The sequence below is a fragment of the Salarias fasciatus genome, chromosome 2, assembly GCF_902148845.1.
Source record: "Salarias fasciatus chromosome 2, fSalaFa1.1, whole genome shotgun sequence".
Classification (NCBI taxonomy): domain Eukaryota; kingdom Metazoa; phylum Chordata; class Actinopteri; order Blenniiformes; family Blenniidae; genus Salarias; species Salarias fasciatus.
The window spans coordinates 21,752,136-21,824,224 of record NC_043746.1 but is presented as its reverse complement, the minus strand read 5'-3'; the positions used below and the strand labels follow the sequence as shown (position 1 = coordinate 21,824,224).

Genomic DNA, 72,089 nt, shown 5'->3' with positions numbered 1-72,089 from the left:
GGAGCAAAACTGGACATTAAAGGTGAGTTAACAATATTTTACTGGTAAAATGGTTTCTCAGCTTCAGCGAATAATCATGACCGTTGAATGTTTGATTTTCTCAGATTGGAATCACACAGAAATAGCTCTTTGTATTGTCTGTGTTGCTTTGGCTGCAAGTGTGGCTGTTTCAGTCTGTCTCGTTTGGATTAACAAGAAGAAGAATTGCAACAATGGTAATGCAGGTTTCTTATGAATCTGGATATTTTCACACCATGTGCAGCTGTAAGTTAATTAAAAGCTATATTATTTTTTCTTCCTGAAAACAGATGGTGAACCAGACAGAAGTAATCAGCAGGTAAAAATCTTAGAATAAACATTAACATACAGTTCATTTTTCCTCTGAAGTTAAATTTATAATATATTTACCTCCATTTTTGTATATTTCCTCAGAGGGATGAAGCTTCTTTGGCCTATTCTGCACCAACCTTCAGCAGGAAAAAAGTTACCAACTCAGGGATTTATTCTGCTGTTGTTTTCACGATGATGAAGACCAGCAGTGGTGGAAGAGGAGATGTCAGCATGTCTGAGAGAGAGAGGATCTATGCTGCTGTCCAGGCTCTTGGTTTGGATTAGAAAGTCAATGTCTGACATTGCTTGGTGGAGTCTTTATTAGATTGTATACTGTGGGGCAGATTAATAATTAACAAGTTAGCCCTTTTGTGTTTGTGTGAATGTGTTATGCAGTGTTATTGTTATGCTTTGTTATTGTTCATCTTTGTTATTGTTCAGTGCATGTTGCGTGAGCGCACACGTTTAGATGTAACCCGGTTGTGACGTGATTGTGCAGTCTGTTTTTGTTTGTTGAATGGTGCTCACGCCTCACGGTTCCCTGCATGGACGGGCTGACGTGCCGTTCTGTGCCTGAGCCAGAGACCACAACCCAACCAGTCCACGGACGCTGTTTGGAAAAGGCTGTTATGTCCTCTGTTTCGACTGAAGTAGATAAAAGTTCAGAAAAGACGATCCCTTGTTGTGCTCAGTGCTTCACGCACACGCACTGCCAGAAAAAGCCAGAACACACCTGAGAATCAACAGTGCAACAACATTTGTCAACTATCTCAATTTTACATCCTGCTCCGTCATTTGAAACCAGTTACATTGTGCTTCTTCATATTTTCATTCATATCTGTTGAAAACGTTTTTAAGACAACCTTAAATAAAGTGTGTGTGTATTTGTGTTCTGCTTTAACCTTTAGTCACAGTTGCCTTTGACATGAGGATTATTGATTTAATCAGATCAATCAGTAACATTTTCAGATAAAGGAGGGTAAATCTAACAGCAAAAGAGATTTTTTGTCTTGAGAAAAATTCGGATTGCAATGACAGTAACACAGAGAGCCAACAGGGTTTGCATAATGACAACAAGATTCAACTCTGGTCCTGAATCAGAGAAAGAAAAGTCAAAATTGAATTTACAGTATTTCTGTAGAACTGGCTATCTATCCATCCATGCTCTGCAATTCTTTTTCCATTTTTTTTTTTTTTTATTGGGGGGGGGGGGGGCAAGGTCTGTCTCAACTGAGGAATAAATGGATAATTCAATCGATCATAAGCCTTTAATGACAGGGCACTTTTCATTGGTGAATGCAGGTCACACCCAACTGCCAACCTCTGCTTGTGAAAAATGAAGGCAATGCGGAAGTGCTAAAAAGCTGCAATTCCAGGTATAAACCAGCAGGGGGCGAGTATGTTGGTTTCGAAAAGAGCCTAAAGGCCTCCACACACTACAGGATGATCGGGCCAAATTTTGCCACGATCGAAGCCGACAGGGTCCGATTTTCGGGAGTATGTAATGAGTTCAGGTCTGATCTTCGTGTGGTGTGCGGTGTGTTCCGAGAGATTTTTTTCCGGTCGGAGCCTCTCGGGAGGCGTCGGAAGGGGAGATCGTAGATGATGAACATGTTTAATATTTCCGATCGCAAATCCTGTAGTGTGTGGTGCTCCGAGAGGCGCTGATCAGCTCCGAGTAGAGCTGTCCACACCCTCGAAATAAAGCTCTCTGATTGGCTGAACAGCTCCGTCTCACCAAGGTGCCGCTGATTAAAAAAATCCACTCACAGCTGTCAGAGCTGGATGAATATATGTCTGTGAAATATATTCACTATATATGACAGTGAAACAGAAAAGCCAGAGCTCCTAAACTCAGCCGTACAGAAAGTTAATATCGCTCCTGGATGAACTGGATTTCCTCAATTCAGATCCAAACTCCAATTTAATATCTGCATCTCCGCCAGTCCTGCAATAATCCCAATGTTTTAATTAATCTCCGTTATTAACCATCACGGAAGAATGGGGAATAATAATAATAATAATAATAATAATGATAAAAACTTTCCACTGACTCCTTGCCTTCAGAGAGCGGACGTATAATGAAACTTACCTAATCAAAGTTCAACGTATTTTTATTCTGGTGTAAACCATCAGCTAGCTCCTGCCGGTCTTGGCTCCCTGGGGCCCAGGCCCCGCGGCTGCCAGGGGTCCCAGCCAGGGCTTTCTTCTGCCCCCTTCTGGACCAGTGCATGGACGTCTGCCTGGGGGAGTGGCTCGGATCTGGGCTCTGGGATGACTACCGGTTGTCTGGACCCTGAGGTCCTTTCTGGCCTACTTCTGGTCTTCACAGGGGTCAGAGGTCATATATGCATTATCACTATCACACTTGCATGATCACGCTGATCTTTAATCACTCTTCACATTCTGCATGTGGACTCGGTTACCTTGTTTTCTTTTGGTGGGTTAGACTAATGGTGATTTGTAGTAGGCCTCCCTTGATGTTCTTTTGTAATTTCATACCTGGATCCTCAGCTTCACGCCCCAGTTTACTACAATATATTCACCAACAAAAGTCCGTAGAGTGCCCTCTGTCATATCTTTACGTAGGTGCAGTAGCCGATTGTCTGGAGTGTCGATTTTAATTAACAGACCATCATATCTTTGCACTCTCTTCCTTGTCCTGACTCTTTTTTTTGTTGTTGTTGTTTTTGTTGTTTGCTCACAAGTTTCTTTTTTCCACTTTCTTCCACTTTTCTATCTCTTTACTAGGGCCCAAACGATTCATCGGCCGGCCAATATGAGCCCTTTTCAAAATAGTCATCATCGGCCGGGAACTTGCCTAATTAACATATATTTTCGCTTCCAAAGGAGAATAAACACGCCAGTCTATTTGGATTTAAATGAAATTCTGAATAAAGTTATCAGGCATATGGTCATTTTAAAGCAGAATTATTTGGATTAATAGAGGAATAAAAGTCCCATGTTAATGCACGGAATGAGGACAGTTTGGAACGAGTGGCTGACTTCAAGTGCGTGTATCTCCTTCATACAAGCTCAGGGACGACAAAATAACACCGAAGTGTTTGTGAAAGAATCTCAGCAGTGACTGTATTTCCTGAGAACCTTGTGAAAAGCTGCTGGTTACCTCCTGATTCACTGCTTATGTGTTGGGTTTCTGCCAGAAAGTCATCACCACAAAAAAAAAAAAAAATTAAAATAAAATAAAAAACTGAAATATGGTGAGAGAGGATTGGGTGATTTCTCACCCTGGTCATATTATGTTTGAGGAAGAACAGGATTTCTAAATTGAGAACCTAAAAGAGTCCTGGAGCCGTTGCTGCTGAATTGAAACTGATCAGGACACACACACACACACACACACACACACACACACGCTCAGTCTTGTATTTCTATCCTTGTGGGGACCGTCCATTGACTCCCATTCATGTCTAGCCCCTAACCCTGACCCTTACCCTAACCCTAACCCACACCACAACAAAGCCTAACCCTAAAGAAATGTTTTTGCACTTTTACTTTTTTCAGTAACAACAACATGGTCAAGAAAACACTGTTTCTCCTACTTAGGACCGGAAAAAGGTCCCCACAAGGCACGTCATTCCACGTTTTGCTATCCTTGTGGGGACATTTGGCCCCAAGAAGGATAGAAATACGAGAACACACACACACACACACACACACACACACACACACACACACACACACACACACACACGTAGGTCACTGGCTCCACACTCAGTGGGACACGAGTATTACACACTTCCCCATATACAGACGTCACCTCAATAAATTCATCCTCCACCCATTGTAGTCCACAGTGCTGCTACTTTTGTCCCCATAATGCCTTGTTTTAAACCTCTTGAACCTTCAGAGAGAATATTTCCCAATTATTAATGAGATATCTGGTCCCTGAAAAAGATGTTGACCAGTTTGGGCATGACTGTCTCTCTGCGTGACTGACATCGGGGTCAAAAAGATAGCAGTTCAAAAAGAGGTCAAACTATCACTTCAGGAATTTTAAATCTCTCTCAAGAAAATATGTCAGGGTACTTCAAGTTTAAGTGTTTTGTTACAAAGCTTAAAAAGATCATACATCAGTTGAAGTCATAACTTTTGATGATTGCTTTTACTTCACTGAGTAAAAGTAATACATCACATACAAAGTAGCATTTTCCAACAATACAGCTTAGTTTTGGTATAATATATAAGTTCACTGATATCGGTGTAATTTTTTTAACTGGACCAATTAGAACCACTTCTTAAGATGACGACCCCTACCAGAGAAATGCTGTTAAGAATTACAAAAAACTGTTTTTTCTTGAACTTACAGAAAAAGCAATCAAAACATATTTAAAACTGTAGTCACAGCTGCAGACAACCCCATTAGTAAAATTGTATTTTAAAAACATTCAAACAGAGAAACAGACGAAGCAGAAAGTTCTCACTTCTCAGTTTGAGGCTTGCTTCATGCACCGTGCATCACAGTGTGAACAAAAGGAAGAGAGCTGACGTTAGAGTGAACACAGTCCACCACACAGTGAAAATGTGGTTGAGACAGTTTCCATTAGGCCCTGCAAGCACGCCACTTGAAACAAAGGTCAGTCCTCTATAACTGATCATCAAGCTGAAGGTTTCAATACGAAAATCTTTTTAATGCATTTGTATGTGTAAAGATTCATATAAAACCAGATTAAACCAGACGTGAGTGCACATTTTAATCAATTGAAACAAAGATAACAAAAAAAAAAAAATCCCAGAGACAATGAGAAGACCACCGTGCTGACATAAAAATCTTGTTTGGCCAAAAAAACCAAAACACTGAAGATGACAAGAGTGGAACAAGGTACAAAGAAATCAGATGAAATAGCAGAAGATTTGGCATGGATTGTAGTTTGCCATTTAAAGAGAGCAAAGTTCTACATAAATAAATGTTACCTACTTACTTATTTCAGTCACACAAAATTAATCAAGACATTAAAATCCTATCATATGAGTGGTGAATATACTTTTTTTTTTAAATCGTTGTGGGAACATTTGTGGTCAGCTATGAAGTTTTTCAAAACATAGAAATCACAGACAGACATTTATTAGTTTAGGTGTTCATAAAATGACCTTATGTTTCTATGTTCTGCTTCATAAATTGAACAGTTTTAGATTAAAATATTGAGAATAAAAGATTTAGAAAAGAAACAGAAGAAGTTGTTTTGACAAATGTTTTTAACTACGTTTCTGAACAACTGTGAACTCACAGCGCCTTCAGGTCAATGATGCGAGTCAAAGCCACATTCAACATCCGCGCTGGCAGCCACACTGTGGAGAGTTATTTCTGTACCGTTTGACCAACTGAAGCTGTTTACTCAGAACTGACATGGCTCTGGGCTTCAACAGGATATGCTGTCAGAAGACAGGAGCTGCTGAAAACTCTTCAAAATACTGAGCTTCATGTAGTCCTAAAGGACTGGCAGTTCTTGTTTTTGTTGTTGTTGGTACATAAACAGCATTCATATAATTTACGTTCTGTCTGATCCAGTAGTGTTCAAGTCCTCAGACAGACAGACGGATACAGTCACTCAAAGTTTCAGCTTCAGTTGTTTGTTTTCCACTGTGGGAGGGGTTCATGTTCCAGAGCAATAAACAGAATTCAGACAATATGATGCTCGATCTTATTCACACTAAAACACGTAATATATTCGTATCGTGGGATTTTTGATGGATTTTTGTTTAAAGCAAAACAAATGTTGACATATAGAATTTTTATTAACAAACAACTAATTTGATGGTTTCTCTGTAAAATCAAGTCAGTAAAATTAATTCAGTGTTCTTTTTTGTCATTTGCAATTCTTCTGAACTGCAAGATAAATCGGAAGGTATGATAGTTTGCAGTCATGTGGTCTGGTTATATTTGCAGCAGGAGGATCAACCTCATTGTGGTCAAAGAGCGACATGCAGCTACAAAGGGGACCAATCAAAGTTTTTCTTTTCTTTCTTTCTTTTTTTTTTTTTTAACTCAGAATACAAAGCAAGAGCAATTTAAGAATTATTATGCCTTTTTCAACAATTCCTCCTGGTGCAAATTAAAGAAACTAAGTCTCTATTTATGTTCTATTTGTCATTTTGCAGCCTTCAGCAGGCATATTCTTTACAAACAGCTTCATAGTTGGATTTCATGGTGAAGCTCCTTCTCAAATGATATATTCAGTGCTTACTGCTGTGTCTGCTCTCTCAGCAAATTCCCAGTATAATAACTGAATGAGAAAATCAGGCACCAGGCTTCAGATTTAGAGAATTTCTCTCCCATCAGAATACAGATGGTTTGATGAGCTCTGAGCAGAAAACATTGATCAGATGTCAAATGTATGTGTTTAACTCTCACTTCACTTTCATCTCTGCACCTGTGATGTATTCATCAGGTTGCTGCCTGGCCTTACTGACAGTGTAAACCACTGTTTTTTGTCCTCTAAGCCTCAGACGGCAGCAGAGTGTGGGACAGGAAGAGGACCCTCCTTTGAATTCACACCTTTTTAGAAAAAAACAGTCACAGCTTAACGTTCCACACAACTGAGAAACTAAAAGCACCTCAGAGTGGTTTCTTTCCATCACCAGTCACACATCTCTCTGTTTTCATTGACAAAAGACATGAAAATAAGAATTTAGCTTTGGTTTTGACCAGTAATGATGGTGTTGTAACAACTCTGAACACGTGCTCTATGTGTGTTTGAGTTTCATTTCGTGGATGTGCATTGATATTCAATGTAATGTCTATAAAGGAAGATCATGAGAAAAAAGGAATATAATTCATTTAAATGTTGACTGATGTAGTCTGGAACCAAAACACGGTGGTGGAAAACTATAGTTGCTGAAAAGAATAATAATTACATGCAGGGACAGCTGGTATAAATGGGCGAACAGGGCTGAGCGCTAACAGCACAAAAAGACAGCTGACAGAAAAAAGATGAGAAAATTATTTTTTAACTTAACTATTTTTTAACTTTAATTTATAAGTTAAAACAGATTGTTTAAAGTTTAAGTGAATCAAAAGTAGCAACAGCACCAATCAGTCAGAAAAACATAGAATATCTCTAAATGGGCTTTTTTTTTTTTTTTTTAACAGCCCCAGCAGATACACTCCGCTTTCATTCATTTTGTTCTTGTAAGTGATTGACAGGTGCCATGTCCCGCCCCCGTGATTTACTGATCATTTTGGCTAATTTCAGTCAGCCCACAGCCCTCAGCTCGTCTCGGGCTCGTCTATGGCGCCTGAGAAGCCCGGGCCGGCCCTGGCAGCAGGCTATCTGTGGGCAGTCGTTGAAGTTGGGTTGGAACAGGTTTTGTGTAAACTATGACACCTGTGTTATGAATGGATCTGTGTCAGACGCTCACTCAGACAAAAAGAATTAAAGAAAACTTCATCAAGCCAGCTACAGTCACGTCAGGATTTTGGTTCTATTCTGGGTCATGTTTTCACTGCTTCCTGCTGTCGTCTTCAGTTATAGTTTTGCTGAATTCAAAAGCATTTTTGAAACATTTTTACACAAACAAACAAGGCATACCTTGTTTGTTTATTTTTCCAATTTGTCTAAAAGTGCATGTGGAGACACCAAGTGTGTGAGCATTAGTGACAGTGTGGTTTAACAATGTGTTTCCATCACAGCATGCAGAGGAAACAGAAGAGATCAGCACAACTGAAAGACCACTGAACAAACATTTTCTGCCCCAAATATAATTATTTGTCATCAATAGAAGCCAATAAACATTTTTCAGAGCAGTTAGGTTTCTTTTTTTTTCTTCTGTTGCAGCACTTTGTTTCATTTACACACTGAGCAGAGTCACATGCAACAGCTTCACTGACACACCAGGGTTGTGGTTGGCCATCTCTGCACCTTTTAACCACAAGAGCTGTTTACTGAAAACAGACTTCGCTTGGGGATTCAACCATGCATAAAGTGAGACAGACCAAAAAAAAAAAAGGGGGGGGGGGGGGGTTGATTCTCTCTCAACTCCTCCTACATGAGCAGAGGCGGGGGTGACGGGCGGGCATGTACGTGTCTGTGTGCGTGTATGCGTGCATGGATCCGACAATTCCATGCCTGCGCGCCCCCGACAGGCGGTTCGCACGCTTCTTTGGAAAACACCTCCCTCAAATTAGTATGAAGGAAGGAAAAATGGAGCTGCTGCTTTTCCTCTCACACACTCGGACGTGTGTCCCTGTGAGTCCGAGATGAGTGAGAAACGGCGCAGCCGTGTGCGTTCCCGAGAGTAACAGTGGAACAAGTGTCAAATGAACAAAACTTCAGTTTCCGTTCACGAATAAAGAAAACACAAGCTCAAAACTATCACACTTCTATCTACGCCTGCACAAGCACCAGCCTCATGGGGGAGAGACGGGAGCGGCCATCGCTGCCCTGTGTGTGGTCTTGTAGGTGAGGCGTGATGATTTCTGAGGAGTTACAGCCGTCGCTTTAAAGTCTGTCCTTTTCTGCTGCGTCCAGCAGAACTTAGGCGGTGTAGCTCTTCAAAGGTTCATGTGAAGAAAGTAGATCTGGTCCACTTTGGTCCAGACGGTCCTGAGGCTGCGGGGAGACGGAGCTGCAGGCTGGCAGCCTGGTCAGCTGATGGAGGGGATTCACGGGGGATACGGTCCAGTCGAACCTCGGCTAGCAAGGTGGTCTGGGCCTCGTGTTGCTCGGGGGGGCGGGTTCGCAACTCAGGAGAAAACTTACGAGGATTCTGAGGATTTCCGCCACGGTGGGGGCTTTTCAGCTGGTGGGGGCGTCTGCCTCCTATCTCCCAGCTAGACCAACCATGATGCACGGTCCGGTCCCGCTTCCGTGTTGAAGCGGGCCTCCCGAACACCACCGTGAGGTGGAACGGCGGTATTGCACCACTGACTGAGTCTTCCGCTTCGGGGTTGGAAAAATGGCGCCATTGTCCCTTTGTTCTGAGGGACTGGGCCTGGCACGTGTCGCAGAGGGGGGTCCCCCTTTGTTCTCTATGTGAGGAGGCCTCAAGCCTCAACAGGATACATGACTGATGCCACGTTTTGCTTGAGGCCCTCAGATTAATACTTCACTATCTATGACTCCTCAACATTCAGCTGAAGTAAAACCAGTCAGTTTAAAGTCAAATTGTGCTGCACGTTATTTTGGACCACTCTAATTAATAATTTATTTCAATATTTGTAAATGTGATCACACAAAGCCACACAGGTTATGTAAAGTGCTTCGTGATTGCTGAAAATGCCACAAAACAAAAAGAAAGAAAGAAAGAAAGAAAGAAGAGAAGCATCAACAACACACCAGAGGTAAGTCACCTTTACACAGACAGCAGTAGATGTTTGCTTGTTCTCCCCATGTGTGCATCGGTTTCCTCCTGGCACTCTGGTTTCCTGTCACAATCCAAAAACACGCATGTGAGGTTAACTGGGGGCCCTGAATTGTTCCTCGGTGTGAATGTGAGCATGTGTGGCTTTCTGTGTCTCTGTGTTTGTCCTGTGATGAACCGGTGACTTGTCCGGGGTGTGTTCTCTGTTGTTTTCTCTCTATAATGATGCTGATATGAGATCTGAAACATGACCAGTGAACAGCTGCTGATCAAATGTAGAATCATCTGCTGCCTCACCAGCCGTGAACCTCACCACACATCATCGATACAGCTGATGTTAATCCTCCTTACAGTGGGAGATCTTTCACAAAGCTGTCTGGAGCACAGCTTTAATTGAGGATGTGAGACAAAAGTTTTAATTCTTAAGATAACAACTGGCACAGGGACCAGAAACACATTATAATTTCAACACAGGAAGTACAAGTGATGCCTGGTTTGTTTTTTTTGCTATAAGCAGGATGGTACTTCCTCCCTGTGTCATTTGCTGCACACTATATTAGGGTAATTCATCATTTAGAAAAAAAATTAAAAGCCCCACTTTTTGCAGATATACTTGGGATAGAACAAGTGAAAGATTAAGATCTCCCCTCCATGTGTCAGTGGCTTTCAATGAACAAAAAAAACAAACAAACAAACAAACAGCAGAAACATGAGTTATAAAGGAAAACATTAAACTAAGTAGGTTTGGTTCGTGCAGTCCTCACTCAACTACATTTATTTCATCTCGTGTATTTCCAGTAGTTGTAGAATAATCTTTGATTATAATCATTCAAGTGCTATATATAAACGTCTTTGAAAAAATGGTGCACATTCAACTTCCTGAGATGTAACCACAGAGTGGGACAGGAAGAGAAGCCCTCTGCTCTACATGAGTGCAGAGGGCTGGTCTGAAAGCACAACCACAACAAAGTTCTGCTTTTGTCTGGTTGAGTCTCAGCTTCAAGCAACACTTTTAACACAAACAGGGCGCAAAGTATGAAAAAAAACAAATGTAAGATAATTATGAATTCTCATCAATCTTCTTCTACTTCTTTAACCAACAGGAGCAGATCCCAGGTGAAGACAGGTTATGTCAGTGGTGGGCCGTCAGGGCCTGCAAAGCCTTCTCTGCTGGCCGAAAAATTATCTGAATTACAGACTGATGTAAATTATGTTTTGTCCATAAATAATTAATAAATGATTCCAAACGGTATGTTCCAGTTCCTTTCATAGTTTCCCCATGGTTGCGCTGCTTCCAGACATGTTTTTTTCATATTAAATCATTTAACCAATCAGATTTCAGGCATCATCTGTTGCTAGGGTCAAAGAAATCTGCCCGAGGCCTTCGCTATCCGTTCCTGATGGCGCAGTGAAGTAAAGTGAAGCGTCAAACAGACAGCTGCTTCAACCAATCAGACAGTTGCTTCAACCAATCAGATTTCGAGTTGGCGACTCAGCGCCTTCTAGCTTCTAACAACAGCATATCCAGGCCCTCTGATTTACATTCACCAAGAGATACAGTAGGGGGCGGTATGCACCTAAGTTGTTGGTGGCCTACCTCAATTATTCCAAAGAAGAAGAAGAAGAAGAAGACCTGAAGAGAAATAAAACTTAGCCAGAAATTCCACAGGGCACCTGGACTTTCAGCCCTGGCTTTATGGAACTGAAACGCATGGATAATCTATATGACAGAGCAGTTGAACTCTTTTTGAGGAAGGAAAGGAGGATGTATGTTGTTTTCAAATAATTGGGATTTTGGTGAGTAAAATGTTCCTCTTTTCCTAAATAATGCTGTTTTATTAAGTTGTTGATGCTCATTGTATGTACACAGATGTAGTAGGAGACTTGTGCACTTCAGCAAAGGCATTTATTCTGGCTGCACAAGTATCTATCTGCTGTGCAACAACTCTTTATGTGCATATCTGTAGATATTTTTTTTTTGTAGACAAAATAGTTATTGAGAGGTGGATTGGTTCAGACGGATCTGTTCTGAAGGCCTTAATGTGAAATGCACGGTCCGCCACTGGGTTACGTTATGGACGGGTTGGTGGTCCATCACAAGACAAACACAGATTCTTTCTGAAATATTTGTTCGTGTCAGAAAACATTTTTTTTAACTCATCCAATAATCTGTTCTTGTCCTCACTCCTCAACAGAGACATTAAAATTTTAACAAGAACAGAATTGTTTAAACCCACAGACCACATGATGAGAGAGGTGATATAGTCAAAGAACTGGTTCAAAACAAAACACTATTTATACCAACGTGTCTCACTACGCTGCAACCTTCATGACTAAACTCCCCTAAAACACAGACAGAGCTTTTATGATTTATATCCTGCAATACTGAAAGTAGTTTGAGTGTCTAAAGTCCAATAAACTGTCAACATCAGAAATATGAACTGAATGTATCAACCGAATTGCATCAAAAAGAAATTTTCTGATTGCACAAACTCTAAAAAGGCTACCGGGCCACAATTTGGTGAGATCTGGTTAGTGTCAGCTGAAGAAGTGTTTTGGGTTCACTTCGTCACACTCTCTGATGAAAACGTCATAGAAGGACAGAGAACAATGAAATGTTCTACAGTGAAGGATTTCAGCATTTAACTCGATGATGTTTTAACATAACCAAGGCAAGAACACCACAAAGAACCAGAACATTTACTAAGATGTGACCACAGTGAACCATGTGCTCTTCATGCTGCTTCCTCCTACAGGTCTAAATTTCAGCCAAACTCACCTGGAACACATCAATATCTCATCAGGTAAAGAAGTCCCAGCATAGACTGAATTTACTCAGAACTTTAAAGCAAGTTCACCTTTGTCATCCTTGAATGAATAATTTCTGTCAGACAGCCATGGAGAACCTCCTGAACTCCACTGTGTCTTTCTCCAGATATGCTGCAGGAATCAGAAAGGACCTACAGCGAGTGGTGGAAGAGAGAAACAGAACACTTCCCTCCCCTCACAGAAATTTATACTGAACTACTACAGACAAAGACCAACAGTATCCTCATCCTTTCATCATCATCATCTTCATCACCATCATTGGCAGTTACTTGAAACATAGTGTCCTCCACATGGCCCTCTATTTGTTCGTGGTGGGATGACTGCATTCTGTGTACTTTGAACAGGGGAAGTTGTGGTGGATGGTGTCAATAGGGCCTTTATCTGGTGTATTTTGAGTTGCAGCGACTTTCTTTACAAGAGCATATTGGTCTTGTGCTTTTTGGTCCAGTGCAGGACTTGTTTTCCCACCAAGACATATTTAACACTTCTTTGGTAGAATATTTATTTTGGTAGAAAGTGATCAGCATGTGTTGCTGCTCGTCTGAGTTAGTGTTGTTCTGGTCAGTGCTTGTTTTAATGTCTGGGTTGATTTTTTTGGATGTTTTGGCATCTTGATAGACCTGACTGAATCTGTTGGTAAATCGTCTTTACTGACATTCCAGATTCACCATAGTTTTGAAGACATCAAAGAAATCCATGCAGGCTTTACCAAACTCACCCAATCCCCTCAGCATGACACCGAGATGTGATAACATACTATCTGTGTGAATATTGTGTTCTTTTACATTTCCTGCAAGTAGGTATTGAAAAATGTGTTTTTCCTCGAACGGTGACACAACATCTATTTTGATGTTGTGCTTTCTTTCATCTATTTGTGTTTACTGTGTACTGAAATGTCCAACAAATCCACATGGCCTGCCGTTGATGTTTCATGTGTTGTAGATGATGAGACGATCCACTGTGTGCTTCTCAGCAAACTGAAATGTGAGCCAAACACATCATTGCATTGACCTGATCCTCCCACTGTATGAGATGACAAATGAAGTGAAGACACTCCAGTTCCAACAGTCAGTGATGGGTATGTCAGAAACTGCTGGTCTTGTTTGTGCTGATGACACAGTTAAAAATGTGGTTTAATGTATGATTTGTTGTTGTTGTTGTTGTTGTTGTTGTTATTGCTGTTGTTGTTTTCAGGCTGCACAGTTGAGAAAAAGTTAATTGCGGCTCAACAAAATTTTAGCTTTTCATGTCCTCATCCGGCTGCAAACCAGCACAATACGTATCAGATCGAAATGATTATTGTTCGCCAGACTGAAGTCTTGGAAGGAACAATAAGCTGTGACTCCGGTGAAGTTCATCAGACCTCTCCTTTGAAAACAAAACAAGAATGTGAAACTTTAATTTTAACACCCTAAGGTAATGATCAGAGAGCAGAAAGGAGACAGAAAACTTGCATTTCCTCCTTCTTTATTGGTTCTCAGACAGCCACACCAAAGGGAGGAGTACAGTTTACACAGGAGCTCACAGAACAGGTCAGAGAGAGACAGCAGCTCTACTGTGTTCATCAACACAGGTAACAATTTAAGTCATTGCAACTGTGTTGTTCATGATCTAGATCTACAACTGCCCACTGAGCTATCACGACCACAAGCATGATGCACTGACACTGTTTTCCTCAGATACTTTCATGCTACCCAGCATCTTCCTCATGAACCCCAGGTCACTGAACAAGTTTGACGAGCTATCAGCCACCATCAATGGGCAGAAAAATCTGCGGTATTGCAGCATTATCACTTTGACGAAGATCTGGCTTTATTCAGGGATAGCAGACGAAGCTATATTGCAAGCAGGCCACACAGCACACCGAGCCGACCGGACGAGTGACTTGGGGAAAAGCAGGAGGAGAACTGGTTATCTACTCCAACAACAGGTGGTGTACCAACGCTACAGTGTCTGCAACACACTGTTCCCCTGATTTGGAGTTTATTACACTCAGATGCTGTCCCCTTTACCTGGCCCGAGAGCACACGGTTATCATGGTCACAGCTGTGTACATACCACTCAATTATAGTGCTAACGTAGCATTAAAAACCCTGCTAGCTGCTGTTAGCAAGCAACAGTCTGCACACCTGGATGGTGTCTTCATTGTGGCTGGAGACTTTAATCATGTAGACTTGAGAACTGTGCTCCCGAAGCTTTACCAGCATGTTACATGTGCAATGAGAGGTCACAATGTGCTAGATAAGGTTACAGCAACATCAAAGACACATATAAAGTCTCCCCCCCAACCCACCTCGGACAATCTGACCATCTGTCCCCGTTTCTCACACCAGCATACAGAGCTCTCATACAAAGATAACTGCCTGAGGTGAGATCCATACAGATTTGGCCTGAAAATACCATCGCACAGCTACCAGACTGTTTCCACAGAACCAACTGGGACATTTTTGCACAGAGCGACCTATCCGACTACATATCCACTGCTCTGTTTTTTATTAAAACCTGCATGGATAATGTCAGGGTGAAGAAGTTGGTCAGACAATATCCAAATGCAAAAAAGTTGAACAGCGAGGTGAAACAGCTGCTGAAGGATCGGGACTCTGCTTTTAGGTCTGGAGACAGACCTACAGTTCAGCCAGATCCAACCTGACAAAGGGCATCAAGCATGCGAAGGCAGCATATGCCAGGAAGGTCAACGATCACTTCACAGCGGGAACCCCCAACGTGTGTGGCAGGGCATCCGAAACCTGGTTAACATGAACACCTTCCAGCACTCCCACCACCAGCACAGACCAAGCAGATGGGCTAAATCAGTTTATTGCTCGGTTTGAAGTTGACAAGCACACCTGCAGATGGATTGGAGACTTTCTCACTGATCATCTGCAGTCAGTCAGGCTGGGGGACCACCAGTCCTCAACCCTGGCCGTGAGCACTGGGGCACCCCAGGGCTGTGCTCAGTCCAATGCTGTACACTCTGTCCACCCATGACTGCATGTGCACCAATTCACAGCAGCAACATCTTCGTAAAATTCATGGATGACACTACTGTGGTGGGGCTGATCCACAACAACGATGAGACGGCCTACAGGGAGGAGGTCCTGAACCTCACTACCTGGTACTCCCTCAATAATCTGCCACTCAACTCCTCAAAAACTAGGAGTTGGTGCTGGTGATCAGCTGCTCCCCGGCACCAGTCCACACCTCACACACCAGAAGCACACACCCACCTACAGAGAGAAAAGGGGAGGAAGGAAAGAGGAGGAAGAAGAGAAACGGCCAGCCCCAAGCTGGAGCCAGAGGTTGACGGCGTGACAACTCTATTCTATTCCATTCTATTCTAAAATACAAATTAGTGAAAAAACTGCCCATCTGTACATGCCATATATCCATTCATGGAAAAATCCTGAATGTCTGCACAAATTACCCCTAATTTATCAATTTTTCTTTAAAAGGGCTGCAAATCTGAGCGGTGAGCTCACTGTATGAAGGGAGATTCAGGAAACCTTCGTATCTGAATGATCCCAGCATTTCAATGATCGTTTGTTGATAAATGTGGCGGCTGAAATTGACCGTCATTAACATGTCACGCCCTGAAAAATTCATTGTTCAGAAGCTCCGCCCACTGAGGTGAAACATTGAGAGGAAAAATCTTGGCATAAAAAGAAGAGAGAGAACAAAAAACTACAGGAAAGAGAAGAGAGAAAGTGCAAAGATACAGCAAAGATCCTTTGAACTGAACCGACACACCAGACAACTGGACATGAAGAGAGACACAACATAGTATCCTACGTGCTTTTGTTAGAAAACATACCTGACAGGCAAACAGATGAAAAATATATTGAACTACAAACTAAAGGAACAGGAAAGACCTAACACAGAAACCCATCTAACACGTCACAAGACAATACAGTGACTTAGTACACATGCAGAACAAGAGTAGCTAAAAAAGAGCATGATCATAAAAATGTGTCTGTGATAATGCAAATATGAACTCTGACTCTGACTCTGACCTGAAGAGTTGACCTCCAACCACCCACTCAAGCAGAGGACCATGACCATGTCCAGGAAAACTGGCCCATAACAACGACTCAGAATGGGCCACTCTCCATGTCCAGACTATTGAGCTCCTATTGTATTGTCTGTTTCTCCAGCGTTACGCTGGAAATATAAAATGAAAGACCTGCAACAAATAATGTGAATATCAGAGCACCTCAGAAACAAGTGCCAACCTCCGCTCATAAAACATGAAGATAATGCGGAAGTGCAAAAAATCTTTAATTCCGGAGAAATTCCAGCAGGGGGCAATGATGCTGGTTTCGAAAAGAGCCCCGGTCTCACTGGAACCCATTTAAAAATGCCGGTTTTCAGAGTGCAAACAAAAATGTAAAGCGCCCAGTTTCAGAACATGTTTTGGTCTCTATCACTAGTTTCTATAACTGTGCTGGCTTCACCAGACTCCGATTTTCACATAAATCATCTGTTGATTTTATATTACGAGTTAAAGTTCAGCATAAATCGCCCTATCACAGCGCCTCCTCCGTCCACGTGATGCAGTTATGTGACGGGCTGGACCAGTCACATTTACATCTGGTTTCAAATATTCAATGTGGAGACGTCCTGCTGGACTTGCTGAAAACTTCAGAATGGCGGTTGGGAATGCAATGGGTGACGTCACGAAAGGTGTGGATCCCTCCAGGCACGACAAACACAAGTGGTCTTCGAACTGATTTAATGAAGTTTGACGAACTCCATTACAACCGTGAAAACTAGAAGCAAACAATACAATTAGCATTTCAACTCGCCGTACAAACAGATCACAAACAAAACAATAGAATAAAATACCTCGTTGGCTGCATGCCTACAATGAAGGGATATCATCACCGGATCCTGCTTCGTGTTTCTTGATGGAAAACATAATCCTTTTGAGCCAAATGGCGAGGTAATTCAACACCATGTCACCGCCAACAGAGAAACAGCAGTCCAAACCGGAAGTGAACGGCACTTACGTCACCCTTATAACCCGAAACCGAGACATGCAGCACACAATAATCACTTTACAATTAAAACATATTTCTAATAACCCTCCAATAAATATGAAATTGCAAATATAAGCAACAATTATAAATAACTATGGACACTAAAAAATGATGCATTTACACTCCCACCAAATTACACAAACCTTGCAGTGGAATTTCTCAAACCATTTTCATTAAGGAGCAGTGCATTACCATAAGAAATTTCTCAAACATTACTTAAAACATGGGTTATTTCAGCAAACAGTGAATTTACAAGTAAGTATTCACCCTTTTTTTCATCTTTTTTCCCTTTTCCCCTTTTTTTTTTGCCTCCTTTTTTTTAACAGGTAAAGTCACCGGTGTCGGGTAAGTAAAAAGCACATTTCAGAAACGAAATAAAACTCCTATTTCAAAGATTAAAGGCGAGTACTATATGGATAAGTACTATAAGCTTGAAGAAATACTCTAGTTTGCTTCTATTAAAGTGACAACCTTGTGTATGGGTCTTTCTAGATAGATTGTGCTGGTTGTAGCCTTCCCTTTGCTGTCATATATGTTGCGGCTAACTAGCAACTTCAACTTTCTGACCCTTCCATCCTTTCCTGGATAGACTTCAGTCACTCTTGCCAGTTTCCACTCATTGCGTGGTGCTTGTTCATCTTGGAGAAGGACAATATCATCGACTTTAGAGTTCCTTCTGTTCTTGCACCACTTCTGTCTTTGTTGAAGGTTGAGAAGATATTCTTTCCTCCATCTGGTCCAAAACTCATTAGCCAAATACTGAACTCGGCGCCACCGCTTTTGTAAGTAGAGATCTTGCTTGATGAATTGTCCAGGTGGGGGAAGAACAATTGTTGACTTCATAGTAAGGATGTGGTTTGGAGTCAGTGGCTCAGGTCCAGAAGGATCGTTCAGATGCTCAATGGTAAGTGGCCGGCTATTGATGATAGACATAACTTCATACAGGTAAGTCCGGAGAGAAGTACTGTCAAGCCGTTGTGCAGATTGGTCCAGAATGGCAGTCAGAATGCTCCTTATCGTCCTTATCTGTCTCTCCCATACACCACCCATGTGGCTAGCCGCTGGTGGATTCATGAGAAACTCACATCCAAGAGCTTTCAATCTCTCATCATCCATCCCTTTCACAAGTTCAGTGAATTCTCTTCTGGCACCAACAAAATTGGTTCCTTGGTCACATCTGAGCTGGCGAACATTTCCTCTGATGGCAATAAATGCTCTGAGTGCATTGATAAAGGCGTCCGTTGTCATATCATCAATCACCTCAATGTGAACGGATCTGGAACATAAACAGGTAAGTATGAGTCCATATCTTTTGATCTCTTTTCTTCCTTCTTTCACACAGATTGGGCCGAAGCAATCCATTCCAGTATATGTGAAAGGTGGAGTTGCTTCCATTCGATCATGAGGTAAGTCACCCATTCTTTGTTCTTCAGTGCATCGTCTGTGCTTCCGGCACTTAACACACGTGTAAATGTGTGATGAAACGGCGCGACTGCATCCCAGTATCCACACTCCATTAGCTCTGAGTGCGCTTGTTGTCATTCCACGTCCTTGATGTTGGATTTTCTCGTGGTAGTGCTTGATGAGTAGGAATGATATGTGGCTTTTCTGGGGAAGTATTGCTGGATGCTTTATGCGAGGGTGCAGCGCAGCTTGACTTAGACGTCCTCCCACCCTGAGGATCCCGTCTTTATCCAGGAAGGGGCATAACTTCTGGAGCTTGCGTCCTTTGGTTATTGCAACTTCTCGCCCTTGTTTGAGTTCTTTGATCTCAGCTGAGAATGCCTCTTCTTGAGCCAACTTAATGAGAGCAAGTTCTGTTTCTTTTCGTTCTTCGATACTTGTGTTTTCATCTGAGTGATGTTTCAGACCTTTGTATTGTCTGACCATTCTCCGCAGTCTTGCAACTGCCTTTACAGCTCTTGTCCAGTCCGAGAACTTCTTCAGCCGGTCTAATAAAGATCTTTCTTCATTTGCCTCAGTGTTACACACTATAGCCTTGCGAAGTTCTGGATCGTTCTCGTTTACTTCTCCCACCTTGCACTCTCTCTGAAATGGACCTCTTTGCCAAAGAAACTTGGGACCTGTGTACCAGTTTGAAGACTTCAGCTGGTCTGCAGTCAAACCTCGAGAGGCGTGATCCGCGGGATTATCCTCAGAAGCAACATAGGACCACTGCTCTGGTTTTGTACTAGACTTGATTCTTTCAATGCGGTTGGAGACATAGACTTGGAATCTTCTGGCATCGTTATTTATGTAGCCAAGAACAACCTTGGAATCTGTCCAGAAGAATTCTTTAAGATCCTGGATGTCGAGCTCATCCCGAAGCATGTCACTGGTTCGAACTGCGACGACTGATGCAGCAAGCTCGAGTCTTGGTATTGTTGTGACTTTTGTTGGAGTAACTCTTGACTTTCCAATTACGAGAGAACAGTGAACTTCATCTGAATCATTGATGGAACGCAGGTAGGTACATTCACCATACCCTGAGGTGCTTGCGTCGGCAAAATGGTGAAGTTCGTAGCCTTTGACATTGCCAAAATCTGAAGGCAGGTAGCATCTCTTGATATGTACTTCAGATAAATTGGGCAGGTCTCTGAGCCATGACTCCCACCGAGGTCTTAGAGCTTCTGATAATTCTTCATCCCAGTCGACTCGGTCTCTGCACATCTGTTGGAGAACTTTCTTCCCAGTGAGAACAAAGGGTGCAATAAATCCCAGGGGGTCGTATATGGAAGCTACAGTTGAGAGCACTCCTCTTCTTGTCAACGGATGAGGCTTTACTTGGACTCTGAATTGAAAGGTGTCAGACGTGACACACCACTCAACTCCAAGAGCTCTTTCCACATGTAATGCTCCAAGGTCCATGGTTTGTTCTTTGACTGCAGCACATTCTTCCTTTGGAATGCTTGCCATGACACTCTTGCTGTTTGAGACAAATTTGTGCAGTCTCAGATTTCCGGTACTGCAAAGCTCTCTTGCTTCTTTGACAAGTTGGATGGCTTTGTTTTCATTTGCCACACTTGTTAACCCGTCGTCCACGTAGAAATCTCTTTGGAAGAAACGTCTTGTTTCTTCACTGAATTGACCTTTTCCTTGTGCTGCCAGATGTTTGAGGCCAAAGTTGGCACAGCCAGGAGACGAGGCTGCCCCAAACAGGTGGACTTTCATCCTGTAGACTGATGGTGCTGTGTTCATGTTGCCATTCTCCCACCATAGGAAACGCAGATAATCTTGATCCTCCTTTCTTACTTGGAATTGGTGGAACATTCTTTCGATGTCGCACATGACTGCAACAGGGCTCTTGCAGAAACGGCACAGGACACCAACCAGTGTATTAGTCAAGTCAGGACCAGTGAGCAGATAATCATTGAGAGACTTGTCTTGGAACCGGGCAGAACAGTCAAATACAACACGTACTTTTCCTGGTTTCTGCGGATGATACACCCCATGATGAGGTATATACCAGGCCGGACTGTTGTTGATTTCTTCTTGGGGAACCTTTTCTGCGTCCCCATGGGCGATGATATTCTCCATGAAGGTGCAGTAGTCCTTGTAATAGTTTTCATCTTTCTTGAATCTTCTTGCAAGACAATTCAGACGATGTATTGCACTGACTTTGTTACGAGGTAGCTCTGGACGTTCACCTTTGAATGGTAAGGGCATCTCGTAGTGACCATTCACAGTTTGTGTGATGGTTTCCTTCAGTTTTGAGAGGAATTTTAGGTCGTCTTGTGAGATGGGATTGTCTTCTTTTGCTCTCTCTGAGAAGTCAGACTCAAGCATCTTGATAATGTCTGTGTTGGCAACTTCTTTTATTTTGAGCCGACTCACATAATGCACTTCTGTTCTGAAACTGAGAGAGGACTTCACATCTGGAGTGACTTGTCTAACTTCGACGTGATGACTTGACCCTATGGCGTCGCCATAATCTACACAGGGACTTCCACACCCTACAATGCTCCATCCGAGGTCTGTGCGTTGTGCATAGGGCTGATTTGCTTTGTCAGACACAACTTCCCTTGGTAGAAGTGCTTGTGAGCAGTTATAGCCAATGAGCAGGCCCACCTCACAGTCTAGTAGAGGTGCGATCTTTCCTTGAAGGTGCTTCAGGTGGGGCCAGGCTTTCGCTTTTTCATTGGTGGGTATGTGATCTCTATTGGCTGGAATAAACTCCCTAGTATAAGCTGGTGGTAAAGTGATCTTCTTTTTTGAGTAGTAGCCACGGACTTGTAAATCGTTCACCTTGAATGAATTCACAGTTGAGGTTGCAGTCATTGTAGTGAGCTTGAGCTTGATTTGGTCTTTGTCAGCCTTTAGTGTATCAGCAACTTCACTTAGAATGAAGGTAGAGTCGCTTTGTGAGTCCAGCAGCGCATACACCAGAACTTCTTCTGCTGGGTAGGTTGTAGATGAGAGCCACACTGGTAGTATTGCAGAGGTAATTGCGCCATCTTCACCAATGATTGCTCTGTGTGCTGTAGCAGCTGTAGAGGTTTCTTCATGTGATGATTCAGTTTCATCTGAGCCTTTATTTGATCTTTCTTGGGTGTGTGCTAGTCTTTTGTCACCTCTGGCTCTATCTAAATGAAGACATGTAGGGTGTCGCTTGTGGCAAACATCACACTCACTTCTTCTACTGCATTTCTTTGAGTGATGGCCAGGCTTCAGACAGCCAAAGCACAGCTTGTTTTCTTTCACAAATGTTACTCTATTCTGAACTTCTTCTTTCATGAACTTTCTGCATTTGAGCAGGGTGTGTCCAGTTTTATCACAGAAGGCACATGTTATGATCTCCCTTTCATCTGAGCTTGTAGCCATCACCTTCGCTCCTACAAACCTATTCCCTTTACCTTTTGGGTTCTCCACATCTCCTTGCTTGACTGACTGTAGAGATGTGATGGGGTGACAGGCGATCTTTACTTCTTTGACAAGAAATGCAACGAACTGGCTAAAGGTGGGAAAATAACCATTTTGTTCTTCAATCTCAACAGATCTCCGGTTCCACCTGGCCATTAACCAATCTGGTAATTTGGAGAGAATCTTTCTGTTCTCGTGGCAGTCATTTAAGATTTCCAGAGTCTTGAAGTGAGTCATGGCGGCCTCACAACTACGGAGGAAATCAGTGAATCTTCTGAGCTCAAGGCTATCTTTAGGTCCTATCTTGGGCCATGTGTGGAGCTTATCTCTGTATGATTGTGCAATTGTGAATGGGTTTCCATATCTCTCGTCCAGAAGCTCCCATGCAGCAACATAGGCGGACTCTGTGCTAAGTAGGAAATAGCCATCAATCGCTCTTTTCGCTTCTCCATCCACATACCTGCGAAGGTAGTAGATCTTTTGACTTTCTTGAATATTCTTCTGGTCGATCAATGTGCGAAATGACAGTCTCCAGTCACAGTACATCAACGGATCCCCTTTGAATACTGCAGGTTCAGGAATTGGGATTCTGTTGGCACTCACGACATCAGATAACACCTTGACAAGCTCAGTTGTGCTTTCACTTGAGGAGGAGATTATGGTTCTCGGTGCAGAGGGCACATACTGAGATGGATGACTTGGAGCAGATGCTTCTTTAATTGTTAACTCACCACCCAGTACAATGTCCTTCCTCTCTTCTTCTGTGATCTCCACTTGATCATACACGTCTATTCTGGCTTGTGCGGCATTTAGATCTTTTACAGTCTCCAAATGTTGTATCTTTCTTTTCTTTCCGTCAAGTGTTCTTTGAAGTTCTGCATGTTCCGCTGCTAGTTGAGCCTTGATTTTAGCATCCTCTTCCTCTCTCTGTATTCTTCGTTTCAAATGTTCAGCTTCCATTTCCTTCTCTTCAGCTTCTTGTTCCAAGCGACGTCGCACGGCTGCTGCTTCTTGTTCAGCTATTCTTTTCTTAGCCTCCTCTTCTAGTTGCTGTATTTCACCTTGTTCTCTTTCTTGTTCTTGTGTCACTTTGAGAATGGCTTTACTTGCAGCAACATCAGCAGCAGCTTGTTGACGTCTTTCAGCGGAAGCATTTGAATGTAGAGAGGATTTCTTGCAGTCTGAAATGAGAGAGCTGGTACTTGAATTAAATAGAGAACCTGCTTCAGGCCAGTCTTGTTCTGGTGTCAATCCAGCCAGTTGTTTTGAAGCTGTGTCAATGATGAACTTGGATATATGTGTACACTGGTCAATTTTCTGACGCATTTCCTGGTTTGGTGCAGAGATTTTCCTTAGATCCTCATAAATACGCTGGACATCTGCAGACTGACCTTGGACTTCCCCAATGATGTCGTTGAGCAGAGCATCTGATGCCGACTCTGTTGATTTAGATAATCTCTTCTTGGAGCATTTAACAAGTGTTCTCCATTTATCATATGCATAGTAGAATCTTTGTTGTAGAGATTTCACCCGTTCTTCTTGCATCTCTCTGCCCTTCTCTGTGAGGGTTCTGGTCCTTTTACTTCTTCTTAACGTCGGTTCTTCAGCAACATCACTGGCTTGAATCTTTTCAGACTGCTCTTGTTGAATCACAGTATCAGTGTTTTCTTTTTGATCAATATGTGACATGTTATATAAGTAAATGTGACTGACTATGTGAAACTAATGACCTTATAAGAATGAAATATTAGTGTTTACTGATTAACAATTAATTTTAGAATTATTTTAGAAAACACCTGTAAATTAATTGATTTTAACTTGTCTATTTATCAAATAAATGTGGATCAAAGAGATTATCCTTGACTTTAACTTCAAAACACACTTATCTTAAAGCACACAAAGTTCAGTCCCAGTCATTTGAAAACACAACAAACTCACGTTTCAGTACCAAATAACATGTATATAGCGCACTCCAGTGGCGGTTTATGGTCACTGTCTTTGATCGGCACGGTATAGTAACACAATAACTTTTATTACATTTGCAAATTACTTGGGTCACTAACTTGTTAAGTGTCCAAACCCTTATGGTTTCTTAATGCAAATGTAGCTCAAATGCAATCTTCTTGCCCTCTAAGTGCGTCCAATCTTTGGCTGAACTTAGCTTTCACTTTCACTTTGCACCGCCGTCATGAAGTCATGCCGTTCCTGGCGTGATGATCAGACTCCGGTGCCGTCTTCAGCCCACTCGCGCTGGTGAAGCAGGTCGAGTTTTCACTGTGGATCCCTCCAGGCACGACAAACACAAGTGGTCTTCGAACTGATTTAATGAAGTTTGACGAACTCCATTACAACCGTGAAAACTAGAAGCAAACAATACAATTAGCATTTCAACTCGCCGTACAAACAGATCACAAACAAAACAATAGAATAAAATACCTCGTTGGCTGCATGCCTACAATGAAGGGATATCATCACCGGATCCTGCTTCGTGTTTCTTGATGGAAAACATAATCCTTTTGAGCCAAATGGCGAGGTAATTCAACACCATGTCACCGCCAACAGAGAAACAGCAGTCCAAACCGGAAGTGAACGGCACTTACGTCACCCTTATAACCCGAAACCGAGACATGCAGCACACAATAATCACTTTACAATTAAAACATATTTCTAATAACCCTCCAATAAATATGAAATTGCAAATATAAGCAACAATTATAAATAACTATGGACACTAAAAAATGATGCATTTACAAAAGGTCTGTCCATTTATTTACAATCTATGATCAGAACCAGATCTATCATGCTCCAAGTGATTCTATCAGGTAGAGGGTTGAACACCAAACTGCTAAAACACCCTGTTGTGTGCCAAACAGTGCACACAGCAATGTGATAAGCTTTACACTGATGAAACTTCATCACTGAACAAATGAAGGGCTCAAAACAGAAGAGCCAGCTTCTCAGGTCCAGACTCAGTTGTCTATATACACCTCAAGGAACAGACACATTCCGTTATTTACAGCGCTGCACCCGAACAGATGGTTTGAGAGATGAGTAAAAGAGGTCATCTGCATAAAAACTCTTCTTAAAAGAGGGGGCTCACACCAACAATTCTTCAGTATCTGCTTCAAAGAGCAGACAATACATTTGTTCTTCTTCAATTCATCTCTTTGTGTTGACTTGTGTGAGTTTTCAGAGACCAAACCATACAGCTTGCTGTTGATGTTGTTTCATGTGTTTCAGGTGGTGACATCGTTGGTATTACAAAGTAAAACCACCACGTGTTTTCATCACATCCTTCTGTGTGATGAGGAACCAATCAGATCATTGTGATGTCTGACCCTCCCACTTTCTGAGATTACAAATAAACCGAAGACTCTTTGATAGCTACAGTCAGTGGTGGAACTCTCAGAAAATGTTTGTCATGTTTTGTTTTCTGTTGATGATCAGAGTCGGACGTGAGTATTTGCTGAAATGTCAGATTCAACTAACACATAAAATACAAACATTTGAAATTTTGCTTATAATTCATTTTGCCTTTTTCTTTCAGACTCCACAGATGATCAGACATTTGAGACAAAGCCTGTTGCTGCTCAACAAAATGTGACCCTGGAATGTCCTCGAGAGAAACTTCTGAATTCTGACAAGCTGTTCTGGATAAGAATCATTTCTGGTCACCAGCCTGAATTCTTGGGAAGAACAACAGTCTCTGATTATGAAGGAGTTAATAAAATTCATCATTTCACAACCAAACAAGAATCTAGAACTTTTGGTCTGCACATTCACCAAACTCAGATCAATGACACTGGACTTTACTACTGCATCCGGACCAACCAGGATTTTTTGACCTTTCTGAGAGGAGTGTTTCTCATTGTTGAAGGTAAAGTGAAGAATTTTCTACTTAGATGTGTAAGCTTTTATATTTATTCACATGCAATCAAATTCTTTACGTATTCACTTAATTCCACAAATAATTATTAATGTAATTATTTTTAAAAAATGTACTGATTGCATACAGACTCAGCTGCTTTTCACTTAAATTACTCATCACTGTTTGTCGCTTCAATATTTACTGAAATATTAAATTGCTGACTCATTTGTACTTTTTCACCATTGTTTTTAGATTGGTTGCTTGTTTTATATTTCATACTTCCCAGGACCCCAATCTTCCATCTCTGGCATCATTCAAGCTCCTCCGTCTGCTGCGGTCCATCCAGGAGAGTCGGTGTCTCTGCAGTGTTCGGTCCTCTCTGACTCTGAGAAGAAAACATGTTCAGAAGATTACAGAGTTCACTGGTTCAGAGCAGGATCACATCAATCTCACCCCAGTTTCATTTATACTCATGGAGGCAATGCAGAGTGTGGAAACTCTTCACAGAAATGTTTCTATAGCTTCTCTAAGAAGGTCAATGTCTCTGATGCTGGTACTTATTACTGTGCTGTGGCTGCATGTGGAGAGGTCATGTTTGGAAATGGAGCTAAACTGGACATTAAAGGTAAGTTTACAACATTTTACGAGTAAAATTTGTTCACTTCAACAAGCAAATAATCGCAATCATTAAGTGTTTTATTTTCTCAGATTGGAATCACACAGAAATAGCTCTTTGTATTGTCTGTGCTGCTTTGGCTGCAAGTGTGACTGTTTCAGTCTGTCTCATTTGGACCATCAAGAAGAAGAAATATAACTGTGGTAATACAAGTTACATTAAAATCAGTATATTTAACACCACATGCTTTAAAGTGACTGTAAAAAAATTTTAGCTTCAATTTCTCTGTTGAACAGGTGCTGAACCAGCCAGCAGTGATCAGCAGGTGAAGCCTCAGGGTGAAATAAATAGAAAAGTCATGAATTTCAGTTAAGTTCATGTAAATAAAGTTGTCACATGTGTACATGTTCTTATATTTCTTCAGAGAGACGAAGCTTCATTGACCTATTCTGCACCAACCTTCAGCAGGAGAAAAGTTAAAGCAGAAAGAGGGAACACACACTCGGCTCAGAAAGAGACGATCTACACTGACGTGCGTTTTCACTACTGAGCAAGTGAAATTCTTATTCTGATAAATAATGGTGATGTGATTTTTCCCTTACCATAAGACCTAATTACGCATGTAGTTAACAGGAGTCAAGCAGGAAATTACTTTTATTTGCAGTTCAGTGATCAAGTAGTAATTTATGTTTAGCCAGGTTTACACTTGCACGATTCTGTGACACGCATTGCCACGAATCGAGTCGCAAACGGTTGCAAACCACTTGTAAAGTGGCGTGAAGTGTGCGTAAACCTGTCGGGACTGCGTGCCATGTCGGGACGAAAATTTTGAAATGTTCAAAATTTTGGTCACGACAAAATATCGCGAACCGGCCGTGAACTATGCGCCAACTGTCCGTGAATTCCTTGTGAACGCGTCGGGACAATGCGGGAGAATGCGTTCCAGGCGTGGCCACCGGCGAGTACCCAGAAAAGGGCCCCGTGCGGGGGATTTTCGACCCACTGTTGTTGCAGCATCAAGTGTAGCGTCTTTAATTTGTCATTGAAATTGACTGATGTCAGCCATCTGTCGGGGCCCCCTTCAGCTCGGAGCCCTCGGCAGCGCCTTTTCCTTTTCAGCTGCTCTTCAGCTGAGAGCAGCTGCCAGGTACAGGATCTTCTCTTCTCCGCAGTGACGGTGTCTCTGGCATTCAGCATGTTGTCTGTTCCACAGCAAATCCAAAAATGACCCGGGGTTGGGGAAGCCCCCATATATGACGTGCATAATTGCACGCGCAACCACGTCGTGCCGGTGCGGGAAGCTCGTAAACTATGCGCAAACTATGCGTGAATGCGTCAAGAATGCGTCGTGCCAGTTCGCGACACTGACGGGCGCATTCATGAATTGTCCGTGAACTGTGTGCCAACTGTCCGTGAACTGGTCATGAACTGTGCGTGAACTCGTCGTGAACAGTGCGGGAGCCTGCCGGTTCGTGACTCCAGATTGGCACGCCTTGCCACGACAACATCGTGGCTAAAAGTCGTGCAAGTGTAAACCTAGCTTTATTTGTGCTATTAAGATTTCTTTTCAAGCACTTATAAGTACAGATTCTGACAAGTAATATTTTTTTAATGTAAATTGCAACAGAGTCACAGTTTGAATTGATTTCTCGAGTGTAGGATCTATATCTTTTGCACATTGAATTATTTTTAAAACAGATTAAAGGTGTAATACAACATTTTGATTTCCGGGTGGATCACCTAAATAATTGGTGGGTCTGTTTGTCAATCATTCTGACGAGCTGCTTTCGTAAGGCGGTTCTCCGTGCTTGCGCCCAATCAGCTTCTCCCTTTTGCGCATGCGCATTCAGAGTGTTTATGTGGCCGGTGAGCTTCTGAGCTAGTACTTACCGATAGCGAGTCTGACATAATGAAACTGTAGCTGTTTCGGGAAAAAAAGCTTTATTTATGAGTGAGGCGGATCGCAGAAACTGTACAGAGCCGTGCACGCCGGAGAAGAGGAGATCGCGCTCGTACATTTCCGCGTTTTCTGGGAGAAGCAGGAGAGCCGGGCGGACGGTCTGGCGCATGCGCGTTGTTCAAAAAGTGAGTAACAGACGTGGGGCTTCGTCTTTTCGAGAAAATGTTGTATTCCACCTTTAAGTTAGCTTTAGTATTATTTACTCACTTATTACTTATTACTTATTTACTCAAACTTCATTCCCACATAAATGTAAAAAAAATTACCAAACTCAATAGAAAATAAATACAACAGCTTCTGCAGTTCAGTGCACATCATCAGTACTCTTTACACCTGTGTAATAACCACAGATTTGACTTGAATTTCATGTCAATGACAATATACTGTACATTCAACTGAAATTTAAAAGTAGTTTAATGCTGATTCATGCTGATTTTGATGTTGTTTCTTTAGGAAAACTGAATCCAACAAGTTTTAAATGTTTTTTTAAACGCATCGCAGCCGGAAATGACATCAGTTCCATCAGATGTGGCGCGTGAGAGTGTTAGCAGGAGTCTTTGGGCTAGTGGACACCCCCTCCTTATAGTTAAGTTCGATCATTTATGCCTTTGAGTCTGGAATTACCTTTGCTTTACCTTACAGAGGAGTGTGTTTTTTGATGCTCCGTGTCTACACTGAATGATGAAAAACTGATTTGTGAATATGGATATATCATAATAAAACATACCTTCTGAAGAACAACAGTCCTCCTCCGTCCGGTGTTCTGACTGACACCCATCGTGGATGCTGAATCAACCTTTACAAAACTGCTTTGTTCTGTACCAGTGTTTTTCTCTTGATGTTTGGGACGATGTCTTGAAAGTATCTTGTTTTTCTTTATCCGACACAAAGTTTTTACAATATATACTTCTGTTGTCTGTATAAATTCAGTACAAGCAATTAAAACTTATAATTCTTTACATTTTGCTTCACTAAAACAGTAAACAATAATTCTGCGCTGGCTCTTGGAGGAGGGAGACGCTTTTCCTATCGCTCCTGATTTTTTTCTCTCCCTCCCTATTGTCTCTGCTCAGCACTCTGTCTTGTCTTTTTTGACTAGAGCAACCACTTGACTTGATTTTCTTCAAAGAATCAAACATCTCAACCATGGAATTGATCAGCTGGTCTCTCAACGCAATTGATTCGATTTTCTCCCAAAGAAGTGCAGGAGCGGGGGAGCCTGTCTGCCCTGACGGAACTCGGCATGCTGGGTATGTGATGGAGTCCCGTGGTCAATGGAGACCCGTCATATGTCTAGCTCCCCTGTCCGTAGAGGATGCAGAAGATGTTTACATTTTTGGATTTATGATGATCGGTCTGCTGCTGATTGGCCTGGGCTGTGGTCTGATCCTCTGGAAGACTAAGAAGACCGCCACCACAAAAGACGTCCAAGGGTGGACGGTCTTTTCAAATCAACGGGCAAAAGCTGAGGTTGACCGAATGTGCGAACTCTCTCGAAAAATGGACATTGTTGCTGGGATTGTGGACGATCTGAGACGCAAGATGGATTTCATCACGAGAGGGTTAAACTCAGCTGCTGTCTGAGATGGTTGAGAACCAGCGATAACGGGAAGGTCACAACGACTTCTTCCGACCCAAACAAGATACCAAGAAACCTTCGGACTGAATCTGGCACCCCTTGGAATTCAAACATCTCCCAGAAGAGGATAAGGACACGAGGTCGCTCCCTATCTCCCACAACTGATGCCCTGGAATCACCCTCCCCTTTCTGGACTGCTTCCTTGGAGGACATCCCCATGACAACGGAGGTCACCAGCTGGAGCGCAGAGAGGACGGGCCAACCACACACACATACACGGACTGACGAACTGAGAGAGCACACCCTCGCACACACCCCAACTCCCCTACTCTCAACATCTCCTCCCCTCTCTTCTGCTGACGACTGGTGGTGATGGTGTGTCGCGCCAGTGAAGGCAGCAACCACTGATCCGCTAGTTTGATAGCAATTTGTCTCATGTGTTTTTGCTATGTTTGTGCAGGTTGGCTTTTTTTTTGGTTTCTCACTTCTTATCATGACTCCCTCTTGGAACCGCGATCTGAATTGATGCATCTTTTTTTTTTTACCACCACCCCTCCCCCACTCCCCCCAATTTCTGTCTGAGTTCCTTTAACTCTGTTTCTTTTTCAAGATGGAGCGCTGTTACTGGTTGCCTGGGCGTCTTTAAAACCCATGGAATTTCGTTGTACTTGTAATTTCGGTAACTTGTTGCAATGACAATAAAGATGATTCTGATTCTGATAAAATACAATTATTCAAACGCGTTTTCTTGTGTTACATTTATGTGATTTAAAACTGATTTGCTTTTTGTTTAAAATGTGATCTTTGATACTTTGGGAATAAAAGCTTTTCTATATTGATAAAATATCATCACTAATGATGTAAACCCTCTTTCAATCTGTCAAACTAGATATGAGTATGTAACGACTGGGCAGGTCCTACATGTTTCACCCAGCAGGAGTGAATAAATAATTTTCCTGCGCTGTCATTTTCTATGCCAAGCTTGGGCAACTATGGTTCTATAATCTGGGGTCACGTATTGTAACTGGAAAAAATATGGGAAAAACAAGATTTGGTCGTTTTTAGGAGCAGGAGCCAGTGCTGAGGTATTAATGTGACAGTGCTCCTCTTTGCAGCCCTGACAGCCTGCAGCCATGGCACAGCTCAGTGCGTGAGCCCACGCTCCCTTCTATGCAGCCTTCTATGACTGTGAAGCTGTGCTCACATCACCAAATGCTTTCCGCCGTCGGATGCAGCGCATCGGTCGCGACGCGTCAGGCACGTTTTCGCGGCGCGTCAGGGCGTTGACGCGTCGGCGACGCGAATTTGCGACGTGTCGCGATTTTGCTTCGAACGCTGAAGTTGGGAAATCTGAACTTTGACGCATCGCGATTTTGCGGTAAACCAATCAGAGAGCATGTCTATGGTGACGTAGTTCAGGGAGCGGGGACCGGTGAAAGCGACAGTCATCCTGGCGCAGCTCCTGGAGCAAATAGTGAAACTCGCCAAACTCTGACCGTCTGTGGATAATATCGTGCACCCAGGCACGGCGTACTGTTCGCCGATGGCGTCATTGTCTGGCTTTATGAAGCAAATAAAGCCAAGTCACCCACTCAACAGGGTTAGCCATGATACTAAGCTAACACAGGAAATACGGCCGGAAGCCCCGCCTTCCCACCAGACTCGACGTTCGGTGTGAATGCATCTAAAGGGCCCAGCGTTCAGCGTCGGACCTAAAAATTGACACGCGTTCAACTTTTCCCGTTTCTGCCATTTTTGACGCAAAATCGCATTCGGTGTGAACGCGGCTTCAGTCTGCGAGCAGCACTGCTCCGAGCAAACTGCATGGGTGGGTATGATAAAGTGGGATGATACAGCGCTCGAGGTTCAGTTCAAATGCTCCCTTCTGACGAGTTGCTTGTTTTCTGTTGGGGGGTTCTTGTTAGAATAAATGCCGTGCTTGATCCAATCTTATGTTTCTGGTCTGCCTGTCAATCACTCCTGCTGATAGGTGTTCATCCGCCCGAACACCTATGAACACCTCTTTGTGCCGTCTGTTTCTTGTTTTTGTGAATTCACCATGCAAGTGAAGCTGCAATGTACCGAAGATGGGATCAGCTGACTGGGAGGAGGCGCATTATTTAAGGTGGACTGCTGATGTTGACCGATGTTGGAGAGACTGTGAGGGCGGTTTATCCTTTACTGTACCAGAACCAGCCATGACTGCACTGCACTGCACTGTGCTAAGCCTTTGTAGCAGGTGGATACTGAGAGACTTTTTGTTTCAGGTTTCGTTCATTTTGATTGGTAAGTATGAAACTGAAAGATTAGTTTGGATTTTGGTTTGTTCAGTGGCACAAATTCTCCGTCCTTCTCATGCCAACAGTTGGCTCAGTGACCGTACTTGCTGATGAGTTTATTCAAACCCAAGAGTGTGTTTTCTGTGTGTCCATCAAGTCATCAAAAATTTGTGTCAGAGCAGGAAAACAGATCTTACATGGAAAAATGTTCCCAGCACTGCTGCAGACCAGAACGAGTGTTTCTCCTGTCAGGAGCTGGGTCATTTAATTGCAGTCTGTGCAGTTCTGCTACCACATGGTGTCTCATTCATTCTCAGAAATGATTCAGCTGGAAGAAAAATCTTTCCTCAAAATAGGGGGTTTTGATGAGAAAATGGAGCCCTGGTTTTGATTGATTATGGGCAGTTAACCTAAAAGTAATGACATAACAATATAACATACAGGTGCTTCACCTGGCACACTATTGTTTTTTAGGCCATTTGGGCCTAAAAATAAAGGAAAACTTACCACACAAACCCTGCAGTAATCTTCAACATTCAGTCCTTATGAACAGGTCTTTGGTCAAACAGTGCATGGTCCACTGTGTCTGCTAAAAGATTTTTTGCCGACGGCAGCCCAATTTTTCCCCAGAATTGAGAACATTAAACTAGTGTCTTTGGTAACCCTTTCATAAAGTTACAAAACATTACTAAAGGAAATTGTGGGGAAATAACCCAAAAAAAAAAAGAAAAACAAGTGTATTTTGACAATATGTCATTGATAATTTCAATTTGAGGTGCCTAAGGTGTTTTCTTGATAAAATAAATGTGAAATTACTCTCCATTTTGTCATCAAGCACCAAAATTGGAATTTACAAATTAGGAACCTTTCACACGGATACGAATTAAAGCTAAATAAATAAATTAATTATTTACTGAAAAAAAAACTCACTGTTCATTACAATAAACTTTCACGCAACATTTATTGAAACCCTGACATTTACTGAAATTGTTACATCATGTTGTAAGACATCAAGGCCACAAAGTGGAAAGAGATCTTCATGACTGACAAGAACCAGGAACAACCTTTACATTGAAGTGTGGCCTCTGTGATCTTAGAGGCTCCTCAGAGTGGCCCCGTTGCTGTCTAGATCAGGGCCTCTGAACCCAGGTCCTCAAGGCCCAGTGTCCTGCATGGTTTAGATCTCTCCCAGTTGCAACACACCTGATAGCAATGAGGGCTCGTTACTGGGCTGCTTTGCAAACATAATGAAGACTTCAACACCAGACTGAGGAGTGCTGGCATGCGCTCCAACAAAAAGATGCAGTGGGGTGATTCATGAATTGACAGAGATCCACATCTACAACTAATCCTGTGCAAATAGTTCATTAGAACCTGAACAAAGTGGGAAGTTTCAAGCTGTTTTTAGAGTGTTTGTTGAGGTTTTGAAGTGGTAGCAGTCTAAAGGTCTCTGAGAGGAGGGAGTGGTCTGTTGATGATGTAATCAGCCATCCTCACCACCTGCTGCAGGTCCTTCCTGGTTTGTTGGCTGAGATGTGGAAACTTTGTGGACAGGGTCAGGCTTCAGTGAGTTCAGTTTACAACTACACAGTTTTTTCACACAAGATTTTCACAAAACCTGGACGAGGACATGCCGTAATACCTGCAGAATTTTATTGACGTGTCAGAACCTGCTCCAAATGAACAATAGTGACAGGACCATGGCTTCATCATCCAAGAGGATAAATGTCCTTGTACTACACAGAAACCCACACAGATTTTGGAGAACATCAGTAATCAAAGTCTGCTTCCTTTTGGGGATCATTCTGGTCTTATTGTGCTGCTTGTAGATTTGAACTGTTCTTCTGAATCAGTAAACTTGGCTACAACTCCATGGGTCCAGGATGTTAAGTCGGCTCAAGTGTTGCAAAAGATGTGTGAAAGTAATGAGGACACTTTCACACCTATCACATGTCCTTTTTTTCATATTTTTTACACCTGTGTGCACAGCGGTGTTGCTTGTGCCTGAAACAGAGCAACACGAATGTCAAATGTTGATGTGGCTGTGCTTTTAAACAAGTACATAATTCACACTGGCAACTTATCTTCCTGCCTCACCCTCTTGTCACAATTCAGGAAATAGGTGTTCACCTTTTGGCTAAAGATACTTGTATAACAACGTAAGTAAGTGTGTCAGTAAAATTTACTTCTCCCGATCGAAGCCGACAAGGTCCGATTGTCGGGAGTATGCAAATGAGTTCGGATCCGATCTTCGTGTGGTGTGCGGTGTGTTCCCAGAGATTTTTTCCGATTGGAGCCTCTTGGGAGGCATCGGAAGGGGAGATCGTAGATAATGTACATGTTTAATATTTCCGATCGCAAATCCTGTGGTGTGTGGTGCTCCGAGAGGCGCCAATCAGCTCCGAGTAGAGCTGTCCACACCCTCGAAATAAAGCTCCTTGACTGGGTGAACAGCTCCGTCTCTCCAAGGTGCCGCTGATTAAAAAAATCCACTCACAGCTGTCAGAGCTGGATGAATATATGTCTGTGAAATATATTCACTATATATGACAGTGAAACAGAAAAGCCAGAGCTCCTAAACTCAGCTGTACAGAAAGTTAATATCGCTCCTGGAGGAACTGGATTTCCTCCATTCAGATCCAAACTCCGATCTAATATCTGCATCTCCGCCAGTCCTGCAATAATCCCAATGTTTTAATTAATCTCCGTTATTAACCATCACGGAAGAATGGGGAAGAAAAAAAAATAATAATAAAAGAAAAAAAACTTTCCACTGACTCCGTGCCTTCAGAGAGCGGACATATAATGAAACTTACCTAATCAAAGCTCAACATGTTTTTATCCTGGTGTAAACCATCAAATCTGTGGACATAAAGAATGATTTAAGATATTTGGTGATTTAAAAAAGTAGCTTTTATTTGACACGGTCTGCTAATACCTTTATTCTACTGCTGCACTCAAAAGTAAAAAAAACAAAACAAAAAAACACACACACATACACACACACAAACAGATCAGCGAATAAGCTGAATTATTATTAAAGGTCTAATACACGATTTTCTCGAAAAGACGAAGCCCCAAGTCTGTTACTCACTTTTTGAACAACGCGCATGCGCCAGACCGTCTGCTCGGCTCTCCTGCTTCTCCCAGGAAACGCGGAAGTGTACGAGCGCGATCTCCTCTTCTCCGGCGTGCACGGCTCTGTTTACAGTTTCTGCGATCCGCCTCGCTCATAAATAAAGCTTTTTTTCCGAAACAGTTACAGTTTCATTATGTCAGACTCGCCGTCGGTAAGTACTAGCTCAGAAGCTCACCGGCTACATAAACACTCTGAATGCGCATGCGCAAAAGGGAGAAGCTGATTGGGCGCAAGCACGGAGAACCGCCTTACGAAAGCAGCTCGTCAGAATGATTGACAAACGGACCCACCAATTATTTAGGTGATCCACCCGGAAATCAAAATGTTGTATTACACCTTTAAATGTGGAGGGTAAATTAAAATGATCTGAAACTATCTTCTTCTTCTGGAACATTTAAATTTTCTGACAAGGTGCTGACAGTCAGTGCTCTGTGCGCACGGGGGTCTGCACTGAAGGAGTGATACCGATGTGAATGAATGAACTGAGGGAATGAATGAGTTATCCACTTATTATTGAAAGTGGAGATAAATGTAAAAACAGCAGTGAAGGGAAATAGCACAAAGTCACGTTGGACTATGTGAGATTTGGAGGAGTGAGGAGCCGATTCTCCGTTGAAGAATCTGCTAGTGTGTGTTCTGCTCCAGAGCGACACCACACACTAGAAGATCAGGAGAGGAAGATCGGGTGCGATCTGTCCTCAGTTGTCTTGTAGTGTGTGGTGTCTGAATCGGGGAAGATTGAAAAAATCCTGTAGTATGTGGCGGGCTGAAGGAACTTTCAGTTTTCGTTGATTCTGGCGGCGCCAGTGGACAAAAACGGTAGTGTTTTGCCTGAAGGAATACGACAGTTCCCATGATTACTAGCGTGTGGCGTCATAAAATGCTGCTCCTGGTGGCATGCTGTCGGACTGAACTCGCCTTCATTTGTTTCCAGTGGCTGTGTGAAGGATGGATAGCGACAAGGTAATGAATCTAATGGTGGCTAAACAATGTTATATCATGATGTGACGCATGCCATAAAGCATTTGGGGTTTTTTAGTGTGTAGGGTTCCTACCACCCTCCTCACAGCTGCTTAGTCCAAATGAAAGCAATACTGACGCCCTCAGGCCGTGACAGAGGGGTCATTCAACTAGTTGTAAGTCGATGTATCATCACAAAAGATATTAAAATGTTTTATTAAGGTTGAAAAGTTCCTTGGTGTCGGTTTAAAGGAGGAGCTTTACAACAACAGATCTTCGGTATCTGTTTCATTAAAGAATAAAATACCTTTTTCTTCTTCATTTCATCTCTTCGCGTTTACTGTGTGAAGTTTTCAAAGACCAAACCTTACAGCCTGCTGTTGATGTTTCATGTGTTTCAGGTGGTGACATTGTTGGCATTACAAAGTCTTTCCACTACGTGTTTTTCATCACATCCTTCTGTGTGATGAGGAACCAATCAGATCGTTGTGATGTCTGACCCTCCCACTTTATGAGATTAAAAATCAACTGAAGACTCTTTGATAGCAGCAGTCGGTGGTGGAACTCTCAGAAAATGTTTGTCATATTTTGTTTTCTGTTGATGATCAGAGTCGGACGTGAGTATCTGTTAAAGTGTCAAATCATTGAATGATGATGATTCATATTAAATTCTGTTTTTGTTTTTTTTTTTTGTGTTTGTTTGTTTTTTATCTCTGGCTGAATTTTCTTTTATCTTTCAGGCTGCATAGATGATCAGAACTTTGATGTAAAGACTGTTGCTGCTCAAGAAAATGTCACTTTGATCTGTCCTCGTGAGAAAAGCTTGGCTGTTGAGAATCTGTACTGGATTAGAATCATTTCTGGTCACCAGCCTGAATTCTTGGGAATAACCTTTGTCTTTGATTATGATGGAATTAATCAGACTCCTCATTTTACAACCAAACAAGAACCTGGAACTTTTATTTTGAACATTCATCAAACTCAGATCAGTGACACTGGACTTTACTACTGCATCGGAGCTGAAACGCTCAAACTGGTCTTCTTGGGATGAGTCTTTCTCAAAGTTGAAGGTAAAATGAACTCATTCACTAACTAGATATGTAAGCGTGTATATTGATTCAGATGTTTTTCATTGCTTTATTTAGTCATTTAACACCACAATATCTGATTCATGTATTTATTTACAAATATATTCTCACTTGTTTATTGTCTGAGACGCTTTTCACTTACTTCTCTGATCAATTTTTTTAACTTCAATATTGAAGGAGTATGAGAAGGTGACTCCATTCCTTACATTCCTTAAGATAATAAAATTATTATTATTATTATTATTATTATTATTATTACTAATATGAATGTTATTGTTATTGTTATTATTGGATTATTTTCTTACATTTTACTTTGTGTCCTCCAGGGCCCCAATCTTCCATCTCTGGCATCATTCAAGCTCCTCCGTCTGATGCGGTCCATCCAGGAGAGTCGGTGTCTCTGCAGTGTTCGGTCCTCTCTGACTCTGAGAAGAAAACATGTTCAGAAGATTACAGAGTTCACTGGTTCAGAGCAGGATCACATCAATCTCACCCCAGTTTGATTTATACTCATGGAGGCAATGCAGAGTGTGGAAACTCTTCACAGAAATGTTTCTATAGCTTCTCTAAGAAGGTCAGTGTCTCGGATGCAGGTACTTATTACTGTGCTGTGGCTGCATGTGGAGAGGTCATGTTTGGAAATGGAGCAAAACTGGAGGTAAGATCAGAATATTTTACTTCTGGTAAAATACTTTTAAAACTTGAAAAAAATTATCATGACAATTGAATGTTGTTCTTTCCCAGATTCCAACACAAGACCTCTGAATCACACAGAAATAGCTCTTTGTATTGTCTGTGTTGCTTTGGCTGCAAGTGTGATTTCGTCAGTCTGTCTCATTTGGACCAACAAGAAGAAGGAGTCCAACTGTGGTAATGCAAGTTTTATTAAAATCTGTATGCTTTAAAGTGACTGACAACACATTTTATATTAAATTTCTCTGTTGAACAGGTGCTGAACCAGCCAGCAGTGATCAGCAGGTGAAGCCTCAGGACAAAATTAATAGAAAAGTTGTTGTTTTAACTTAATTTCATGTAAATAAAGTTGTAACATTTGTACATTTTTTTGTTTCTCCAGATAGATGAAGCTTCACTGACCTATTCTGCACCAGCCTTCAGCAGGAGAAAAGTCACCAAAGCAGAAAGAGGAAACACACACTCGGCTCAGAAAGAGACTATCTATACTGACGTGCGTGTTCACCACTGAACGAGTGAAAGTCTTATTCTGATAAATCATAGTGATGTGATTTTAATCTCCCCATAACACCTGATAGCACATGTTGTTAAGAAGAGTCAAATAACAAAGCATAGTTCGGCTATTTGCATTTCTACAATCAATTTGTGTTATTTGTGCTGTTCCAATTTTTTTTTTCAATTACTTCAGTACAGTTTATATCATGTCATATATTTTTTTCATGTAAATTGCTACCAAGCAAAGCAACAGTTTGAATTAATTGTCCAACTTGTGGATCTTCATTTTTGTAAATTGTGATTTTGAAACAGATGAAATCATCTCTAATATGAATTTCCTTGAACGTCATTACTCCACGAAGATAAAATAAAATTTACCACAGTAAATAGAAAGTAAATATAATATAGGATAAGTAACTGATATTGATGCATTGCAATCCGATAAAATACATAAAATGCAAGAGCAGCAGCATTTCAGTGCATTTTATCAGGACTCTACACCTCTGATTTTAAATAACCACACATTCAACTTGAATGTCATGTCTATGATGATAAACATTCAACCGTACCTCAGTTCGTGCTGATTTTGATGTAGTTTTTTCAAAAATTCGAATCCATCAAGTATTAAAATCATCCTCCCTTGTTCTGTGTCAGTGTTTTTCTCTTGATGGTTGAGACAGTGTGTTGAAAATATCGTGTTTCTCTTTATGTGACACAAAGTTTTTACAAAACATACTCCTCATGTATCAACTCGGTATAAACGACTCAAAACTAATATTTCTCTACATTTGCTGTTCATTTGGTGCATGTTGTTTATTTGTTTCACTAAATTCAAAATTGTTCTCCACTTATCTGCTTTAAAACCGGTTTTCTTTCTGTTTAAAAATGTGACTTTTTAATATTTTGAGAATAAAAAAAAAAACTTTCCTATCTTGAAAAAACATTTTCGCTTATAATGTAAAGCCTCTTTGAATCTGTCTGTGTCAAGCTATATATGAATATACAGTGCACTCACTTTCAAGACACAATGTGATAAAACCAGACGAGGAGCAGCATGACATAAAAATCCTTGATGAAATTGTAAAAAGTGGCAGTTATTACAAGTCAGAGGTTTACAACTTTATTGAAATTTCACATTTTCTTAAAACAAACTGATAAATGTAATGAAATAAAGGGGAAAAAAATTAAATTTTACAGTTTTTGCTGGTTGTGTCAGTTACAGGGTCTCAAGATAGATCTAATTTTGTAGTGAAAATATTTAACTACAGTCTCTCATCAAATGTATTTAGTTATAGATTGATCTTGTATTAACAACAATATATTTTGTTTGGAAAGTAAAATAATCACAAAATTCAGCTGAAATTTACTGCTGCCAGGTGAATTGTGAGTTTGTTACGGTGTGTGCCAGAGGCTCAAGAGCAGATCACACAATGAAAAGTAAAAAAAAACAAGATTTATTAAATTCATGAGGGAGCTCTGCGGTCTGGGAGTCCACAGGGACGAAACGGACTGGATCAGGTGAGGTGATCGGAGCAGGAGGATCCAAAGCCAGGTAGGTAGTCCAACACTGAGTGGTTCAGAAGCTGAACAGACGCAGGCTGTGGCTGGGAGGCAGACAGGCAGACAGCGAGTCAGGGAGGCCAGCCCAGCGGGCCGTCAGACAAAGACAGAGACACCAAGTTAACTGGGAACGAGAAGCCATAAACAAACATTTGCACGTCACGAATAACAAATAGTAGTTGGTGCTCCGCTCCAGTGCCAAAGTGGAGTCAGAGGTCAGCTTGAATAGACACCCTCATCAGGAAGTGAATTCCACCCAAAGTCGCCACTGAAGGCAATACCATGATCAGCCCGTCCTGACTTCCATAAACAACGCCGCCCACCTAAACAGACAGGTAGGCAAAAACAGACCCCAAGCATCTCCGTATGGCCGCAGACACAGGGTGTGACAGAGTTTAAAGTTAACTGTGTGAGTTTTACTCTGTGTGAAAGGTAACAGATCTCTTTTAAACTGCTATCGGGCAATTTTGTTAAAGTAGCTTCAATCACAACGCAGAGAAGATCAAAATGTTTTCAAAGTTATTAAGAAGAACGGGGCCCGTTTAGACCAGACTGTGGGTCCAGAACTCCATCCATCCCAGCAAATCCGACAAAAACACAATTCCAGAAATATATTATCACGAAATTAAAAGGCCTGCACTGCAGGGCTAAAAGACCAGTAACATAACAGAATAATATCTGTTAACTGACAGCTGTTTAATTTTATTGATAATTTATTAGGGCATGACTGCCAATCAATGGTGTTCCTAAAACACAACGCTTTGACACTTTGGACTTGATCTACTAAAGGTAAGGTAAGGTAAGGTAAGGTAAGGTAAGGTAAGGTAAGGTAAGGTACTTTATTGGTCATAAAAGGTTCTATCATCTATAACAATAGATACTCACACCATGATTGTTGTTACATCTAAATATGACTGTTGGAATTGTGGTTTTTCAGTCATTTGGCCTTTTTGCTGTAGATCAATCTGCCAAAAAACGTCATCACTTCTTATTGAGGGTATGCCAGTGACAAATAATCCACAGTATTACTTTGATCCACTTCAACAAAGAGAAGTCAAGGCAGGTGACAAGAAGGAAGGGAGAAAATGACAGGAGGAAGTCACTCCTCACATTCTACCTGTGGACAAAGTTACCTCGTTTTCTTGTGGAGGGTTAGACTAATGGTGATCGGTAGTTGGCTTCTCCTGATGCTCTGGTGTAATTTCATACTTGAATCCTCAGCTTCACGCCCCAGTTCACTACCAGTTATGTTCTCCAACAAGAGTCCGTAAGATGCCCTCTGTCTTGTCTTTATGTTGGTGCAGTACCAGATAGTCTGGAGTAAACAAAAAGAAAATATTATCTGTCCTTACACTGTCTTCCTTCTCTTCTGAGCGTTGGATACTGTATAAATGTCTCCCTTTCCTGTCCTTGTCCCAAATGGTTTGCCATGCTCGCTGTACCGCTGCTGTTATCATTGATTTTGCTTCACTTTTACCCATTGGGATTCTAATAACATTATCATCGTTTAATTTCAGAATCTTTTTTTGCTGTTTCATCTGCTATTTCATTACCTGTTATTCCTATGTGTGCAGGAACCCAACAAAAAGAAATGAGCAAACCAGCTCTTTGCAACCTGAGGAGCGCAGTGTGAATCTCCAGCAATAAGTCGTCCCTACAAGTCTCCTTAGCAGTAAGACTTTCCATAGCTGCTGCTGAATCTGAACAGATAACCACTCTGTCAGGCCGGACCTCCTCAACCCATTGCAGCGCAAGAATGATGGCAGTTATCTCTGCTGTGAATACTGATAAGTTATTAGATAATCTCTTGCTAATTATAATACTAAACTCAGGAATATACACACCTGCCCCAACACGTCCTGTAGCTAAATCTTTTGATCCATCCATATATATACTTAGAAATCTATAATAATTATTCTTTACATATTCTTCAACTAAATATGCTCCATTTACCCCACTCCAGTAATTCCTTCTGCTAGTTAGATTGACATTTACATTTGGACAAGGCAGAATCCAAGGGAGATCTCTGCTGACTGAATGTCTTTGGGCCCTTAAATACGTTCAGCCAAACAGGGTAAAACCATAAAACTCCCTGAGGTGCAAAACAAAATATTAGTTCACTTAAACTATGTTAAAATCTTCCACTACAAACCTCATAATAATAACCTAAAGAAAACAAAACCCATACTTAAGAATAAACCAAACTAACTACCCAAATAAATACACGAAATCCTAAACCATATCTAAAATCTGTGCAACCACCCCCCACCCATTTCCACTCTTGGCCCAGCCCGGAACCTTCTTTAGTGGCATCTGTCTCCTGGGGAATCTTTTGGTCGGACACCACTTCTGGACGCAAGAGCAGAAAAGGTGAGTAAAAATGCCATACACACTTCACCCCACACTCACTGCATGCATGCCAACACCTAAAAGGAAAGCCAATTAAAACCAGGCACATATGTTGCACGTTCCCAATCTGATTTGTCATACGTTTGTCTTGCAGGTCCGCCACCATTACCACACCCGACCGGACCTACAGACAAACAGCCTTCAATGAATAATTTAAAAAGACAATCGTGCAAATTCTTTATGTGCAAATTAGCCTTCCTTAAAAGTGCTGTGTGCATTAAAGTGCTAAGTGAGTGAGAGAAAAAGTGTATCCGTGCAAAGTGCAGTGCATGTCAAACGTGACGAACAGGCTGTTCGTCACAATCCCCTTTTGTTGTTGTTACCTTGTCTGTTCACTTGTTTGTTTCTTTCACTTTCTGTCCCCCTGTCAGGTCCAGCAATATCATGTATCAGTACTCAAAATAAATAAAATACATTTAAAAAAAAAAAAAAAAAGCATGTTAAAGGTGTAATACAACATTTTGATTTCCGGGTGGATCACCTAAATAATTGGTGGGTCTGTTTGTCAATCATTCTGACGAGCTGCTTTCGTAAGGCGGTTCTCCGTGCTTGCGCCCAATCAGCTTCTCCCTTTTGCGCATGCGCATTCAGAGTGTTTATGTAGCCGGTGAGCTTCTGAGCTAGTACTTACCGATAGCGAGTCTGACATAATGAAACTGTAGCTGTTTCGGGAAAAAAAAGCTGTATTTATGAGCGAGGCGGATCGTAGAAACTGTACAGAGCCGTGCACGCCGGAGAAGAGGAGATCGCGCTCGTACACTTCCGCGTTTTCTGGGAGAAGCAGGAGAGCTGGGCGGACGGTCTGGCGCATGCGCGTTGTTCAAAAAGTGAGTAACAGACGTGGGGCTTCGTCTTTTCGAGAAAATGTTGTATTCCACCTTTAACAAGAGGAGCTTTACACTTAGAAGCTCCTCTTGGAAAAGCAAATCTGTCGGGCATATAACAGCAGCCAGACTCCCATTCCGCTGCTCCCATGCTGGACAGGACAGGCTTAAAAAAAAAAAAAGACTGGCGACCTGTCCAGGGTGTATACCCCGCCCTCACCCACAGCAGCTGGGATTGGCTCCAGCCACCCGCGACCCTGAAAAGGATGAAGCGATGTAGAAGAATGGATGAATAGGCTGTAAGTGTTCCTATAAAACTCTGATTCATCATACAAACATTTCATAATGAAGGAACATTTGTGTTTTTCTACCTGAAGAACTTGCTTGTTTCTTTCAGGCTGCACAAATGATCAGAACTTTGAGATAAAGTTGGTTGCTGCTCAACAAAATGTGACTTTGACGTGTCCTCGTACATTTGGACACAAAGAATTCATTCATGGTTTGGTTTCGTATATACAGGCCAGAGGTTATTTTGCCTACCTTGACATGTTTCGGCTGCCAAGCTGCAGCCTTCCTCAGAAGTGTCACGTGATGTTGTCTGGTCGGCTGATTTATACAGGTTTTGGCGCCAGCTTCCTACTGGGTGCAGTAGGACGACAGCGCCATCTGCAGTCCGACTTCTTCAGAACTGTGTCCCAGGTATGGGAAAGTTGATACGCCCCCTCTGCCCGGTTCACAGTCTGGGGGGCGCGTTTCCGGGTCTCGATGGCCTCCCTGATCCAGCGGTGGTACTTGTTGCTTTCCGTGCCGATGATCTGGGCATGATCCCAGTCCATGAGGTGGTTTTCCCTCTTGCAGTGTTCGGAAATGGCAGACTTTAGCTGTTCCTGCTCTGCCTGTCGTTTGGAGGAGCGTGTGCATGCTTTAGATGTTTCTTTTTCGCATTCAGTGCGATGTTCTTTTGTCCTGATGTTGAAGGCTCTGCCAGTCTCCCCGACGTAGGATTTGTTGCACGACAAACAAGGTATTTCGTAAATGATATTGCATTTGTGTTGTGGCTCTATTTTGTCCTTGGGATGTACTAGTAACTGCCGTAACTTTATGTGTGGTTTTACTGGGGTGCTGATGTTGTGCTTATTCATGGCCCGTTGTATTCTCTCTGTGATCCCTCTGATGTATGGAAGTGTCACCATGGCCCTGTTTTGTTTCTCAGTTTGTTTAGTTGTTGTTCTCTTTTTTGTGTCTTTGTTTTGTTTTGCTTGTTGGCGGCCTTTGTTTATGGCCCACATCGGATAGTTGCACTTTCGTAGTGCTTTTATGATGTGTTGTTCCTCCTCTTTTCTGTCTTCTTCCTGTGTGATTAGTTTTGTGCGTTCAAAAAGGGTTCTTACGACTGAAAGTTTGTGGTTAATGGGATGTTCTGACATCCAGAGGAGGTATTGGTCTGTGTGAGTGGGTTTCCGATATATGTGAATTTTAATGCTGCCATCTTCCAGGTGTTTTATGTCCAGGTCCAGGAAATGTATGGTGCTGTCTGTTTCCTCTTCGTGGGTGAACTTGATGTTTTTTGTGTCATCCAGTGTGTTGAGATGATCCGTGAGTTCTTGTGTATGTCCTTTCCTTGTTATTTCCAAAATGTCATCCACGTACCTCTTCCAGAGGGAAAGGCCGCAGTGTGGTGGTACTGTTTTGAGGGCCCGGGCTTCAAGGTCTTCCATGAAGAAGCCGCTCATTATGGCAGACAGCGGATCCCCCATTGCAAACCCCTCCTTTTGCCTGTAGATGGTACCCCGATACTGGAAGTAGGTGGAGGTGGAGACGAATTCCAGGAGCCTTGTGATGTCCTCGACAGTGAGTGGGGTCCTTCTTTTTAATGATTTGTCCTCCTTGAGGCGATTATGTACGATGTGTATTGTGACGTTTATGGGAGTTTTTGTGAATAAAGAAACCACATCATGTGAGATAAATATTTCATCTTTTTGAATGGTTATATCCTTCAGTTCCTGGGCCAATTGCTTGGCATTTTTACAGTGTTGGTCTGTGAGGCCAAGGAGTGGTTTTATGAGGTCAACCAGGGCTTTAGACAGATTGTATGTCACGGACCCGATGCTATCCACAATGGGTCTAAGCGGTGTTTCAGGTTTGTGTATCTTGGGGGTTCCATAAATTCTAGGGGTGATGCTTGCTGTGGGGATGAGATGATTGTATGTCTCCTTACTTATTTTTTCTTCATTGAGAAGGGGTTTGAGTAGTGATTTCAGGGACTTCTTTTTGTCTTCAGTTGGGTCTTTCTTTAGAATCTCATATGTATTGGAATCTTGTAGCATAGTATCCATTTGCTTTTCATAATGCTCCGTGTTCATTATTACTGTGGCTCTCCCCTTGTCTGCTGGTAATATGGTGATGCTCTTGTCTTTGGCGAGTGCCTGTGCTGCTTTCACCTCCTCCTTAGTCATATTGGCTGGTGGTAGCTTTGCGGATTTTAAAATGCCTGCTATTTCGTTTCGTAGTTCTGACTTTTTCCCCTGGTCTTCTATTGATTTGCACGCTATTTCAGTAGCTAAAATGTAATCGTCGTACGGAATTTTAGCGGGTGTGATGGCATAGTTCAGACCCCAGGCTAAAACGCTTTGCTCCGTGGTGGTTAAAGAGCGACTGGAGATGTTATGCACCCACTTCCTGGATGCTACGTCGTGCGTGTTACGTTCCCTGTCTTGTTTATTTTGGATTAATGTTTCTAATTTCCTGACTTGGCGATGTTTGGCTTCTGCGAACTGCCATTCGTGTGCGTGCTTCAGATGTGTTTCTATCAGCTTGTATGTGTCCTTGTCCATATTGTATGTCTGTCTGAAATGTGCCGTTTTTTGTGCTAGTGACAAGTTGATTTCTTTTACCTTGTTTGCCGTGCAGCGGATCCTTTCCTGTAGCAATGCACTTTGCGCTCTCCTCACGATTCTGTCCGCGTTCTGCGTTGGTATGGGGTTCTTTAAATCCAGGCTTGATGGCATGATGCCTTCGTCTCGGCACCGCAGGTTGAATCTCAGGTGATTCCGGAAACGCGCTCTCTTCTGTTCCAGCTGTTCCATGCAGCGGAACTCTTTGACACAGGTTTGTCCATGGGTTTGTCCATTCGTTCGAACGAATCACGGACAAACCTGTGTCAAAGAGTTCCGCTGCATGGAACAGCTGGAACAGAAGAGAGCGCGTTTCCGGAATCACCTGAGATTCAACCTGCGGTGCCGAGACGAAGGCATCATGCCATCAAGCCTGGATTTAAAGAACCCCATACCAACGCAGAACGCGGACAGAATCGTGAGGAGAGCGCAAAGTGCATTGCTACAGGAAAGGATCCGCTGCACGGCAAACAAGGTAAAAGAAATCAACTTGTCACTAGCACAAAAAACGGCACATTTCAGACAGACATACAATATGGACAAGGACACATACAAGCTGATAGAAACACATCTGAAGCACGCACACGAATGGCAGTTCGCAGAAGCCAAACATCGCCAAGTCAGGAAATTAGAAACATTAATCCAAAATAAACAAGACAGGGAACGTAACACGCACGACGTAGCATCCAGGAAGTGGGTGCATAACATCTCCAGTCGCTCTTTAACCACCACGGAGCAAAGCGTTTTAGCCTGGGGTCTGAACTATGCCATCACACCCGCTAAAATTCCGTACGACGATTACATTTTAGCTACTGAAATAGCGTGCAAATCAATAGAAGACCAGGGGAAAAAGTCAGAACTACGAAACGAAATAGCAGGCATTTTAAAATCCGCAAAGCTACCACCAGCCAATATGACTAAGGAGGAGGTGAAAGCAGCACAGGCACTCGCCAAAGACAAGAGCATCACCATATTACCAGCAGACAAGGGGAGAGCCACAGTAATAATGAACACGGAGCATTATGAAAAGCAAATGGATACTATGCTACAAGATTCCAATACATATGAGATTCTAAAGAAAGACCCAACTGAAGACAAAAAGAAGTCCCTGAAATCACTACTCAAACCCCTTCTCAATGAAGAAAAAATAAGTAAGGAGACATACAATCATCTCATCCCCACAGCAAGCATCACCCCTAGAATTTATGGAACCCCCAAGATACACAAACCTGAAACACCGCTTAGACCCATTGTGGATAGCATCGGGTCCGTGACATACAATCTGTCTAAAGCCCTGGTTGACCTCATAAAACCACTCCTTGGCCTCACAGACCAACACTGTAAAAATGCCAAGCAATTGGCCCAGGAACTGAAGGATATAACCATTCAAAAAGATGAAATATTTATCTCACATGATGTGGTTTCTTTATTCACAAAAACTCCCATAAACGTCACAATACACATCGTACATAATCGCCTCAAGGAGGACAAATCATTAAAAAGAAGGACCCCACTCACTGTCGAGGACATCACAAGGCTCCTGGAATTCGTCTCCACCTCCACCTACTTCCAGTATCGGGGTACCATCTACAGGCAGAAGGAGGGGTTTGCAATGGGGGATCCGCTGTCTGCCATAATGAGCGGCTTCTTCATGGAAGACCTTGAAGCCCGGGCCCTCAAAACAGTACCACCACACTGCGGCCTTTCCCTCTGGAAGAGGTACGTGGATGACATTTTGGAAATAACAAGGAAAGGACATACACAAGAACTCACGGATCATCTCAACACACTGGATGACACAAAAAACATCAAGTTCACCCACGAAGAGGAAACAGACAGCACCATACATTTCCTGGACCTGGACATAAAACACCTGGAAGATGGCAGCATTAAAATTCACATATATCGGAAACCCACTCACACAGACCAATACCTCCTCTGGATGTCAGAACATCCCATTAACCACAAACTTTCAGTCGTAAGAACCCTTTTTGAACGCACAAAACTAATCACACAGGAAGAAGACAGAAAAGAGGAGGAACAACACATCATAAAAGCACTACGAAAGTGCAACTATCCGATGTGGGCCATAAACAAAGGCCGCCAACAAGCAAAACAAAACAAAGACACAAAAAAGAGAACAACAACTAAACAAACTGAGAAACAAAACAGGGCCATGGTGACACTTCCATACATCAGAGGGATCACAGAGAGAATACAACGGGCCATGAATAAGCACAACATCAGCACCCCAGTAAAACCACACATAAAGTTACGGCAGTTACTAGTACATCCCAAGGACAAAATAGAGCCACAACACAAATGCAATATCATTTACGAAATACCTTGTTTGTCGTGCAACAAATCCTACGTCGGGGAGACTGGCAGAGCCTTCAACATCAGGACAAAAGAACATCGCACTGAATGCGAAAAAGAAACATCTAAAGCATGCACACGCTCCTCCAAACGACAGGCAGAGCAGGAACAGCTAAAGTCTGCCATTTCCGAACACTGCAAGAGGGAAAACCACCTCATGGACTGGGATCATGCCCAGATCATCGGCACGGAAAGCAACAAGTACCACCGCTGGATCAGGGAGGCCATCGAGATCCGGAAACGCGCCCCCCAGACTGTGAACCGGGCAGAGGGGGCGTATCAACTTTCCCATACCTGGGACACAGTTCTGAAGAAGTCGGACTGCAGATGGCGCTGTCGTCCTACTGCACCCAGTAGGAAGCTGGCGCCAAAACCTGTATAAATCAGGCGACCAGACAACATCACGTGACACTTCTGAGGAAGGCTGCAGCTTGGCAGCCGAAACATGTCAAGGTAGGCAAAATAACCTCTGGCCTGTATATATGAATCCAAACCATGAATACAAAAAAAGGCCTAATGAACCTTATCGGACTACAAAGAATTCATGTTTTGGATCAGAATCATTTCTGGACACCAGTCTGATTTTTGAGCAGAATATATGCATTTGATTATGAAGGAGTTAATCAGACTCCTCATTTTACAACCAAACGAACCTGGAACTTTAATTCTGCACATTCACCAAACTCAGATCAGTGACACTGGACTTTACTACTGCATCCGAGCTGAAACCCTTGAAATGACCTTTGTGAGGAGTGTTTCTAATGGTTAAAGGTAAGGTGACTTTGTCTGGATCTCTGTTCAGAATATTTCTTAATGTCTTTATTTACTATTATTTTCATCTTGATTCATATATTCACTGGATTTTTCCTTTGTTTAACATATTTACATTGTTGATTTACATCATTGTCACTTACATATCTGCCAGCTAAAGGACTCACTTTATTCATGTACTTTCTTGTGTATATTCATTATTCATTTACTCATATCTGTTCACTTTGACTTGATTTCTTATTGACATATTAGTTATTTATAGTTATTTACTTCCAGAAATAGTTTATCATCATACTGAAATCTATCAAATATATTGTGTTGCATAATTCTTAACTTCTTTAAGTACTTTCTTATATTCGTTTGTCAGTTAATTTTCAATGTTATGGTTTTATTTTATTTTTTCACTTAACACTTCAGTTTGTTCAACTGGTTTCTTAAATGTGTTCTCCCAGGACCCCAATCTTCCATCTCTGGCGTCATTCAAGCTCCTCCGTCTGATGCGGTCCATCCAGGTGTCTCTGCAGTCTTTTTGCAGACAGAATCACAAAGTGCTGTACAGAATGAGAAGGGGGCGTCCGTCATGTTACTGTGATTTATTCTCATCACATCCTTCAGTGTGACGAGAAGCCAATCAGATCACTGAGAAGTCTGACCCTCCCACTTTATGAGGTTACAAAAGAAGAGGAGATGCTCTCACTGAAACACACTCAGTGGAGGATTTCTCAGAAAATGTTTGTCACATTTGGTTTTCTGTTGATGATCAGAGTCGGACGTGAGTATCTGTTAAAGTGTCAGATCATTGAATGATGATGATTCATATTAAATTCTAATTGCTGCCCACATGATCTCCCAACAGTTACCTTGACCTGAATATCTAGATTTTTGAGCTGGAGTACAGAAATATCGAGTCACATTTTTCCAGCTGAACTCCCTCCATGAAGGGGCACTTGTAACAGACCACTGTTCCCTGCAAATCACTTCCCAATCATCTACTGATAAGTCCAGATTGCTCTCAATTTCCCATTTAGTTTTAATATGTAAGGAGTCTAAAGATTTACAATTTTGTATAGCACTATATATTTTTATATTTTTATATAGCAGAGATTTAAAATGCAGAAAAAAAATCCCAAAATGCTGTACAGAATGAGAAGAGGGTGTCCGTCATGTTACTGTGATTTGTTTTCATCACATCCTTCAGTGTGACAAGAAGCCAATCAGATCACGGAGAAGTCTGACCCTCCCACTTTAGGAAATTACAAAAGAAGAGGAGATGCTCTCACCGAAACACAGTCAGTGGAGGATTTCTCAGAAAATGTTTGTCACATTTGGTTTTCTGTTGATGATCACTATGGACTGTAAGTATTTATACAAAAAATCTGATTCAGTGTTCACACATTTAATGATGAAAGAGCATTTTAAAATATGTTTTTATACCTAATTGCTGAATTCAATTGTTTCTTTCAGGCAGCGCAAACAATCAGAGCTTTGAGATAAAGTCTGTTGCTGCTCAACAAAGTGTAACTTTTACATGTCCTCGTAAGACTGACGGCACAGTAATTCTGTTTTGGGTCAGAATCATTTCTGGTCACCAGCCTGAATTGTTGGGAAAAACAGTTGGCATTGATTCAAGTGAAGTTCATCAGACTCCTCATTATACAACCAAACAAGAATCTGGAACTTTCATTCTGCACATTAATCAACCTCAGATCAACGACACTGGACTTTACTACTGCATACAGACCAGTAGCTGGGCTGACATGATCTTCTTGAAAGGAATATTTCTTGAAGTTCAAGGTAGAGTGAACCAATTTTCCTATTAAATATGTAAAATTTTGTACTTATCATGCATTTTAATTATGTAGTCACCTACTGTAATTCTGTTTGACATTTAGTCATTTATGAACATTTTCTTATTTGCAGACTGACATTGTTGCTTTTCATGTTCAGTTACTTTTCTATCCAGTTTTTGTCACTTCTGTATTTACTCATATTAATCATTATTATTATTAGATTTGTCTCTTAATTTTTATGTGGTTCCTTCCAGGACCCCAATCTTCCATCTCTGGCATCATTCAAGCTCCTCCGCCTGCTGCGGTCCATCCAGGAGAGTCGGTGTCTCTGCAGTGTTCGGTCCTCTCTGACTCTGAGAAGAAAACATGTTCAGAAGATTACAGAGTTCACTGGTTCAGAGCAGGATCACATCAATCTCACCCCGATTTCATTTATACTCATGGAGCCAATGCAGAGTGTGGGAAGTCTTCACAGAAATGTTTCTATAACTTCTCTAAGAAAGTCAATGTCTCTGATGCTGGTACTTATTACTGTGCTGTGGCTGCATGTGGAGAGGTCATGTTTGGAAATGGAACAATACTGGAAATTAAAGGTTAGTTCAGAGTATTTTTTTAATGATAAAATGGTTTCTAAACTTCGATAAATAAATAGTCATGAATACTGAATGTTTTCTTTTCCCCAGATGGAGCAAAACTGGACATTAAAGGTCAGTTCAATCATCAGTTTTTAAAGCTTATTGTATCCTATTTGTTTAGAACACCATGAATTAATGGTTATATGTTTGATTTTTGTTGTTGTTTAGAAGCCAACACAGCCCTTTACAGTCTTGGTGCAGCTTTTGTTGCAACTGTGATTGTTTCAGTCTGTCTCATTTGGACAAATGAGGAAAAGGATTGTAACGACGTGAAGACGGTCGTCATGTACAGCAGAATGTCTAAAACTGCGAGCAAAACCAGACAAGAGTGATCAGCTGGTAAAGTCACAGAATGACATTATTTTAAAGTAATCAAAGAAATCACGTGACGTCATAACATTTGTTCCTGTGTTTTCTCAGACAGATGAAGCTTCATTGATCTATTCTGCACCAACCTTCAGCAGGAGAAAAGTTACGCAAGTAGAAAGAGGAAACACACTCCGATCAGAAAGAGACGATCAACACTGATTTGCTTTTTCACCACAGAGGAACAATTTAGAAAAAAAAAATTGAAAAATTGAAAAACTGATTCTTGTGATCGTCATGGTTTTGAACAAAAAAACAAAAAAGAATTTCTCCGCAACTTGTCAATATTACCCCATTTGTTGTGAAGTAGTGTTTTATTCAATTATATTTTCTTCTTTGATGTTTGTGACAGTGTCCTCATTGTTATCTATTTTTATCTTAAACAAGGTTTTTTTTGTAGAAAAGATTCTGCTGGATGAAACATTTCAATTCAATATAAACACAAACACAGCTAGAATATACTTTTGTTACGACTTTGTTTTTGCCATTTTTGGTGAATTGTACCGTTGTTTACTCGGAAATAAAAGGTTCAGATAGACTGAAACATCACTGTTGCTGCTACATTTACTGAATGAGCCCAAATCAGCAGAAGGAGACGTACAGAGCGACTGAGACTCGAGATCAACCTGCTCAGAAGGAGAGGAAGCATGTTCAGGTGACAGACTGCACAGGAAATTTGACAAGGGTTTTAAGTTCAAGCAAGGACACACACACACACACACACACACACACACACACACAGATGTACATGCTAACACATAAGCACAGTGGGTACGGCAAGCACAAGCAATGGATTAAACAGTTGTCCCATATGTTGACTTTAATTTAAACACCTCCCCTCATGTATTAGCAGCTACCATCAAACAACAAACAGGACAAACATGAGATGAAAAAGAAAAAATATCAGAAAGCAGGTTGATCTGTGGAGTCGTCCTCTCAGGTAGAAAAACCTCTGCTTCGCTAAACTGTTCCGAAGAAAACCCAAATCTAAAACCATAGCTCTGCTCCTGTCATTAACAAAAGGCTGCACACGTACTTCCTGAAATGAAACCAGAGGGTGAAACAGGAAGAAAAAAATACTGTACGTACTTGTTTGAAAGCACAACAACAACAAAGTTGGACCTTCGTATCACTCAGTTTCAGACATATTCAACAATGTGAAGAAAAGAACACACATAGCAAGTAGAAGAAACAAATTAACACACAATTTTTATCCAACTCAAGATTCAGAAGTAAAACTCATAAAAGTTGTTTTTTCCTGGAGATCTTCCTGAGTGACAATTTAACTTTGACGTTGTCACAGAGATGTTTGTCGGAGTCACTGAAATGGTCTCCTAAGATGTTGTGCTAAGAGAATAAAGAACTCATCAAAGATCCATCAGTTTCGTTGTGTGTCCCACATAAACCCTGTTGTGTGTGTTGTTGTTTGAAGACCTAAAATCTTTCTTGAGATCTCAATGACTTGTTCAATCAGCTCTGTGACAGTGACACCTGTGGGCTTGAAGTGACACATCAACAACACATCATCGGCAAAACTAACCTGTCTCTCGATGGCCTAAACCAGGAGTATTCACCTCCAGTCCTCAGTGGGCCGCCTTCCTGCATGTTGTCGTTCTCTCCCTGCAGCAGAACACCTCCATCTCATCTTGAAGTCTAACAAATCCCTCATTGCAATCCCTTGTCCTGCAGCTAGGGATGGGAATTGTTCAGAATTTAGCGATTCCGATTCCATTATCGACACTGCTTATCAATACAGCACTGTCACTCACACTGCCTCAGTGTGTCTGTCTGCTGAAGGAGGTTGCCAGATCTGCCCCAAATATAGTGTTAAAACAGTCCAACAATAGAAAGCAACTCAAATCTCCATCTCTGCAGAAAATGCATGTTAACCCATAAAAACTGGATTTGCATAATAAAAAAAACACGTCATAAACACATAACCATTTCATCAACACACCTGTGGAGTTTAAAAGAACCCTGAAATCCACCCAATCTGGCAACACAGCACCACTCTGGTCATAGAGCTCTGTTTTGTGCAATTTTGGCGTCGTTTGACTTTCCTGCCTATGAGTAAGTATAACATTGTTCATTCTTCTAATGCATATAACGATTAGATCACAGTGTTTGTTATATATTCTACCAGAAGAATTACAAAAAAAAACAATGTTAAAGGGGCTGTATCATGCAAAATTCACTTTCAGTATGTTTTAACCTTGTTATATAGTTATGTACTCACCAAAAATACCCCCAAAACGTTTTTTTTCTTTGTGCCTGTGTGTTTGAGCTTTCCTCGTGTTTGTGCTGCTCAGAGAGGCAGCCCCTCCCGTACCCGTGAAAACTCTCTGTTTCCCATATTGACATCACATGGTGAGAATAGCTAACCTGAGCCCCCCTCCCGCAGGCACTCGGCAATCAGCGTTGCCGCTTTTTTCTAACTTCGATTACAGAGATAAACTTTAACCATCATCTGAAAGCAACAGTCAAGCAAGAGCAAGAGTCTGAAGGGTCTGCGCTTGGTGAGTTTCTCACAGGAAAATACATTTTAGCTAAAGCTAAAGAGCTAAAGCTAGCCAGCGTATTTTATTAGCTGTCAGTCAAAGTCCACAGGGGGAGAGGCGGGATTTTCAGTGAAACAGAGCGTTTTCTCTTCCGGGTTTCAGAATCAGCCCCAGAAAATCTTTTATTTCACACAAAATTATGTTTCCTTAGCCCCAAAAATAACCTATCACCATGTTATTGCCATTTTTAGGGTTTGGACTAGCTAAAAAAGCATGATACAGCCCCTTTAAGGCAAAAACACGACAGATTGTATTTCGAAATCACTAATTGAGGAACACGTATCTCCTTTCCTTCCGGCACCCGATTTGCTTGTGTTTAGATTGACGCGGCAGCGCTCCAGCGTGAGGAAAAATATGATCCTTGTTGAAAGTTTCTGGACCGCAGCTCTGTCGCGGCCCTGACGAGGCGGGTCTTTGTAGCGATTTCTCCAATCACTGATTACCAATGTCAAAATGCATGACACAAAATTAAACCACTGCTGAGCTTGCTGTTCACATTTACCTGCAATGTGAACCGAGCCTAACGCCGGGCTCACACTGGATACCGGCCTCCAGTGCGTCTGCGATCCAGGAGAGGAGGTTGCCAGATCTGTCTCTTTCAGACCAAACACAATGTGAAACCCGTCCAACTCAATCGAAAGCAGCAGAAAATGCATGTTAAAACTGTCAAAAAAATGTATTTGCATAATAAAAATAAATGAAAAGCACATAACCATTTCATCAAAAGACCTGACTTGTTCAATAGAAGCCTGATTTGTCAGAAACCAACTCAAACTGGCAACACAGAGGCACCTGGCCATAGAGCTGGTTTCTGTGCCATGTTGGTGTCTTTTGACTTTCCTGCAATGACTAAGTTAAAAAAATCATTCATTCTTCTCATGTGCATAATGATTAGGTCGCGTTAATTTGTTCTGGATTCTGCTAGAAGAGTTAAAAAAACAGATTGTTAAGGCAAAAACAGGACACATTTTATTTTGAAACTATTTCAATTTTGGAACACAGATCAACTTTCCTTCCAGCACCCCACTTCCTTGTGTTTAGATTGATCCAGAAGGGCTCCAGCGTGCAGAAAATATGGAATTTTGCGTGACAATGGTGCAAAAATGAAGAAAGCCATGGGTGATATGGAAGATCGGCGTGTGAATGCTGTGTCGTGCATTCTTGCCAACTTTGTGTCCATGAGCTCAGATGTTCCCAGTGCAGCGTGACAGACACCCGGGCCAATGCAAGGAAGACTGTAGGCCAATTCAAACATTCCCCACTGGCCGACTCTCGCCTTGAAGATCTCCAGATGGACATCAATATAGAGATCAAGGGCTCTAACTTCGCAGACTGCGCCGAATCCGCCCGCTGTCAGCGGAGGGCAGAGTGCGCCGTCTGCGGATAAAGTCAACGGGGCGTGTCCAGAAAATTGTCCCAATTTCGTGAACCAGGCGCAGTCACGCCTCCATCCCGCCCACCGGCGCAGGTGGCGCAAGAGAGAGGAGAGAAATTGGGTTTAACCCAGCTGAGCGCAATTTGACCAATCAAATGAACACCTCTCCTTTTTTTCAAAGAAGGACACTGCTACATTAACATGATGAAATACATTTTATTTCCTGGCCTCAATACTAAACCATAGTGAAGCAACAATGTATATGACTGCATTTTGAAATAAATAATCTCTTGTAGAGCTTGGGGAGCCAGACAAATGAAATAAAAATGCAGACACCCTGCATTTAGCGGCTACATACAGACTTTGTAGGGAAAGGGAAAATCTGTTTTTATTTGTGTGCATCATAACTCTTAAAGATACATTTGGGAAAGCACAAAGAATTACAGGTGCCAATCACTCAGCGCAGCTGCACAGTGGAGCTGGGTGAGTCTACTTAGGACTGCTGGTTCAGTTGTCATCAGATCGATGTCCTCTGAAATGATTCCCTGTAATTCCTATCACACACATGGCATTCCGGCCATCCCAGACGAAGGATAATCATTTATGAGAGAATGGTGGCGACATCTGCTATCTGCTCCGTCCTCCGCTCTGCTTCACGTGTTGCCAGCATTCTTACCCCCCTCCAAAGGCCACTATGGTCAGCCAGGCTGTCATATGCAGTGTTTTTGCGCAGGAGCACACCAACAGGTTGCTTTTCTGTAATCTAATGCATTAGAAATTAAGGTAAAGAAACAAAATATTAAATCAAGTGGATCAGCAAAACGTCTGCCTCATATCTGCTTTATTAATGCCTAAAATCAGGTTTTAAAATGTATTGAACTTTTTACAGTGCGCATTTGCGCAGCGTACCTCTCATTCACACTCCGCGCACTCGTTTCCCTGATACACACGCACACACACGCCAACACACACAAAATAGTTGTATTATTAACTGTCAATAATAATCAAGAACATATTAAAATTAGTAAAATAAGTCTCCCCGGTTGCGCACCAGGACGGACACCTTCCCACACCGACCCGTCCTCACCCTGCTCATTTTATTCTGGGACTGCAGGCTCAACAGGACAAAGGTATTTATTCAGAAAATATGTTCGTTCTAAAATTAATTTTTGGAAACGAAAAATACATGGTTTGCTGTACTTTAATGGAGGATATAATATTTTACCTGAATCTGTAACTGGCACATCTGGAGACGCTGCAGTGCCCCTGCTGTCAATACCGTGTTCACTGTTGTGCTCAGATTTATTACATTAGTTTAAATAATAATAATAATAATAATAATAATTTTACACCATTTTATGTTATTATTATTTAGTTGTAAACTGACAGCAGCCTACAGTAATTCTCTACCTGGAGGTGACGCGTGAGCGCTTCCATGCGCCACTGCAGGTTCTACGCTGGACTGTACAGCAGCTGGAGGTCGGTCGGGTATTTTTGGGGCAGCAGCATTATATTTGTTTCGCTGTTTGTCCCGCGACTGTTCTGACTCTGATTCAGAACATTCCTCCTCTTCACTCCAGTCAAGATCGCTGATGTCCGACACGTCTCCGCCATCCGATTCCCCCTCACTGACCTCCTGTATCATTGCTAAAGCTTCTTCCACCTTATATCTCTTATTTATGCCTGTTTTTACTATCTTTCTTTTGGGATTTGCTTGATATTTTTGGTCATCTGTCTGATTGTCTGCTGTCAGAGCTAGCCCCCTGTTCAGATGCGCGCATGAACCAAAACAAATCAATCACAGAAGAAAAAAAAGCCCCGTGAAGTGCATCATTTTAATCAGTCTAATAATAATAATAATAATAATAATAATAATAAATAAATAAATAAATAATAAGTCTCACAGACCACTGTTGGCCTTTGGAGGTATAAATGCTTTGTAATATTATCTGTGTTATTGTTAGGACCTTATTTGCTTCAGAAAAACATACAAGACACATATTTAGGAAAAGTCAAAGAATTAGAGGACAGGGGAATTATTTTTAACAGATTTATTTGAATTCTAAAAACCCAAATGGTCTGTCAGATTGTCTTGGATGTTCTAGTGCTAAAGAAGATAATAAAAACAATTATGTGGTTCATGAGTGATTGTGTGTATCTTTCATGACACTGACAAGCTGTCAGTGTCATTAGATCCTCCGCTCCCCAGCCTGCTCACACCTTCTGCACGAAACTATCACTGCGCCCAGCTGATTCTGTCGACCCCTCCCCCTGGTGCGCCGCCACGCCCATCTCGGCGCAAGTGCAGCGGACCTGCCAGACACCCTCTTCTGCGCCTGTCGAAAATAGGAATGCACTGCCTCCGCCGCTGATCATCGCCAAGTTGCGCCGTCAAATTAGAGCCCCAAGTGTCTCCAAGAAGATGTATCTGTGAGATTCTGCTCATAACAGGCTTTGATTTATTTGCATCACGTTATTTATTACTATCTACATAAGTAGGTCACTAATACTCCGCACCTCGCTGCACCAACAGCATTCCATTGTCGACCTATTTCGGAATTTCTCTTGTTTTATGTTATTGTGTTTATGACTTTAGTTGATAGTCCAGTACTATGTTTAAATGTTGTTTGTGTTCAAAATAAAGTCATTAAAAAAATAAACAAATGAGATAATTAGCACAAAAATAAAGAGAATATTGTTCTCATGTGCAGACAAGATGGAATAGCAGCCTTTGCATGCTGCAGAGCCTACTGGAACAGAAACAGGCTCTCACTGCCTCATTCCACAGCATGCATGTGCACTCTGCTCCGGTCCGCTCCAGACCACCTCTGACTTGTATGCAAAAACTCAACGCCCACTGCATGCGTCTGCAACAGTTGGGAAATGAGAAGACGTGCTGATACAACCAGAAGAAGAGTTTTATTCTAGAGGACAAGCACCCACTTTTCCATGGCGTTTCAAATCCCCGTCACTTTTTCCTCCAGTCCTTTATGTGTTTGGGGAAGCATGCGGAGAAATAGACTCACTGTCTATCATCTGCAGCTCTTTGCGGCTGCGTTGTCTCGCCACTGTTAAACAGCATCCAGTGTAAATACAGCCATTCATTACAATGGGAGCTAATCCTTACGGCCACTGCTGTGAGAGGCAATGCAACACAGCCGCACCGCTTCCACGTCCGGTGAGAAATGGGGGTGCCCCATTTGGGGGCACGTCACTGCGTACGAAGGAAGGCGTGTGCAGAATGAAGAATCCGCCCGTACAATCCACTCCGCTGTCAGGCGTGATTTATATGAGACATGAGCGGATTATTGATCGGCACAGACTGCCTCGTACAATTGGATCCAAAATATAATCCACTCGGAGTGAAGCAGATCCACTCAGGTGTTTATATTGTGGTGAGCGGCAGCGAGAACAAAGGAGTCTCGGTCTGCTCTTTAGTTTACACAAGCACTGGAGTTTATTGTTAAAACAATTAACCCCGCGCCAAGAAGCACCCTTCCTGGCAGCACGCAGGCCAGGTCCCTCCCCCAGAGGTCTCCCTGACCCACGGTGTGCACATAAATGAAAATAAAACAACACAAAACGGTGGCAACAGCACACGAACAGTAAACAAAACACAACCATAATAAAAGGAAACGCGCACAAACCAAAACACGCACAAACCAAAACACACACAAACTGTCCCGAAATGGCCCAAACAGTCCCGCTTCCCATGAGCCTTTGCGGCTCCAACACAGTCTTGCAGGGCAGCGGCCCTCTGGCGCCCCCTAGCGACCCCCGCGGTCGCTACATAGCCCCCACCTGAGGGGTTTAAACGTCCCCGAAACCCTGGAGCCATGAACAGAACAAGTCCAAATGTCCCGGCCGCTGCCTGCAAAACATCTCCTCCACCAGCCGCTCGGTGGTTGTGGAGGCACTCTGGTCAGGAACTGCGTACGCCTCGGGCCACTTTGTGAAGTAGTCCATGGCGAACAACACATACCGGTTTCCAGACTCGGTGATGGGGAATGGACCCAGGATGTCCACCCCGACACGCTCCATGGGGGCCCCCACCAGATAACGCTGCAGTGGCGCTTGAGAGCGTTGACTTGGTCCTTTCTGAGCAGTGCAGGTATCGCAGCAGTGGACGTGGAGGTCGATGTCCCGCCGGCAGCCCGGCCAGTAGAATCGAGCCCACAGCCGATGCAGCGTATTGGCGATGCCGTAGTGTCCGGTCCCCACCGCACCGTGGACGACACCCAGGACCGTGGAATGGAGCGCTCTTGGAACCAACAGCTGGAGCAGGTCATGCCCTCGATCCGGCGCCTTCCAGCGGCAGTACAGCAGTCCATCATGACTCTCGAAGCAGCCCCACTGCGAGTAGTACGCCTTCACCTCGAGTGCACAGCCAGCCACCTCGGCCTGCTCCGGCTGCTGGCCCGCCTCCAGTCATCTCTGGAGAAATTTCAGCGTTTCATCCGCCGCCTGGGATGCCTGTAACTCAGCAGCGGAGAGTGAGAGGAAGGCGGTGGTGGACTCGGCGAGGCGCTGTCTCTGGACGGCGGACGTCGTTGGAGACAGCTTCTTGAAGGGGGCTGAGCTCTGCTCCCGCCCTATGATTGGTGCACGCTTTGTAGGAACGGAGTTGACTTCACGTTCCGCGGACGTAGTTGGCGACTGCCTTTCGGAGTGGGCGGAGTCGTCAGTCTGCTCCACTCGGCAGTGTTTCTCCCGGTCAGGCTGGAGCGGGAGGAAGTGGGACCACAGGATGATGCTGCCTTGGACCACGTTGATCTTGGCTCTCCAGCGGCTCAGCAGGTCCAGACCGATGATGCAGGGGGCCTGGATATTGGCGAGCCAGAATTCGTGTTTTATCTCTCGGTCGCCGGCGCGGACAGTCAGCTGCTTCTTCCCCGCCAAGTCAATCTTCTCCCTGGAGACGGTCATCAGCTTGAAGTCGGTGGGGGCCCAGTCGGTGGAGGGTCGGCCTGCCGTGTTGGGGAGGAAGCCAGGCCGCACGATAGTTGCCGGTGTCGACGAGGCCTTGGCACGGTTGATTGTTTGCGTGACAGGACATATACAGCCCTTTTGCGCGGCCGCACTGTCCCACCAGCAGACACGGGTCTGGGCGAGGGGTTGGAGCAGAGAGCGGCGACCCCCTCACGGCATCGTTCCTCTCCCGTTTCCCCGGAGCCTGACTTTTCGGGGTCGGCGCCGGACAGTTTCTTGCGACGTTGCCCGGCTCGCCACACCGGTAACGGTCATCTTCGCAGCGTTTCCGACGAATATTTTGGGGCGATGTGGAGCGCTGTGCCTGGAGGGCTGTTTCGGCTTCTTCTTCTGCGGGTTCAGCAAGTCGAACGCGGGGCGATGATTTGCCGCCGACCCGTGGTGTGGAGAGGTTTGCTTCGGCTCGTTCTTCTTCCCTGAGGGCCTCCTCCAAGGTCTGCGGTGTAGCGAGCCGCACATGCTGACGCAGCCGTTCGGGTGTGAGTCCTTGCAGGAATGCGTGGAGGGCCAGTTCCTCCAGCACGCTTACGGGAAAGGTGGGGAAGCCCTGCTGCACGTATAGCTGGACGTCGGCGACGAAGGAGCCCAAGTTCTCTCCTTCGCGGTGGCGGCGATTACTCAGTTTTTCTCTCTCAGTGGCCTCTACAGTGCGCCGCCCAAAGTGTCGCTTGAGTGCGGTGATTAACGCAGCCAGGACCTGCTCTTCTCCTGGCGCCAGATCGAGGAGGACTTGCTGGGCCTTGCCTTCCAAGGCCAGGGCTAGATGCGCGGCGGTGTCTTGGTCACTCCAGCCGTTGTGCGTAGCGGCGATTCGTGTGTGCTTGATGAAGAGCTCCAGTGAGCCGGCGCCGTCATACTTCGGCAGCTTGACGGCAGCTCTCGCCGCGGCGCTGGGTGGGCGAGCTCCCGCATCCACGCGATCTTCACCATCTTCGGCCATCCTTGCTGCTTCTGGACGGTGCTTCCGCCGATCGCTGGATCCGTCGGGCCGGCTCAGTGTCCCCCACTGCGCGGCGATCCTTCCTGTGATCTCCGGACGTTTTCTCTCTGGAGTTTGCCGTGGCTCCATCCCACTTCTGACACCAATGTTGCAAGTGGCAGCGAGAACGAAGGAGACTCAGTCTGCTCTTTAGTTCACACAAGCACTGGAGTTTGTTAAAACAACTAACCCCGCGCCAAAAAGCCCCCTCCACAGAGGTGCGCAGGCCAGGTCCCTCCCTCAAGGGTCTCCCTGACCCACGGTGCACATGAAGAAAATAAAAGAACACAAAACAGTGGCAACAGCACACAAACAATAAGCCAAAACACATGCATAATAAAACGACACATGAATAAACTAAACAGGACACAAAAACTAGCCCAAAACGCCCAAACCCCAGTCCCGTTTCCCATGAGCCCTTGCGGCTCAACACAGCTACAACATCAACAATTCAAAGAACAAATGTTACTAATTTCACATTGTTTAATACAATTACAAGTCAAAAAATAAAAGTAATTTAAAAGAGTTGCAGATCTGCTGACGCACTGAATCAAACCCCTCCTCTGACAGGAAATTATTGCATCTGAGATTGTTCATGAAGAGAGTAAACAAAGGGCGAATGAAACATGTCTAAAAGACAGTTAAATTTACTGTCATTTTTCAAAAAGAAGGAAGGGGTACGCGATGAGACTCAAAACGAGTCCGAATAACACCAGCAAGTGACACCGAGCCGAATGAGGGCAGTTGCAGCGGTCATGTTGCTGACTGACTGCTAATGTGGCTAACTCCAGCCGAGAAGAATAGCTGGAGCAAGAAGCGAGAACCACAGCGTCAGCTAGCTCAATTTTGCCGCAGGAAGGTTCAGAAGAGAGCACATTAGTGGAGAAGAATGTGGGACGTCCAGCAACGTGTCAGGAATGGGCCACAAAACAATTTGGATGCAGTCGATGTCGAAACAGGGAGGAGGAGGAGAGTCTGGACATGGCCGTGATGTGGGGTGTTTTTGACTGTTAAATATGGTCAGCACTCTGTCTATTTTTAGGCCGCCGTGCCAGATTTTAAATGCTAACAATAGAAGATTTGTCTGATAAGCTGTAAGCTCTGAAGCTCTGAACTTTTTAAAGAAAATGTTTTACATGTTAATTGCGGACCATATCCTGTAAGTCTCCGGTGAAGTGAACTTTCTTTCAACGGTGTCTGTTCTGTGCAGCGTATAGCCCTATAAAAATATTAATAGTAATTAATTGTAAGAACATTTATACCATGGTTGCTTTTTGAAATTCAGGCTTCTAAGTCCCACAGCATGGTACGTGGGCATTTGCGTGCTATTTTTAGCACTGTTTTTTGCCTGTGTTCCGGGACCTGTATCTGTCTTGTCATTCCCACGCTGTCACATGCACCATGTGTTCCGGTACCTTATGATTTACAACTTAAGTACTGCATGTGAGAGTGGTTGGTTACAGCCAGGTGCAGGTCAGTGCCCTGCCAGCCGCTTTTAACTATCCAGGTGAGTTGCAGGATTGGCCGACGAGCTGCTCTCTGGCCAGGCTCCCCAGCTGCAGGCGATGTAGCAATGATTTGGTTCCTGCAGCAGCAGTAGCATGGGAAACCACACACTCAGACACAGACACAGGCACACTCTTACACACTTTGGGGGGGGGGCGAAATGGAGAGTCAATACGGTGACGGCCGTAACAGGCCCTCTTTAGAGAGTTGGCTTTTTTAGCTCAACTCCCAGAGAACAGCCGACTCCTTTGACTCCTGGACGACTCTTCATTGTTAGATTAAGGATGTAAAAATTGATAGCTGATGTTTAGTGTTTTCATGAAAATCACCACAATTGCCCATTTTTGTGCATTAATTCTGTCATAAAATCAATCTTATTGCCATTTTCTGATTCACTACAAAGAATCAGGTCTGAGAGCTGTTTATTTTGAGCATGACACATTAGTAGCGGGAACTGCCCACGTCTGTTCCAAAGTTTCGCGAGCATGGCCCAAAAACACATTTTGGATTTCTTGAGCATTCGCACCTGACCCTGATCCATGTCCATGGAGACATTGTTGCACAGCTGGACATTCAAGCCTTGATGAAACATTGCCACCCCAAAACGCAAAAGCACATTTGGAGAGTTATGACAGCAGGCTGCAGCACAAGGTAAGAATACTGCTTGACTATGATTTTGCCGTCATGCAGTCAGTAGATATGATTTATCAACTGCTGAATTGTATTGAAATATCAGTTTTGCTAAGGCTGTGTCATGTGATGCTATCTTCAATCCTGTAAGGCCTAAACGTGTTAAACATTTGTTTTTTATTCTGCTGCTGAGCAGTTTGCATTTTCGTGACGATTTTAATGTATAGTTGATGGTAAGCAACACAGTCAGCTCAAGAGCCTCTCATAACGTTAGGCCTGGTACCTGTGTCTGTATGCGCACATACCTGCACACACTCATTGCATTAAGCCTGGCACTTTTGTACCTGTGTTTGTGTGGTGTATTGTACCTTTGCAGCAACTCATTTTGTTTTCTAGTAATTCGACAGTTTAACTGTAGTTCTATAGGCATTGCACAGTCAGCGTCCATCCCGGCTAACTCTGGCCCCACCTTCCTTTTTTTGATGCTTTACCAAACTCACCCAATCCCCTAAGCACAACACCGAGAAGTGATAACATCCAGTCTGTGTGAAAATTGTGTTCATTTACATTTCCAGCAGGGCCTTATTAAACAATGTGTTTTTCCTCAAATGTGTTACATCTATTCTGATCTATTCTGCTTTAGTTCATTTATTTGTCTTTACTGTTTACTGAAATGTTCAACAAAACCACATGGCCTGGTGTTGATGTTTCATGTGTTATAGATAATAAGACAGTTAGTATTCCACTGTGCGCTTCTCATCCAACTGAAGAGTGAGCCAATCAGATCATTGCAATATCTGATCCTCCCACAAAATGGAATGACAAATGAAGTGAAGACACTCCAGTTCCAACAGTCAGTGACTGGTGTGGCGACCCAGGTCGAAGGGAAAAGGGATGCAACATGAGTGAAGAACAGAACATTTATTTTTTTCTCTCAACGTAATGGTACAAAGTGGGCAAAAGTGCGCTGTCAAAACAAAAAGAACAAAAGAACTGAGGAACAGAAAATTCTAAAACAGAAAGGAAACTTCCAATCCTTAAAACAACTCAAAACATAACAACAAAACAAGCAAACCCAACCAGCCAAATACCCACCAACCCTCACTGGACAGCACCCCCTAAATTGGAATTACCAACCAAAATCTTAATAGACATATCCAACACAGGTGAGTCCTAAAAGGTGTCTGCCCCGTCTGCTTGCAGCTCCCGGCCTTTTATCCTCTGCTGGCTCCTAATTGGTGAGCTGATGCACCAATGGCAGGTTCGAGGGGCAGAGCTGGAGACCTCTGGGGATCCACTCAGGGATGAGCTCTGGCACACACCAATTTGCATGCTCTGTGGGACTCATTCAGGGAGAGAACAGAGAGGAAACAACACAGACCAGGGGTTGTAACAGTCCCCCCCACTTAAAATGCAGATTCACACATGCATCACACATACAGAACACCCTTCACATTTTGTAATTGAAGGTGAAGTTTACCACAACCTGGACAAGGCATCGGCCACAACATTCTCACTCCCATTTTTGTGTTGGATCTCAAGATTGTAATCCTGCACCAACAAGGCCCACCTCATGAAGCGCTAATTCCAGTTGTACATGCGCGAGAGGAAAACCAGAGGGTTGTGGTCAATGTACACAACAATGGGTTGACTACAGTAACCGAGAAACACTTCAAAGTGTTGGAGAGTAAACAGCAAGGCAAGCGTTTCCTTTTCAATGGTGGAATAGTTTAGCTGATGTGAGTTAAAAAAGAAAACTATGCAACAGGATGGTCAATTGTGTCTGCATCCACCTGGAGCTGTACAGCACCAGCACCCACTGCATTGGTATCAACCTCCAGCTGGAATGGTTTATCCAGGTCAGGAGCAGCAAGCACAGGGGAAGTGGTTAGGAGAGACTTGACACTCTTAAATGCATGCTGACACTCTGGAGTCTAGGCAAACTCAACCTTTGGACTAAGCAACTACGGTAGTAACCAGCCATGCCAAGGAAACTACGAAGTTCTTTCCTGTCCTTTGGCACGGGGCATTCTACGATGGCGGTTACTTTGGCTTCGATTGGACGCACCTGTCCTCTTCCTACCTGTTTACCGAGGTAGGTGACAATGGCCTTGCCAAACTCACACTTGGCCAAGTTCAAAGTGAGATTTGCACCAGAGAGATGGCTGAATGCCTTTCCAAGTAGCTCAATATGCTCTTCCCATGAGTTTGAATAGAGAACAAGGTCGTCCACATAAGCACAACAGTTTTCTAGTCCAGACAACACTATACTAATCCGTCGCTGGAAAGTTGCGGGTGCATTGCACCTGCAACCTCCAACCACCCACCCAAGAAGTGGACCATGACCATGTCCAGGAAAACTGGCCTCTAACAACAGCGACTCAGTATGGGCCACTCTCCATATCCAGACTATTGACCTACAGTATTTTCTGTTTCTCCAGCTGTACGCTGAAGATGAAAGGCCTGCAACAAATAATATGAATATCAGAGCACATCAGAACCAGATCTATCATGCTCCAAGGGATTTTATCAGGTAGAGGGCTGAAAACGACCCTAGTGGAGCACCTGGTGTGTGCCAAACAGTAACCGCAGCAATGTGATAAGCTTCACACTGATGAAACTTCATCACTGAACAAATGAACGGCGCAAAACAGAGGAGCCAACTCCTCAGGTCCAGACTCAGTTTTCGATTTACATGTCAAGGAACAGACACACTCCTTTATTTACAGCACTGCATCCGTTTTGAACAGAGATGACAGATGGTTTGAGAGAAGAGTAAAAGAGGTCATCTGTATAAAAACTCCTCTTAGGAAGAGGTTTACAGCAACAATTCTTCTGAATCAGTTTCAAAGATCAGACAATTCTTCTTCAGTTTATCTCTTTGTGTTTACTGTGTGAAGTTTTCAGAGACCAAACCATACAGCCTGCTGTTGATGTTGTTTCATGTGTTTCAGGTGGTGACATTGTTGGTAACACAAAATATTTCCATTACGAGTTTCTCATCACATCCTTCTGTGTGATGAGAAACCAATCAGATCGTTGTGATGTCTGACCCTCCCACTTTCTGAGATTACAAATCAACTGAAGACTCTTTGATAGCTACAGTCAGTGGTGGAACTCTCAGAAAATGTTTGTCATATTTTGTTTTCTGTTGATGATCAGAGTTGGACGTGAGTATTTGCTGAAGTGTCAGATTCAATTAACACATAAAATATGAACTTATGAAATTCTGCTTATAATTCAGTTTGCTTTTTTTCTTTCAGACTCCACAGATGATCAGACATTTGAGACAAAGCCTGTTGCTGCTCAACAAAATGTGACCCTGGAATGTCCTCGAGAGAAACTTCTGAATTCTGAGAAGCTGTACTGGATCAGAATCATTTCTGGTCACCAGCCTGAACTCTTGGGAAGAACAACGGTCCTTGATGATGAACGAGTTCATAAAACTCCTCATTTTACAACCAAACAAGAAAATGAAATTTTTATTCTGCACATTCACCAAACTCAGATCAATGACACTGGACTTTACTACTGCATACGGACCAGCTGGGTCAGCATAACCTTTTTGAGAGGAGTGTTTCTCAATGTTGAAGGTAAAGTGAACCAATTTTATATTTAGATGTGTAAACTTTCATATTCATTCGCATGGAATTATATTCTTTATGTATTCACTTAATTCCACAAATACTTATTCATTTAATATTTTTTTTACAAGAAAATTTTACTGATTGCATGCAGACTCAGCTGCTTCTCACTTAAATTATGCATCACTTTTTGTCAGTTCAATATTTACTGAAAGATTAAATTGCTGACAAATTTGCACTTTTTAATCATTGTTTTTAGATTGGATGCTTGTTTTATATCTCATACTTCCCAGGACCCCAATCTTCCATCTATCGCATCTTTCAAGCTCCTCCGTCTGCTGCGGTCCATCCAGGAGAGTCGGTGTCTCTGCAGTGTTCGGTCCTCTCTGACTCTGAGAAGAAAACATGTTCAGAAGATTACAGAGTTCACTGGTTCAGAGCAGGATCACATCAATCTCACCCCAGTTTCATTTATACTCATGGAGGCAATGCAGAGTGTGGAAACTCTTCACAGAAATGTTTCTATAACTTCTCTAAGAAGGTCAGTGTCTCTGATGCTGGTACTTATTACTGTGCTGTGGCTGCATGTGGAGAGGTCATGTTTGGAATTGGAACAAAAGTAGACATTAAAAGTAAGTTCAGAATATTTTCCTGGTAAAATTGGTTCACTTCAACAAGCAAATAATCACAATAATTAAATGTTTTATTTTCTCAGATTGGAATCACACAGAAATAGCTCTTTGTATTGTCTGTGCTGCTTTGGCTGCAAGTGTGACTGTTTCAGTCTATCTCATTTGGACCATCAAGAAGAAGAAATATAACTGCGGTAATACAAGTTACATTAAAATCGGTATAATTAACACCACATGCTTTAAAGTGACTGACAACAAATTTTGACTTCAATGTCTCTGTTGAACAGGTGCTGAACCAGCCAGCAGTGATCAGCAGGTGAAGCCTCAGATTGAAATACATGGAAAAGTTGTTGATATCAAATAATTTCATGTAAATAAAGTTATACCATTTGTAACAATTTCGTATGTTTCTTCAGACAGATGAAGCTGTGTTGACCTATTCTGCACCAACCTTCAGCAGGAGAAAAGTCACAAAAGCAGAAAGAGGAAACACACACTCGGCTCAGAAAGAGACGATCTACACTGACGTGCGTTTTCACCACTGAGCAAGTTAAATTCTTATTCTGATTAACAATATTAATGTAGTTAACATGAGTAAAGTATTAAATGAAATGTATTTGCATTTCAGTGATGAAGTAGTAATTTGTGTTATTTGTCCTATTGCAATTTCTTTTCAAGCTCTCATAAGTACAGTTTATGCCATGTAATACAATTTTTTTCTGTAAATTGCAACAGAGCAAAGTCACAGATGAACTGATTTCCTGAGTATTTTAAACAAATTAAATCAGCTTTATTATGAATTTTCCTTGAACTTTATTGCCACAGAAATACAAGATAAAATTACCAAAGTAAATAGAAAATAAAAACAGCAGCAGCAGTTCAGTGCACATCATCAGTACTCTTTACACCTCTGATTTAAATAATCACTCATTCGTCTTGAATTTCATGTCTGTGATGATTAACATTCAACTGTACCTCAGCTCATGCTGATTTTGATGTAGTTTCTTCAGAACTTTGAATCCAACACCAAGTATTAAAAATATCCTCCCTTTTTCTGTCAGTGTTTTTCTTTTTATGGTTGTGACAGTGTGCTGAAAGTATCTTGTTTCTCTTTATCTGACACACAGTTTTTTTTTTTACAAAATATGTCTATTGTATGTATCAATTCAATGTGAACAAGTAATCAAGACTAACTACATGCGTAGTTGATTTGCTTCACTAAAACAAGAAAATACAATCATTCAAACCTGTTTTCTTGTGTTACATTGATCTGCTCTTTGTTTAAAATGTGATCTTTGATGCTTTGGGAACAAAAAAATGTTCTACGTTGATAAAATGTCATTACTCATGCTGTAAACCCTCTTTAAATCTGTCAAACTAGATATGAATATACGGTTTTCTCCCTTTCAATACACAATGCAGAGCAGCACGACATGAAAAAGCCTTGATGAAATTGTACAAAAACTGTTATTACAATTCAGAACTTTACAACTTTATGAAAATTTCCTATGGAAGTAAATCTGTGCCATCTGATTTTGAATTTGAATTTTAGACCTGAATTATTTTTGCATCGAAATCTGCCCACCGAGCATTTTTCGGTCTAAATGACGTCTAAATGACGTCTAATTGTTCTTCGACGTCTAGTCTAAAATTGGTCTACCAGTGGTCTAAAAATGAAAGTTTTTTAGCGGTCTAAGCTAGACGTCTTTTAGACGTCTAAGCATTAGCCGTCTTTTAGCCGTCTATTAGCCGTCTACGTCTGTACGCCTCGTCTCATCTTAGACGTTTAAATAACCACTAATATACGTCTATTTGTAGACGTCTAAACTTAGACATTTATTAGACGTTCATTTATATACCAAATTCATACGCCTCTTCTGATCTTAGACGTTTAAATAACCGCTAATGAACGTCTATTTATAGACGTATAAATTTAGACGTTTGCTAGACATTTACTTTTGTACCAGATCTAAACCCCTTACAAAAACTACTCGTCTTATAGACGTCTATTGAACATATTAAGATATTCTAATAAAATGCAGCCATTGCAATTTTTTTATTATTCACCAGAAACCTGTATTTTAACATTTTTTTTAATCTGAGCTCCTTTTTTAACCATTAGTACTGTAATCTAAACCAATACCTTTTAAATAAAATTCAAAAATATGAATGTCCAAAAAATATTTTTAATTTCTTTACACCACTTGAAAAGAGAAGCACAAACTCTAATACAAACTACCTACATAAAATATAAGAAACATTTTTTTTTTTTTTAAATGTAACCAACTTCAGGGTATGTACACGTCACATACTAGGTTCGTAGGAGCCGTGTGAAACAATAACCACTGGACACAGAGGCAGAATGATTTGAAACTCTTTAGTTCCACAAAGATCTTAACAATACTAAACACAATAACATTACAACCTTGGGCCCATAAACTAAGAAATAAAATAAAATAAATAAATGTCCAAATGGGAGTGTTCCTCGGTGGTTTGGTTGGTGCCGGTCAGTTGGACTGACACAAATCCTACCACTTAATCCGTTAAGTGGTGTGGCGGAATTAAAAGTTCTGCTTGAAGCCCCGAAGGTGGACTGGGAGCTCGCCATCAGTTGGATCGCTCATCAGCTTCGTCAGACATGAAAGCTGAAGCTTCACTCTTTCCAAGCATCACAATAGAACCTGACCTGTATTTAGAAAACAGGTTTACAATCCAATTCAATGCATAGAACCTCTTCAAATGATCACCGAAATGTTCAGTTCAAGGTGGTTGTACAACACTGATAATCTTTATCAAACAAGAATCAAAATACTATGGGTTACATGCTGAAAACCATAATTAATCTTAACAATTAAGAGTTTATCATGTCAAAATGTATTTCAATCAATTCAAAGGAATAATGTTTTAAAGATTTCATTCAACCAAGGAATTCTTACTTCTACATGAAGGCATAACATGTGCTTCCTCATGTGTTTCTCTCATTTTCTAGTTTTTTTTTTTTAACATCAGAGAAGAGATTTTCGCTGAAATACATCAGTTCTCATAACCTAACTAACTTAAATTACAGCTTTGCTGCTTATAAGCAACTTAAATGAACTTAAAATGACTTCTTGTACTCCTGAACACATTTTAACTTCGCATCACATGTGCAAAAGATG

General features: G+C 42.4%; 2 protein-coding genes across 2 annotated transcripts in view; both read left to right on the top strand.

Moving 5' to 3' along the window:
• Positions 1 to 1,140, top strand: part of LOC115407055 (uncharacterized) — a 2,213-nt gene extending 1,073 nt beyond the window's left edge. Inside the window, exons 3-6 of the mRNA XM_030117410.1 lie at positions 1 to 22; positions 105 to 215; positions 309 to 337; positions 433 to 1,140. The exon at positions 1 to 22 is cut by the window's left edge and continues 44 nt beyond it. Of these exons, the coding sequence (XP_029973270.1) occupies positions 1 to 22; positions 105 to 215; positions 309 to 337; positions 433 to 615 (345 nt within the window). The 3' untranslated portion in view covers positions 616 to 1,140. The remainder of the gene's footprint in view (positions 23 to 104; positions 216 to 308; positions 338 to 432) is intronic.
• Positions 1,141 to 50,613: 49,473 nt separating this feature from the next.
• LOC115396617 (uncharacterized) lies at positions 50,614 to 69,295 on the top strand. Its single transcript, XM_030102578.1, has 5 exons — positions 50,614 to 50,659; positions 67,979 to 68,308; positions 68,593 to 68,931; positions 69,015 to 69,125; positions 69,219 to 69,295. Exons 1-5 carry the CDS (start codon positions 50,617 to 50,619, stop codon positions 69,293 to 69,295), a joined length of 900 nt encoding a protein of 299 aa, XP_029958438.1. The 5' UTR covers positions 50,614 to 50,616.
• The last annotated feature ends 2,794 nt before the right edge of the window (positions 69,296 to 72,089 follow it).

Bases quoted from the DNA above. Each gene is read 5' to 3' on its own strand.
- LOC115396617 (XM_030102578.1), top strand. From the start codon at position 50,617: ATGTTTGTCACATTTGGTTTTCTGTTGATGATCAGAGTCGGAC. The intron at 50,660-67,978 runs GTGAGTATCTGT...TTTTTCTTTCAG, and splicing joins GTTGATGATCAGAGTCGGAC to ACTCCACAGATGATCAGACA. The intron at 68,309-68,592 runs GTAAAGTGAACC...CATACTTCCCAG, and splicing joins AGTGTTTCTCAATGTTGAAG to GACCCCAATCTTCCATCTAT.